Source organism: Homo sapiens, chromosome 5 (genome assembly GCF_000001405.40).
Source record: "Homo sapiens chromosome 5, GRCh38.p14 Primary Assembly".
NCBI classification, from domain to species: domain Eukaryota; kingdom Metazoa; phylum Chordata; class Mammalia; order Primates; family Hominidae; genus Homo; species Homo sapiens.
This window is the reverse complement of record NC_000005.10, coordinates 85,801,160-85,873,248: the sequence shown is the minus strand read 5'-3', so window position 1 is coordinate 85,873,248 and position 72,089 is coordinate 85,801,160. Positions and strand designations below refer to the sequence as shown.

Below are 72,089 nucleotides of genomic sequence, written 5' to 3'. Positions count from 1 at the left end.
GGAATTCAGCTACTACCATGGCCCATTAGCATGCCAGAGACCATTTTCAAATGGACAATAGTTATCAGCAAAGGAGGTTATGGCTTTACTAAAAAACATTAGAAGTCTGCACTGTGATTGTCCTACTGGGGTTTGTTGGACATCTTATAGATAATTCCTATCTGCCACAGGCATTTCCAATAGCATTTTGTCTGCAAGATTATAAAGTTTGTGATGGTTTTGCATAGTGTCAACATAGCCAGGCTGAAACTATGTTTTCCAAAAGTTTTTTTCTTGTATGGTTTTCACTTATAATTGGCCCCGAGAGGAATTTTCATGAGATTTGGTATATAGAATTTAAGCAGCAGCAAAATTCTCTGAATGTGGATATAGTACAGTGTGCCAGGCACCACTGTAGCTCATGTACATTGTCACTAATCTGCTGGTTCATGTTGTTGGTATGGGGCAACAGTCAAGCCCACAGTTTCTCCAGCTCCTATCAGATGTTTTTCTTTAGTTTCACTGAGCCCGTAGTCGGGTGCATGTGCAGCTTCATGACAAAAGGTGTTAGCATCTTTTGCAAGTTACCTTTATTGTCAAGGTTGGCAGCAATGAGAAACAGACAGGAGTTATCTTCATAGGTCCTAGTTTGTCCTTATAAATGCTTATATTTTCATCACTTCTGCTTAAATACCAGAGTTTTTCTCACCTGTCTTACCTGTAGAGGTACAGCAACTTAAGCTCCTGGTCAGATGCAGAGGCAACAGTTTTTAATAGACTGATTAAATCTGCTCCAATAATTGCACACTATCCAATCCATCAGCCTAATGTATTCTATGTTCTGTGAGATAAAAAGGTGATGACAATCATTCCAAACTACAAGATCACATTGACCGGGAGGCTAGGCATAGTTCTAATAAAGGAGAGCAAAGGAGTAATACTATTTCTACCAGGTAAAGACAAGTTATTCCTGATAATTTTTGTTGATTAAAATTTCAAAAAAAAGATTGGCCAATAGCTACATACCACATGCCAGGAGTTGTGTTAGTTTGCTTCAATACAGATACCACATACGGAAGTGGATGTGCCATTGTTATCACCATCTAATTGGCAATATGGTCATTTTTCACTTTTTCAGGGACAGTTGGAAGGGCTCTGCTTGGCACTTCTTACCAAAGTAGCTCTCACTCTAAGGGTCAGAAAGCAGTATGCTCATTTTTACCAGTTACTTGTATTTTTGCTATGAACTCTAGGATAGAGAAACAAATACCAGATGGATCTGCAGTCTCATGGGATTTACTGTGAGACCTATTTGGGCAAAGGCTTATATCAAACATCTTTCCTTCATAAACCTTGACTTTGACTGCTAGATCACTGTAGATTTATGGATCCCCAGGAGTTAGTGTTTCAGTTCAGAGACAATTTCTGATAACCCAGTGTAATTTTTCTTTCCTAAATGTGGTGTCACTCTGGAAGAGGTCTGCAGTTCACATTTTAGAATAACAGAGGAAAGACTCACATTATTCTGTTGTGAGCAAACAGCATGGTTCTTCCTCAAGAGAACTGGGTTTCCTATCAATGATGATTGGTTGTGGATTGGCTTAGACTTGGGAATAGAGTAAGGAGTTCTGGATCCCTGTCAGTGTTACTGAAGTTAGGTCTCTGCTTTCCACGCCTAGAGGTTTTCCACTTACATGTTTACAGCAGTACCTCAGTGAGATGTCCATCTCTTTCATTAATAAGGATCTTATATTCAATTAAATATTGCCACAAACCTCCAAAACATTGTGATTAAAACCTTGTTGCTGAAGTTTAATATTGAAATGGCATTCAAATTGTTACTCAGGTTAAGCAGCCATCTATTGCTTTTAACATTCCAAAATGTGTTATTCTTAATCCCACTGAGGTATTTTCTATTGTCATTGTTAATTTACAGAGAAGACACCAATAGTTATTTGATGATGCTGGTGGGTTCCTCATCAAATCATTTTGCATGCCAGGAGTGTCCACCTGGAAGATATGGTTAGGGAGTGGCTGAGAAGGTTGTACATAATACAGTCACTCCAAAAATTCAATTTCTCTGTGCTTTCATACTCCTTCCTCCTAAGAATATCTGGGGAGTTCTGCCTTTCAACTGACGGGTAGGCCACAGCTGAATTTATGTTTCAACTGAACTTAGAGAATGTTAATGCCGTGCAAATGTGCATGAGCCAATTATTTAAATTAAAAATTTCCTTAGGAGAATCAGCATGTACTTGTGATGTAACTACCCACTTCACATGCAATACTTTTAAGCAGAAAAAAAGATGATTCCTCCACAGAAGGAGAAATTGCTTTTGCTAACAAAAAACTTTCAGAAGAATTTCGGCATAAATATTCTCAGCCTCATCTCATCTGGTCTATGCTTGCTTAGATTTTTTTCATTGTGTATTTCAGAGTTTCACTTTTTTCCTCCAAGTGTACTTATTTTAGCATAAGAAAATGTAGTTGGGTTATATATTGGCATTGTAACTTTAATTTTTACAATTAAGCCCTGGGCTTGATTCTAAGACATGTCTTCCCTGAAACTATAAAAGATAAGAAACTTTTTTTCAGAATTGCCACTGAGGCATTCTATTTTTTCATCCTTGTTCTGTATAAACTCTAAAATTTTCAAAGGTAGCTGCTTCAAGCCATAATGTTAGTAATCATGATTGCTGCCTTTGTAACTAAGTGATAGCTGTGTGACTGCCATTGCCTTGCCCTCCATTTGCAACCCATTCCATCCATAATTAAAAGATTGAAAAGAGTTACTTCAAGCCAGTTTACCCATATGTAATTTCCCTTCAACGAGGACATCATAGTATATATTAAAAATGTGATAGCAATCCAATGTCAGGTTTCATTTTAAAAATCTGTTTTCTGTAGTCATTCCTAGTTCCAACAATCTCATAAATCCTGAGAGGAAATTATTGGCATATTCAAAGGGGGAATGAATGAGTTTAATGAAAAGATAATTTACAAAGGTGACTACAGAATCAAGGAAAACCAACTAGGATAATGCAGGGCTCTTGCAGGTAAAACCCAGAAAAGGGTGAGGCCACGCCTATGACTGGGTCTCCCTAAGATTTTAACTCTCAGAATTCTCCACACTGAACTTCTAGCATTTCACCAATTAAAGTTTAGGCTTTTCTAACTGGGCACTCATTCCTGCAGAGGTTTCCCCTCCAGTAAGATGTGATTCTCTATACCCGCCTGTCTGTCTCTCCAGTTTGGGGAGCAGTGGTTTGCCCTGTGACTTCACTTTGCTAAGGATCTAAGACGAGCTATTGAATTTTCAGTTTGTTCAACTTTTTATTTGGTGTTAGTACAGCAAGTAAGCTTCTACACTTCATACAGACCAGACTGGAAACCAAAAGCTTCTGTGTACTATTAACTGTTAAATGAGTAAAAGAAATTAGAAGAAACTGGACCAACCAGTTTTATTATAAGAACAATAATAATTCATATTTTTGTTTCAAGACCTAAGCTTAGTTATAAATTCAATACTGACTTTATCTATGCTTCTTGGATGTCTCCACTTGAATATCTTATAGGCATGCCCAAAACTATACTCATCGTCACCTTATTTAACTCTGTGTACTTCAATGAAGCAATATCTATCCACCAGTTTGAATCAGAAGACAGTCACTATTATTTACCCCTCTCTTCTCTTACACTCATATTTAAATACAGTAGAGTGTGATTCTTTTATGATTCTCAAGTGTGTTCATCTGTCATCTCTACTGTCATGATTCCTAATCATGCTATATCCCCAGAGACAATTCTGAAATCTAAATGTCCTTTAAAATTTGAGTCCTGTGTACTTACTAAATCCCAGATAACACAGTGCTTTAATGCTATTAAGGGTATTGTTGTGATAGATTGAAAATACTTATATTTCCATTAATTTGTTTTTCTTAGGTCATTACCAATTATTTGTATTTTTGTTTTTAGAATGTTTTGTTCATTTAAATAATGTCAAAATAATTATAATTTTACTATTGAATATTAATGCATTAGTTGAAATGTGAGCTAAGAAAATCCAGAGATACCTATCAATTCCGTTCATTTTACAATTTTAAAACTTTTCAACGTAATGTACTTATTTAGCAATTATTTTCAAGAAAGAAGTAAATTTTGTAGATATAATTTTGGTATACTACAATATTTTTCTCCATTTACATATTTTAAAGGGGAATTGGAAAAAAGTGAGTAGCTACAGACATTTGAAGTTTTATACGTATCTTTGTGGCTTCACAAATACAAATGTTGTAAACAGGTTGTAGAGGTGCATTGAGGCCCAGGTAGATAATAAAATTAATAAAAAATTATAAACTTTTCCTGGTAAGTTTAATAATAAAATATAAATAAAACATAACTGACAGTTTATTTTTAAAAAACTGTAACCTTAAATTTTATTAAGATTTGAAGAAATACAGTCCAGGTGGTTATGACAGTGCTCAGTTGCAACTGAATTTACATGTTTTATGTGCTGATTGCCTTTGTTTTAGCTGAGATCTTTTTCCCACTTCAAATCTAGTAAAACTCTTCAGCTCCAGTAGTGCACATAAGTTGTGCTAAACTCCTCAAAGATATTCCTGGTACTGTAGAGTTAATGTTCTCATGTCATCTCTGACATCAATAGTTGTTCTGTAAAATATTGGCATCTTCCTTGAATTTCACCCAAACAAAATCAGTAATAAACATAAACCTCATCTATATAATACATCAATCTAGTAGAATTAATGGAAGATTTGGAGTTTAGAGAAGGACATTTCATCATAGCAACTCTGTAATAAAGAGTCCAACCGTTTTTTTGATGTTTGGCTACTGACATTGTTTTAAACTTCATCTTTCTTTCCCCTTTGGTTCTACATATGGACAGACTTATTACAAGGTGTACATTGGCACCCTTGGGAAATATGAACCTTGTACATCTCCAGCCAGCATGGGAACTTTTCCCCAATCCCACCCCCTAGCGTCTGTGAAAGAGCTAACTCCCTCTGCTTCCCGCAAGGCAGTCTGGATCTGCTTGTGCAAGCTGTGCTCTCCCCTGTAGTCCCTTGCATGAATAATAAACTATTTCTATGGCGGGGGTTTGCAGTCTGCACATCTGAATCAAAGTTTGGGCAAAAGTCCACCCTTCTTCTACTACACGCTGACAAAGCAAACTCAGACACATTCAGGTTGCAATGTGGATATACATGCTGTTAATTGGCTGGGCGCTGTGGCTCACACCTGTAATCCCAGCACTTTGGGAGGCCGAGGCGGGCAGATCACGAGGTCAGGAGATCGAGACCATCCTGGTTACTACGTCTCTACTAAAAATACAAAACCCCGTCTCTACTAAAAATACAAAAAAATTTGCCGGGCGTGGTGGCGGGCGCCTGTAGTCCCAGCTACTCAGGAGGCTGAGGCTGGAGAATGGCATGAACCCGGGAGGAGGAGCTTGCAGTGAGCCGAGATCGCACCACTGCACTTCAGCCTGGGGGACAGAGTGAGACTCCGTCTCAAAAAAAGATTAAAAAAAATGCTGGTAATTGTTCTTTTCAAATCTTATTTCTTGGGATACTTTGTATTACCTCTTTCCTCCACGTTCAATACTAGCTTCACGTCATCTTGTTGCATATCTTCCTTTTCCTCCTATCATCTCTCTCTTACTCTACAGACTCTTCTTTATTTATCACACAGAAAATTTTAGCTAGTTCTTTTATAGACTTGCTACCTAATGACTGCCCCTAGGGTCTCACCTTTCCCCACAAGACAGTTATAAATGTATTTACTAAACAAAATCCACTTCTCTGCTAGAGGGAGTTATGGTGACATTTTCTTACATCTATGAATGTGTACATCTATATTTTTACTCCTTCAAAAATCCTGACAAACATCAGAATGAAGGTGCAGCACATTCAATCATCTTTTTTCTTCTGGTGGAACAACATTTTTTAGAGGTATAAGCTATTTTTATGAAACTTTAGTCTTCTTGTGAAATCAAGAAATACTCAATTCATGTCTTTCCTATGATTATTATTAATTTATTTTACTTTTTTAATCCTATCTTACATAGTTTAATAGACTCATGCTTTTGTATTTACCAATCTGTACACTTTTTCTAACATGAATTTTCTAGAGAACAAATCTGTTTTCCTTTCTATTAATAATTTAAATACATTTAAAAAATAACTTGAAAAGTTTCCTCATCCCCTCAGCTTGAAATGATACTATCTCAACAAGAAAAAGAAAAACATCAGAGCAGCATCAGATGACATAAATTGATGAAACATTCTCTCCTTTCTCAGAAACACCGTATGCCTGTTAGTAATTTATTTTCTCTCATCTCTAAACTTGCTCTTTTCTACAATCCTTTTTGATTTTGGGACTGGGACTGTGAAAAGCACATTTCTGCTGTTCCAGATGGCTCCCTGTTAGCCCATTTATCCTGCAGGTTGCAAATGTTTTTTGTGAAAAATCAGACCTTGGCGATGACCTTGAGCAGTAGTATATACATGACTCCCACAAGCTTAGTGTTCCAGTAATGGAACACCTGACATAAATGGGTTAAGGTCTGAAAATAGATGGCACCAGGAGACTATAAGCTTGGAGGAGGAGGAAGGGACTTCTTAATTCCTGGGGCATTCTTGTGGGCTTTTTGTCTGTTTCTCTACTTGTGAGTATCACCTTAACACACTTTTTCACTCTGGCAGTGAAAATTTCTTCCTGTAGCAACAGCTGAGTGCAGCTGGCAGTTTTTGCCAATATTAGAAACACTAATTTTATTCTGTATTCTTTCAGCAGCACCAGCTGGTGCCCAGTGCTGAGTTTTCAACATTCGTCATTATTAACTTTATCTTGAATGAACAGTTGAAGGTTCTGAATAAGAGACAAATTTTTATTAATTACCTATCTCAATCTGTATGAACTGCTATAACAAACTACCATAGACTGGGTGGCTTATAAGCAGGAGAAATGTATTTTTCACGTATCTGGAGGCCGAGAAGTCCTAAATCAAAACACCATCGGATTTGGTGTCTGATGAAGGCCTGCTTCCTAGTTCATAGATAGCCTTCCCCTGGCCGTGCCCTCATATGGTAGCAAGGTTGAGAGAGCACTCCAGAGTCTCTTTTCTAAGGGAACTAATGTCACTCATAAGGGCTCCAACCTCATGACCTACACACCTGCCAAAGTCCCCACCTCTTAATACCATCTCATTGATAATTAAGACTTCAATATATTATTTTGTGGAGAACAGAAATATTCAGTTTACAGCATTACTTTACAGAAAAGTATGTTGACCCCCCTTTGCCATAGACCTTACCAATGGGACAAATCAATGAAAGCCAGATGGAAAATAAAATATACCAGAGTAACCAGTCACTTCACAGGCAAGGAAGAGGGATAACATTTATATACAAGACAAAGTTGTCCCTAGTTCTTCCTGAAAAAAAAAAATGTTATTTTTATAAAAACATAAACAAATAATGGACACGTATACATTTATACATATTTTTATGCATGGATACATGCAAATACATAGAGAAAGAGAGAGAGCATTTGCTCCTTGGATATGAGTTGGAATAATCCTGGGTCCTGACTCTAACACCTTGCAATGTAGGCACATCTTTCTAAGGGTCAGATAATAAACCCTGGGGCTTCTGACTTTTATGACTTAGAGATGTCTTCAAAGTCTGGACTTTGTATTTCTGGAAATATAAATATACATGGACACAGCACTTTAATCTTTATGGGACTTTGTGAGTTAACCTAGGGTCTTAGTCTATACTGTAACTATTTGGTCCTCTCAGTTCAGAGCACTTGACTAGAAAAATGGCCAAAGATCAAATTCTCATATTATACCAAGAGAAAAATGCTTCGATAGTATGTCAAATCAGCATTAGCTTCTTATACGTTGCTTACATTTCTGTATCTCAGCGAGTGACCTAAGACCATTTAACAGCACTGAGAAATCTGGATAATTTTTTTTTCCTACTCCTGGGTCCATCATTCTTTCCTTGCTGTGTACATTTACCATTACTGAGCAGTAGTCCCATCCTTAAAGTAAGTGTTTTGTTTTGTTTTATCTAAGTCTCCTTCCCTAAACTCTTAATTTTTAAATTTTTAATATTTATGGATACATAGTGTATATATTTGTAGGATACAGGATGTAGTTTGATACAGGCATACAATGTGTAATAACTGCATCAGGGTAAATGGGGCATCCATCACCTCAACCTTTTATCCTCGCTTTGTGTTATAAACAATACAATTATACCCTTTTAGTTATGTTGAAATGTACACTAAATTATTGTTGACTGTAGTCACCCTGTTGTGCTATCAAATACTAGATCTTATTCATTCTAATTATAGTTTTGTACCCATTAACCATACCCACTTCTCTCCACCCTCCCTACCCTTACCAGCCTTTGGTAACCATCATTCTATTCTCTCTCCATGAGTTTGTTTGTTTTCAGTTTTAGCTTTCCCAAATAAGCTTTGCAATAAGTAATGCAAAGTTTGTCTTTCTGTGCCTGGCTTTTTTTTTGCTTAATATAATGATCTCCAGTTCCATCCATGTTATTGCAAATAACAAGATCTCATTCTTTTTTATGGCTGAATAGTACTCCATTGTATGCATGTACTACATTTTCTTTATCCATTCATCTGTTGATGGACACTTAGATTGCTTCCAAATTTTGGCTATTATAAATAATGCTGCAACAAACACAAGAGTGCAGTTACCTCTTCAATATCCCTATTTCCTTTATTATAGATATATACTTAGTAGTGGGCTTGCCGCATCATATAGAAGTACTATTTTTAGTGTTCTGAGGAACTTCTGTTCTGTTCTCCATAGTTTTTGTACTAAATTACATTCCCAGGGACAGCGTATGAGGGTTTCCTTTCTCCACACCTTCACGTATTCTCATTATTGCCTGTCTTTTGGATTTAAGCCATTTTTTGGCATCAGATGATATCTCATTGTAATTTTAATTTGCATTCCTCTGATGATCATTGATATTGAGTGCCTTATCATATACCTGTTTACCATTTCTGTTTCTTTTTTAGAGAAATGTCTATTCAGATCTTTTGTCCAATCTTAATTGGATTATTAGTTTTTTTTCCTATGAGTTATTTGAGCTCCATATATATTCTGGTTATTACTCTTTTGTCAGATGGATAGTTTGCAAATAATTTCTCCAATTCTGTGGATTGCCTCTTCACCTGTAAACGCCTAAATTTTAACAATTCCAAACATTTTCTTTTATTCCCCCAGTCCCAGGTTGCTGTTTCCTTTTCTTGCTATATACACTGGAGTTTTCTTTACCTTTACAGTTAAATGTTTACAAGGAAATCACAATCCCTTATATTAATGTGTATCTGTTCAAAAAACAGATGGTGATTTTCACCTGCCAAGGTCTTCACTATTGCACTTTCAATTCCTTCCTGAAAAAGAATTATAGGAATTAGAAATTTGGTATTTTATAATCATTAAAATGCTTGAATTTAAAATAAAGAATGCATTAATTAAAATTGTTAAGCAGAGGAATCTACTTTTCTAAAAATGTGAAATTTGACCTTAATATGTATGATTTTCATATAAATTATATACAATTTTTAATATTAATTTTCATATTGGGAATCTGCTGGTAACATATTATCTCGTTTTATTTGTCTGAAATGTTTCTATTTTCCTTTCATTTCTGAAGTAGATTAGATATTTTTCACTTTCTTGAATTCTAGGTTGACAAGTTTGGTGGGTTTTTTTTTTTTTGCAAAGTTATTTTTTTCTACTCATTACACTGTTTTTTGAGAAGTAAATGAATTCATATGGTTGTTGTAATGTGTCTTTTTTTCTTCCTCTAGCTTTGCTATGATATTCTCTTTATCTTTAATTTTCAGTAATTTGACTATGTGTCTAAGTGTATTTTGTCATTATATTTGTCCTGTTTGGGAGTTATAGAACTTTTGAATGTGTTGATAAGGGTTTTATTATTTTTGAAAAGCTTTTTGCCATTATCTTTTCAAATGTTTATTTTCCATTGTGTCTCTCCTTTCCTTCTGAGACTCTAACTACATATACTGTGGATTATTTGATATCATCCAACATGTCTCTCATATTCTTGTTCATTTCCAGTCTTTTATTTCTCCTCTGTTCATCAGTTTAAATGTTTCTATAGACCTTTCTATGTATCTTCCTTCTGATATATCTAGTCTGGTATTAAGTCCATGCATTGAAACCTTTATTCCAGATAGCATTTTCTATTTGGTTGGTTGGTTTTTAGAGATACTTTCTTTGTACTAAAATTCTCAACCTTTTCATCTTTTCCTTTAGGCTTGTTAAAATATTAATTATAATTGTTTTAAACCCCCTGCATGATATTTCAAATGGCTAGCTAATCTGCTTCAAAATTACTAATGACTTTATTAAATATTACATTTTCCTGTAGGTCACCTAATTTGTAATTGTTTACCAGATGCTGTGTTTTAAAACACTATCCAAATTGAAGTAAATGTTATTTATACCCCAAAATGCTCATGCTTATTCTGTCAGGCAGCTATGGTAAGAGACTGATTACATTGATTCAATGAAGACTTGAGATGACCAAGGCTTTGTTATGAAATGAAGGTAGTTCACAACGCAGATGTTTATTTCTTTCCAGGCTTGTATGAATACAGATCTATAATCTTCCCTTGTATAATCGGCTGGAGAAAAATCTTTGCTTTTAACAGGCTTATGTGATTAGGCCAGGCCCACCTGATCATCTGAAGTTCAATTGATTTGAGACCTTGATTCATCTGCAAAGTATCTTCACAGCAGTATGCATAATTGAGTACAAAGGATAAAGTTTATACAGTTGACCCTTGCACAATGTGGGGCTTAGGAGCACTAACCCCACCCAGTCAAAAACCCAGGTATAACTGTTGATTCCCCTAAAACTGAACTACTAATAGCCTATTGTTGACTGAAAGCCTTACTGATAACATAAACGTTAGTTAACACATATTTTATATGTAATACACATTATATACTGTATTACTGAAGTAAGCTAGAGAATATAAAATGGTATCAAGAAAATTATAAGAAAGAAAAAATATATATACTATTTATTAAGTGAGAGTGGATCATCATAAAAGTCTTCATACTCATTGTCTTCATGCTGAATAGACTGAGGAGGAGGAGCAGAAAAGGGGGTTGTTCTTACTGTCTCAGAAGTGGCAGAGGTAAAAGAATATCCATGTATAAGTGTACCAGTGCAGTACAAACCTGTGTTGTTCATGGGCCAAGTGCCTTGTTATCATCTAGCTCTTTCTTATTCATTTATCAATAAAAACATTAACAATTAGATGTCTGAAAATGCTGATATATCCAATTTGTCTAAAGCTTGATATTCCTGATTCGATGGAGAGCCAAATTTAATCTTTTTCACAAATATGTTTATAATTGCTTGTACACAATATTACGTGCCCAAACCTGACAGAAAGGATTGCTTTAAATTATCAATTACTGGGTGCAAAACACCATGAATATAGATAATCTGACAAATAGTGATGTCATGTACAAAATGAATCAGTTTAAGAAATTTTACTTAGGTTAGCGAGGGGATATTTCTGTATACACAGATACTGAGGAGAGTGGGAAAATGAAATGTACTTTGAATGATTTAGACAATGTGTACCACCTTTAAGAGGAAATTTAGAGACAAGGTTTGCTATAGGATATACATATATATAATATGTATGCCTAGGTATGTGTGCATGTATATATATGTGTTATAATTGTGCATATGGAGACATATGCCTATGTTTAATATTAAACTTGCTCTCGAATTCACCTTTTCTCTATATTTTTTGTACTTGTTTGCATATTTATTTGCAATTAATTCCATTTTAATTAGGTTGGTGATGTTTAGAAGTCACTGAAAATCATTTTGGAACATGGATAAAATAACATAAGTAATACGTTGATTAATTCTAATCTTTACTAAAACGCTAGTAGGTATTATTACTATTTCTATTTTACAGATGAAAAACAATAGAACCAATAAATAAATATTATAATTATTATGTACATGTGGACACATTTATACAACTTTTCCCTGAATGACTTTTGGGTAAACTATGGAATTAAGGCAGAAATAAAAAAAAATTCTTGGAAATAAATGAAAACAGAGATACAACATGCCGAAATCTCTGGGATGCAGCAAAAGCAGTGTTAAGAGGAAAGTTTATAGCACTAAATGCCTACCTCAATAAGTTCAGGAAATCTCAAATTAATGATACAACATCACATCTAGAGGAACTAGAAAAACAAGGACAGGCCAGGCGCGGTGGCTGATGCCTGTAATCCCAGCACTTTGGGAGGCCGAGGCGGGTGGATCACGAGGTCAGGAGACGGAGACCATCTTGGCCAACATGGTGAAACCCTGTCTCTACTAAAATACAAAAAAATTAGCCACACGTGGTGGCACGTGACTGTAATCCCAGCTACTTGTGGGGCTGAGGCAGAGGAATCACTTGATCCTAGGAGGCAGAGGTTGCAGTGAGCCGAGATTGTGCCACTGCACTCCAGCCTGGCGACAGAGCAAGACTCCATCTCAAAAAAAAAAAAAAAAAAAAAAAAAAAATAGAAAAACAATGACAAATTTCAAAGCTAGGAGAAGAAAATAAATAACTAAAATTAAGGTAGAACTGAATAAATTGAGACCCAAAAATTCATTCAAAGAATCAACAAAACCAAAAATTGGTTTCAAAAGAAGAAAACTCTTATGCATGGCTGGCAGGAATGTAAATTAGATCAGCCACTGTGGAAAGCAATTTGAAGATTTCCCAGAGAACTTAAACTAGAACTACCTTTCAACCCATCAATCCCATTACTAGTTGTGCCTCCAAAAGAAAAGAAATTCTTCTACCAAAAAGATACATGTACTCACATGTCCATCACAGTACTATTCACAATAGCAAAGACATGGAACAAACCTACGTGCCTATCCATGGTGGACTGGATCAAGAAAATATGGTGCATATACACCATGGAATACTATGCATCCATAAAAAAAATCATTTCCTTTGCAGCAACATGGATGCAGCTGGGGGCCATTATCTTAAGCAAATTAACACAGGAATAGAAAACTAAATACCACATGTTCTCACTTATAATTGGGACCTAAACATTGCGTACTCACAGAAAGAAAGATGGCAGTAATAGAAATGAGGAACTACTAGAGGTGAAAAGGAGAGAGGCGGACAAGGGTTGAAATACTAACTATTGGGTACTTTGCTCAGTACCTGGGTGATGGAATCATTCATACCCAAAACCTCAGCATCACACAATATACCCAGTAACAAACCTGCACATGTGATCCTTGAATCTAAAAAAAAAAAATATGAAACCAATAAATATATATTATAATTACTATTACATATTTATGGACACATTTAAATATATGAACCTACGTACACACATGCATATGCACCTACATGATATAGATTCCACACATCTATTTATTTAGGTGTACAAATGTGCATCTGAGTCATCCTGAAGTTCAGCGTAAGGGTTTATTTCTCTATTAATGGAGATTTCTATACCGGCATACCACATTTTACTGGACTTTGCTTTATTGTGCTGCTTCAGAGATTTTGTGTTTGTTAGAAACCGAAAGTTTGTGGAAATCCTGCATCAAGCAATTATATTAGTGCAATTTTTCCAAAAGCATGAGCTCATTTATTGTCTCTGTATCACATTTTGGTAGTTCTAGAAATATTTTAAATTTATTATTATTATAATATCTGTTATGGTTATTTGTGATCAGTGATCTTTGATGCTACTATTGTGTTCGATGCCACTAACTACACCCAAATAAAATAGCAAACTTAATTGATAAATGCTGTGTGTTTCCTGGCTGCTCCACAGACCAACCATTCCCCCATTTTTCTCCCTCTCCTCAGGCCTCTCTATTCCCTGAGACACATCATTATTGAACTTAGGCCAATTACATCATGAAATATATAACATTTATAATCAGAGGAAAATTTACTGTAATTAATTGTATGGGTTTGATTTGGTATGCTGAAAATTATCTCCTGTTTTATAACCTGACTATAATTGGAGTATGTGGTTAAAAAGCTAACTAAGCTGTTAAACTCATGCTGAAGGACTGCATCTCTCAGATGCTGGTGGAGAATAATGCAGACTGCAGGACTGGCATTACCTCATGTGAAAGTTAAATGTTTTGAAACTTTTGTGATAAAAATTTGTCTCCATTCTCCATGTGGGATAAAATGTTGTATTACCAAAAAAAAAAAGTCAATAGCCTAAAATTTATAAAGCTTTTGTGAATAGCTACAGTTTGGAAAGTTATAAGAAAGTAAATGTGACGGTTTTAATTCAGAATTATCTTAGGAAAAAAATTAGGCCTATTAACAACCCTGCAATGGCATCTAAGCGTTCAAATGAAAGGAGTTACATGTACCACACTTTAAATCAAAAGCTAGAAATGATTAACCTTAGTGAAGCAGACATGTTGCAAGCCAAAATAGTGTAAAACTTAGAATCTTTCGGCATTTAGCCAAGTGGTGAATGCAAAGAAAACGTTCTTGAAGGAAATGAAAAGTTCTACTTCAGTCAACACACAGATGATAAGAAAGCTAAAGACCCTGGCTTCATAGCTTCAAAATACAGGCTGACTCTCTTCTTAGGAAGTAATGCTGTTGGTGACTTCAAGTTAAAACCAATACTCATTAACAGTTCAAAAATCCTAGGGCCCTTAATAATTATGCTGAATGTACTCTGCCTATGCTCTGTAAGTCAAATAACAAAGCCTGGATGACCACACATCTATTTATAGAATTTATGAAAAAATTTTTTGAAACTTTTATTTTAGATTCAAGGGTACATGTGAAGCCTTCTTACATAGGTGAATTCATGTCACAGGGGTTTGCTGTAAGGATTATTTCTTCACCCAGGTATTAAGCCCACTACCCAATAGTCATCTTTTCTGCTCCTCTCCCTCCTCCCACCCTCTACCCTCAGGTAGACCCCAGTGTCTGCTGTTTCCTTCTTTGTATTCATGGGTGTAATTTTTAGCTCCCACTTATAAGAGAGAATATGTGGTGTTTGGTTTTCTGTTCCTGCATTAGTTTGCTAAGGATAATAGTCTCCAGCTTCATCCATGTTTCCACAAAAATACTATGGCTGCATAGTATTCCATGGTGTAAATATACCACATTTTATTTATCCAATCTGTCACTGATGGATGTTTATGTTAATTCCATGTCTTTGCTATTGTGAATTGTGCTGCAATGAACATTTGCATGCATGTGTCTTTATCATAGAATGATTTTTATTCCTCTGGGTACACACCCGGTAACGGGATTGCTGAGTCAAATGGTAGTTCTGTTTTTAGCCCTTTGGGGAATTGCCATACTGCTTTCCACACTGGTTGAACTAATTTACAGTAGTTGAATAATACCACAGTGTGTAAGTGTTCCCTTTTCTCCACAATCTCGCCAGCATCTGTTATTTTTTGACTTTCTAATGATAGCCATTCTGGGTGGTTTGAGATGGTATCTCATCGTGGTTTTCATCTGCATTCCTCTAATGGTCAGTGATGCTTAGCTTTTTTTCATATGCTTCTCATAAGCATGTATGTCTTCTTTTGAAAAGTGTTTGTTCAGCTCCTTATTAATGAGGTTGTTAGTTTTTTTCTCCTACATTTGTCTAAATTCCTTATAGATGCTGGATATTAGTCCTTCGTCAGATGAATAGTTTGCAAATATTTTCTCCCATTCTGTAGATTGTTTGTTTACTCTGTCGATAGTTTGTCTTGCGGATTCATAGAAGGAGGTAAAAATATCAACATTAACAGTAGTTTGGAAGAAAGTAGATTCAACTGTCATGGATGAATTTCAGGAGTTCATGATTCCAGCAGAGAAAGTAACTGCAGATGTTGCAGAAATAGCAAAAGAAATATAATTAAAAGTGGAGACTGAAGATGTGACTGAATTGCTGCAATCTCATAATAAAACTTTAACTAATAAAGACTTTCTTCTTATGGGTGGGCAAATAATGTAGTTTTTGAGATGGAAACTACTCCTGGTAAAGATGTGAACGTTGTTTAAATAGTAACAAAAGACTTAAATATTACACAAATTATTTGATAAAGCAGCAGCAGAGTTTGCAAGTGTTGACTCCAATTTTAAATGTTCCATTTGGGGTAAAATACTATCAAATGGCATTGCACGTTACAGAGAAATGTTTTGTAAAAATAAAAGTCAATCAATGCATTAAGTTCTGTTGTCTTATTTTAAGAAACAAGCAGAACCACCTCAAACTTGAACAACTAATCTGTCAACAGCCATCAGCTGTTATATATATTATATATAATATATATAATTATATATATAATATATAATATATATAATTATATAATTATATATATTATATATTTATTTATAATCTATATATTATATATATTATTATATATTATATTATATATTATAATGTATATTATATATATAATATATATTATTATATATATAATATATATTATTGTATATTATATTATATATTATAATATATGTTATTGTATATTATATTATATATTATAATATATGTTATTATATATTATAATATATATTATTATATATTATATGTTATTATATATTATAATATATATTATTATATATTATATGTTATTATATATTATAATATATATTATTATATATTATATGTTATATATTATAATATATATTATTATATGTTATTATATATTATAATATATATTATAATATATGTTATTATATATTATAATATATAATTATATGTTATTATATATTATAATATATATTATAATATATGTTATTATATATTATAATATATATTATAATATATTATAATATATATTATTATATATTATATTATATAATATTATATCATATTATATATTATAATATATTATATTATATTATATATATTATATATTATTATATATTATATTATATATATTATTATATATTATATATACTATCTCTATTGAAAGCATTTTTACTGCTTTTCTTTTTCATTATATTACAAATCATTTTAATTTTTAAAGGTACTAAAGTAATAATGAAGAATATGACTTACCTTAAATTATCTTCCATTATATAACAGGGAAATTCATAATATAAACACTTTTTTCATTGTCAATCTGCTGCTGAAGAACTGAGAAGGAAAGGTTAATGTAAGTTAATCAGTTTATCCTGTTTTGATTTTGGCTCTGTTTCTAAAGGTATGATTATAAAAAGCAAAATAATCAGAGATGTTTCTTCTGAGTTCAGAGCAACACACAATGCTAAACTGCTATAACAGAATTTGAAAAATTCCCAAGTGCCAACATCCAGACTCTTGTCCATTGCTGATGTTACGAAAGAACCATAATAATCATTCTGATTGAATCTGCATGAGTCTCCAAACACTTCTTGATGTAGGATTATAGGCAACCACTACTAATTATTTTGCATTTTCATTAAAATGAATCCTGGTGTTTCTAAACCAGTCTGAAATTAGGAGTCCTATTCTCTGATATGTCCATATAACAAACAAATGATTTCAACATCAGAACTTAAATGTGCCTTACGCTGATAAGTTGGATTAACCCCATTTTCTGTTCGGGTGCCCCACTTGTATTTTAAGAACCCTCCTGTGAATAATCATTACTAAAGTGAGCAAACCAGTATATCAAGGGAGAACTGTTTTCATCATTGGTAGAAGTAAAAATGGTATGAGTCAAACAAACACCTGAGCAACATTAATGAAAATAATAGCTAATGCTTATTTGTAATTTGCTATGTGCTATGTACTATTCTACGTGCTTTCCTTGCATTAAGTCATCTGTTTATCATGTCAATGTTATAAGGTCAGTATCCTCATCATCTTCACTTCATGAATAAATAAACAGAGGCACAGACTTGCCCAAACTTGGCACTAAGGTATTTAACCCATAGTGTGCCAAGTAGAGTGCCAGATTTTAAACCTAGGAATTATAACAGTATGGCATATCAATTATCACTTGATATATCAAGGATCATGTCTTTGAGATTACTATTAAAAATATACGGCCCAAGAAGATCAGCTAAAGGAAAGCACTAAAGAAACTGCAATCCACCATATGTGAAGGTTAAACCCACCTTGAAAACAAGTTTAAGGGACACTTAATACAGTCTCATGACAACACTTTCCAACTCTATATTACAGCATTTGTATTTTAAAAAGAAAAATGGAAAAATCAAAGGAAAATCTAAAAATTCTGAATGCCTGTAAGGCATACACATTTACTGGAATTTGAAGAGAGATATGGTCCCAAATTAATGCCCATTGATAATATTTTATATGAGAATACTATTAACATGAAGAGGGGCAAGATAGAGGGTAGTTCCTAATGGAAAAAAAGAACAACTTACTGCCTCAAGCAGGTTAAGGAGTAATACTTAAAGCAAGAAAGGCATAAAATGAAAATCTGTAGCATAGGTTTTTTGGACCTCCGTCTTTGCTTACTCCCACCAAAATACTAAATATTTCATCTAGCAAAGTAAATAGTGAGATTAAAGCATATCAAATTTCCTCTTTTTAAGCCTGATCAAGTGAAACATGAAACTACATAATTTCAAAGAGTTTCTCTCTCTTTCTCTCTCTCGATATCTAGAGATGTCTTATATGTTGTGTATTTATATTTTATATATATAGATAAACATTGTATGTTTGTAAAAATGTAAAACAATACCAGTATTCCCTCTAAATATTTTTGCATTGGAAGATACATTTTTCTTAGAATATTTATATTAACATATGATAGATATTTTCTTTTTTTAAACTAAACTAATGCACATTTTATTTTTCCATTTTATTTTTAACATTGTAAATATTTGTAGTTAAATCTCACATAAAATAATTTGAGATCATCAACTAAGTTTAAGATTGTAAGGAGCTCTTGGGTTTAAAAAGTTTAAGATTCACTGATTGGAGTTTGCATTGTGTATTTTCTCTCTCCATTTTACTTTCAACATTTCTTTATACTGATAGTTTATATTTCATAAGCAGCATATGGTTGTCATTTTTTGTACACCACTCTTATGTATTTTTAATGGGGACATTTAGTACATTTACATTTATCCTGCTTACTCATCTTCTTCCATTTAAATGTCTGTTATGTCATATGATTCATTTTACATCTTAAGATAACTTAATGTTTTTCTCTTTTTATTGTATAGTTTTTCCTTATGATTTCCAGTCAAAAAATTATTTCTCTTCATACTCGGTTATATTGTTAAATGTCAGATATTGTAGATTAAACTGAGTCTTTATGATAGTGTCATCCTCCAAAGAGGTTTTACTTTGATTTGGTCAGCCAGCTGGGTTAGGATAGAGGATCTTATTTTAATCAGAGATTGAACTAATATTGAACTGGGACCATGAGAGCTGGCCAATTCTGGAATTGCAATTACTTTTAAGGTGTGGACATTTGAGGTCCTGACTGAAAGTTTGTGTCATTTCCCAGTCTTTCTACATTACAGGACTCTAAAATCTAATCTATGTTTCTCTTACCCATGGGTAACTTGCTACAAGATCATTTCAGCTTCTCAGCTTTCTGACTAGTACTTTCTAATCTGAAAACCCCATGAGGAGAGAAGTGGCAACAAATATACCTTTCTTTGCTTCCCTTTTTTCTGGGGTCTTGACCCTGAAAATTCTTACTGATAGCTCCCTCCTTCTTCTTCGTAATTGTCTAATCTTTTCAATTCCTCTCAATAGGAAGATTGTTAAGGATCCAGCTTATTCAACATTTCTGGAAACAGAATTTCATATGAATGTATCATAATTTCTAGTATGGAAGGTTGCAGTACCTTAAGCTAGTATTTATCTTTTTCTGCAGTTATTTGTTGATGTTTTTGTTGTTGTTTTTACTGTTGCTTACTAATACTGCCTTGGTTTCTTTATTTCATTGTGGACATTGCTTCTGAAACATGATTATTTTTTCCTTCTGATACGACTTGTATATTTTTTCTATATATCATCGTCTTAAAGTTTAAATAAATAATGTGTATATTCAATGTGATTACAATGAAATATGTTTTCCATTGTAAACATTTTAGATATTTCTGAGGGTATTATAACACTCAGACTAGTAATCATGGACCAAGTGGCAAGACTGGGAAAGTGAAAAAAAAACCTTAGGGATTTGGGCAAGTAACACACTGTTAATATAAGCCATGTTGGCCAAATGTCCAGTCTTTTCCTGGGAAATGCTGCTTACGACACAATAAATGATAATCATTTAGCCCAGGCATGAGCCACAGGCTGGTTTTTACGGTAAGAGACTTTAAATAAGATTTTAATACCTTTGTCTTATTTCTCTATCTGTCAAGTTTTTTATTGCTTTTATAACTTTTGGGGAGTTTTCAGAAATCTGATGGTCAAATAAGCAGCAGAACAAAAATAAAGTGTGTTGAGGCATGAGAGAAAAGGAAATTATATTTTGATGTTTATCTACAAAGCAATAAAAAATGAAAAAAGGGAAATAAAAAAAGCAAAAATAACATGCTAGGATTTTATCTTGTAGACTAATCAGTTTTCATTGCAGTGTAGAATTATGCACATATTTCCTATTAACAAAATATTTGTTTTGTTAGTTTTGAGAAATAGACACATCATTGTTATCAATAAAAATGAAAAAACACAGCTTTTGAGAAATCAAATATCAACTTATTAATGCAAATATCATACCAGTAGAAAACATCACAATTTATGCAAAAAATGAAATAAAATGAAACAGAAAGGGCAAATGGGAAATAACCAGGACTTCTGTTCAGGCAGCAGTCATAATTTCAATATGACAAATATTTCTAAAAAGATAAGTGCTTCTGGTATATCTTCAGATTTTACCAGAGCTCCTATGTACACAAACATATCTATTTTTTATTACAAATTTTGTGTTGTTGGCAACATAAAATAGTCTAATATAAAATATATTTTACAGATACTAAATATCTTGCATATTAAAGTCAACTTTGATAAGCTGGGTGTGGATATTAATAGATTGTTTTAAGTAATATCTAAAAACAAGATTAAAATATTTTATTTGGAATCTTTTATTAAATATTTCTGTATAGTAATTGACAACACAAAAGTTGAAGAATGAGTCCAGTAAAATGTGCTAAAATTGTAAATGAAAAAATGAAAGGACATAAAGCTTGTTAACTGTGGTAAATTAAATTATCTGGCTCAATTACATATCTATCATTTTATTCATATCATTTGTCATATGATTTTGCAATTTCTACTACCAAAATTGGATTTGGATCTAGCAATGTGACTTTCTTTGGCTAATGGCATATGGGCTAAACTAAAAGTGTGCCAGAACCATTCCCAGGTATCTAAGGGCATTGCATGTTCTTTCTTTCTTTAACCTCTGGCCTCACCATAAGGCAAGTTTTCCCCATGTAGCTGCCACTTCTTTAGCCTAGGTCCCAATTTAGTACACAGGGAGCAGACCAGAGACAAAGCTGCAACAATAAGCCTAGCCCAGCTACATCTGCTGTTTAAAGAGGAAATGCCTAGCTAAACTTAGGCTATATGAGCTGATCCCCAACTAATATGGTTGGGATTTGTGTCCCCACCCAAATCTCATGTCAAATTTTAATCCCTTGTTGGAAGAGGGGCCTAGAGGGAGGTGATTAGCTTAGAGGTGTGGATTTTCCTTTTGCTGTTCTTGTGGTAGTGAGTGAGTCATCATGAGATCTGGTTGTTTTAAAGTGTGTAGCACCTCCTCCTCCTCCTCCTTCTCTCTCTTTTTCCTGCTCCAGCCCTGTGGAAGGACATGACTCCTTTCTCTTAATCTTCCCCCATGATTGCAAGTTTCCTGATACCTCCCAGCCATACTTCCTGTACAGCCTATGGAACCATGAGCCAATTAAACCTCTTTTCTTTATAAATTACCCAATCTCAGGTAGTTCTTTATAGCAATGCAAGAATGAACATATACAGAGAATTGATACTGGGAAGTGGGGTATTGCTATAAAGGTACCTGAAAATGTGCAAACAACTTTGGAGTTGGGTAATGGTCAGAGTTTGGGACACTTTGGAGGGCTCAGAAGAAGAAAAGAAGATGAGGAAATGTTTGAAGCTTCCTAGAGATTTATTAAAGTGTTGTGACCAAAATGCTGATGGTGATATTGACAATGTAGTCCAGGCCGAGGAGGTCTCAGATGGAGATGAAGAACTGGAGAAAAGGTCATTTTTGTTATACTTTAGCAAAAAAGTTGGAGGAATTGTTCCCCTGCTCTAGAGATCTGTGGAATTTAAAATTTGAGAGTGATGATTTAGGGTATCTGGTGAAAGAAATTTCTCAGCAGCAAAGTATTCCAGATGTGGCCTGGCTGCTTCCAAGAGCATATGATCATATGTGTGATGGAAAGGATCATCTGAAACTGGAACTTATATTTAAAAGAGAAACAGAGAATAAAAGTTGAAAAAATGTGAAGCCTGATCATGTGGTAGAAAACAAAATCCAATTTTTGGGGGAGAAATTCAAGTCAGCTGCAGAAATTTGCACAAAAGGAATCAAATATTAATAGCCAAGACAATGGGAAAAATGCTTCCAAGGCATTTGAGAGACCACTGTGGCAGCCCTTCCTATCACAGGCCAAGAGGACTAGGAGGGAAGAATGGTTTTCCTGGGCCCTGCCCAGGGACCCCCTGCCCTGCATAACCACAGGATGCTGCTCCCTGCATTCCAGCTGCCCCAGCTTTGGCCTTGGTTAAGAGATACCCAGATACATCTCAAGCTTCTGCTCCAGAGAATGCAAGCCAAAGGTTTTGGCAGCTTCCACATTGTGTTAATCCTGCAGGTGCACAGACGGTAAGAGCTGAAGCTTGGGAGCCTCTGCCTAGATTTCAGAGGATGTATGGAAAGCCTGGATGTCCAGAAAACAGCTTACTGTGGGGGCATAGCCCTCATGGAGAACCTCTACTAAGGCGGTGCTGAGGGGAATATGAGGTTGGAGGCTTCATATTTGGAGTCCCCAGTGGGGACTGAGGCACTGCCCAGTGGAGCTGTGAGAAGAGGGCCACTGTCCTCCAGAACCCAGAATTGTAGATCCACCAAAAGCTTGCACTGCACACCTAGAAAAGCTGCAGGCACTCAATGCCAGCCCATGAAAGCAGCTGAGGGAGCTGCACCCTGCAGAGCCCCAAGGGCAGAGATAACCAAGGCCTTTAGAGCCCACTCCTTCCATCAGTGTGGCCTGGATGTGAGACATGGAGTCAAAGGAGATTATTTTTGAGCTTTAAAATTTAAAGACTGTCCTGCTGAGTTTGATATTTGCATGGGGCCTGTAGCCTCTTTGTTTTGACTGATTTCTTCCCCTTGGAATAGGTGTATTTACCGAATGCCTGTACTGCCATTGTATATTGGAAGTAACTAATTTGCTCTTGATTTTACAGGCTCGTAGGTGAAGAGACTTGCGTAGTCTCAGATGAGACTTTGGACTACAGACTTTTGAGCTCACGCTGAAATGAGCTAAGAATTCAGAGACTGTTGAAAAGGGAGGATTGTATTTTGCAATGTGAGAAGGACATGAGATTTGGGAGGGGTCAGGGGTGGAATGAGGTGGTTTGAATCTGTTTTCCTGCACAAATCTCACGTCAAATTGTAACCCCTAATCTTGGTGGAGGAGCCTGGTGGGAGGTGATTGGATCATGGGGGCAGATTTCCACCTTACTGTCCTTGTGATATTGAGTAAGTTCTCAAGAGATCAGGTGGTTTAAAAGTGTGTAGCACCTTTCCTTTCATTCTCTCTGCCTTCTCCTCTGGCCACATAAGACATGGTTCCTCCCTCTTTACCTTCTGCCAAGATTGTAAGTTTTCTGTGGCCTCCCCAGCCATGCTTTCTATACAGCTGGTAGAACTGTGAGCCAATTAAACATCTTTTCTTTGACTTAATCTCAGGCAATTTTTTATAGCAGAGAGAAAAGACTATTAAGCCAAGCTCAGAGCTATGAGAAAAAAGTGCTTATTGTTGAATGGCACTGAGATTTTTGTTTGTTTGCTTCACAGTAATAGCTGACCAATACAATTTTGAAATAGGTGTAAAGGGAAACATCTAGAGTGCAACAATTGCATCTGAAATCTTTACCTCAAGGATTACATTGTTTTTCTGTAGGAAATTATTTATTTACACACACCTGCAAATGTGTATAAATAAATAGAGTTTAAAGGCCTTATTATGCTTAAAAATGATAAAAAGGCTTGTTATGCCTAAGGATTATAGAAGTCATGATAATCATTTTACTGTGCTGTATACTTTAATCTTACTACTGTGATAATAATAAACCCATGTATATAATTATATAATATTGTGATTTGTCTTATTTGGTGTAGTAAGTGCAAATAGATAATTTTAAAAAATTGCCACCTTATATATGTGTGTTATTCATTGAGAGTTTTTTGATATTATTATTGAAAAAGTATGTTTTTAAGCATTTCAGAACTGACATAAATTATGAAAATACAGAAACCAAAATAAAATATCTGAATAATACTATATTCTGGTGCATAGGAAATCATGGATCATATGACATTAATTAACAAATACTCCCCACGTGTAAAAATCAATTGTTTAAATAATTTTAAATGATTTTTAAAATTCGCAACAGCTGATTCACAGAAAACGAAAAAAAAAGTCATTTCCGTTTTCTGCTCAAATTTGTTTTCTAAAACTAATGATTTTTTTTAAAAAAGTTTAGTTATTAGGAAAACTTTCTAATTTAAAAAACAAATATTTAACCTCTTTAAAAAATACATCTTGGCAGGGCGCGGTGGCTCATGCCTGTAATCCCAGCACTTTGGGAGGCTGAGGCAAGCGAATCATGAGCTCAAGAGATGGAGACCATCCTGGCCAACATGTTGAAACCCAGTCTCTACTAAAAATACAAAAATTAACTGGGCAGGAGGTGGAGGTTGCAGTGGGCCAAGATTGTGCCACTCCACTCCAGCCTGGTGACAGTGAGACTCCATCTCAAAAAAAAAAAAAATACATACTGTTAAGATATTGCACTAATTGTTTATCACAACCTCCAGAAACATTTTTAGATTTCTTTTTTATAAATTTCTGCCACATTTTAAATATCTACAGTCCTACAATGGTTAAATATTTTATATTTAACAGGGATTTCTTTAAAATAACATTTGAAGGAAGAATTAATATCTAAAGAGCATCTACGAATACACAAGAAAGTCAAAGGGTCAAAAGGACAGTGAAAAAGATGAGTAACGCAAAATCGATTGCAAGAATCTAAGCACATAATTAATTAACTATAAATTAAGAAAGGCAATTGCAACGTAACCATAACCTAACTTCAGAAAAACAAAGAAATTCATTCACTTGAAAATGGATAAAACTGGCTGGGCTCATTGGCTCATGCCTGTAATCCCAGCACTTTGGGAGTCTGAGGCGGGCAGATTACCTGAGGTCAGGAGTTCAAGACGAACCTGGCCAACATGGTGAAACCTCCTCTCTACAAAAAAAATACAAAAATTAGCCGGGTGTGGTGGTGGGTGCCTGTAATCCCATCTACTTAGGAGGCCGAGGCAGGGAGAATGGCTTGAACCCGGGAGGTTGAGGTTGCAGTGAGCCAAGATCGTGCCGTTGCAATCCAGCCTGGGTGACAGAGTGAGACTCCATCTCAGAAAAAAAAAAAAAAAAAAAAAAAAAAGCATAAAACTATGGTCTATCGTTTGAATTAAAAGTCTATGACATAATAAAACAATGCTATTTCAATTTTAGACATTTCTGAGGCGTGTACTTTCCAATTCCTTCTAATACATGGTGAATTTCTTTATCAATTTAGTTTCAGCAACAGACAGAAAAACAGCCAGATGTGATACATTAATACAAAGGATTTTCAACACAAACTAAGATGATGTAGATTTATAGAGATTAAGATAGAGACAGAGACAGAGACAGAAACAGGCAGAGAGACAGACATGTACACACACATGCACACACACACATGCACACACACACATGCACACACACACACAGAATATTGGGAGCTCCTACTTTGTTCTAGTTGGCTACAATGTTTGAAAGCCTAATTCACAAGAGGTTTTGTGATAGTAGTTACAGTATCAAGTTGAATTATTGGGTAAAAAGGTGGATTTACCTGCCTACCTACCTACTTTAATCTAACAAGAGAATAATGTACAAGTCATGAGCACAAACTGGTAAAACTTCAGTGTATTCATTTATTAGAATAAAACAAAATGGTGGAAGCAGAAGCTCCAAGCTCCTGTCCCTCCACAGAAACACCATAAAGCAAGCCAATTCTGTCAGAAGCAACTTTGTCAGAAATCTGGCAAAGAAAGGTTGATAGCAACAAAGCAAATGCTAAGTCAAGGAAAAAAATATATTAAAATAATAGAAAATCTTTGGGTTATTTTTCCTTACGCTTCTTCCACTAATTTTCCAACTTGGTGAGAGTATTGAAGACAGCAGTCCAATTTACCATTTTGCTACCTTGGTCCCTGGTCCTGGAGAGAGAAGACTAGGCCCTATTCATCTTATTTACAAAGTATTATGAATGCTTGTACTAACTGGCCTTGAAGGCCACCTGAAGGGCTAAGGCAAGGCAACTATCTCAATTGCTCCTATCACAGAACTCACTAAAGGCAGAAAATCAGTGGGTATTGTTTGAAAATATTGCATGGCAAATAGAAAAAAAAAATCCAGAGCTGCACAGGCAAAAGATTATGATAGATTATGGTTGAGTAAAAACATAGGATGCCTAGACAGCAGGAGAAAAAGATTGGGAGATAATTTGCTTGGGAAATTAATGTTTTAAAAGGCACCCATATATACCGGAGAATTTTTAAAGCCATGTACATACGCAAGGCAAGTGGCATGTTCAAGAAAGACCTGAGACGACCCTAAGCTTTCCCCTCTGACTAATAGTCTGAGTGAATATTGAAGGAGTGACTGAGACTAAGCTAACAGCCAATCTGCAAAGACTTATAGAGATTTTCTTCACTTTTTGTAGTTGCTGTTGTTTGTTTTGTTTTTTAATCTTTAGTTCTTGGCATTGAAAGAAATTATTTCAAAACACCAGCTGAACGTAAGATAAAGAAACAAAAATATCAGTGACCATACATAAAAAGAACAGTAGACAAATGACTACATCTTCTAAGATACAAAATCAGCAAACTCTGCAGAACGAGTAGAATTGTATTTCCAAAGATACCACAGTATCTTTGTCCAGTTTCAACAAAAAAGTCATGAGGCATACCAAAAGTAGGAAAGTATAGCCTGTTCACAGAAACAAATAAATTGAAAGAAAGAGAATATCCCTGAGGATGGCCAGATACTGGAATTACTAAAAAATGCTTTAAAGCAAATATTTTCAATGTGCTTAAAGAGCAAAAAAATTAACAGAAATAGCTAAAAAATAATAAAATGTATAAAAAAATATAATATTAAGAAGAGCTGGAAATATTCAAAACTAAATGAATTTTGAAGCTAAAAAGTAAAAAGACTAAAATTTAAAACCCACTAAATTAAAAAGCAGATTTGAGCAGACAGAAGAAATAATTAGTAAACTTGAAGACAATTAAAATTACCCAGTCTGAATAGCGGAAAGAAAAAGGAATGACAAAGGTGAAAAAACCTATGTGACATGTGGAATATCATTATGCAAAACAATGCACATTTTGGGAGTCTCTGACAAAGAAGAAAGAATAAGGGAAAGGAAAAATATGTGAAGAAATAATAGCTTTACATTTCTCCAATTTAATGAACGACATTAATCTACATATTGAAGAAGCTCAAGGAACTCTATGCTCAAAGAACTCCAAGGGTAAACTCAAAGGCATCAACACTGAGACACATCATAAACAAAGTATCAGAAGCAAAAGACAAAGAGAGAATCTTGAAATAAAGCAACAGAGAAATGGCTTCTCATGTGGAAGTAATATTCAATAAGATTAACAGCCAATTTTTCATCAGAATCCATGAAGAACATAAGGCAGTGGGATAACATATTTAAAGTGATAAAATAATGAAAAACTCAACCAATAATTCTATATCCAGTAAAACTGCCCTTCATATTTGAGGGGAGATTTAAGACATTCCCATATAACAAAAGCTGAGGGAGTTAATACCCACTAGAACTAACTTACAAGGAATAATCAATAGAATTATTACGTTAAGATGAAAGGATACTAGACAATAACATAAAGCTGTATTAAGAAATAAATCTGCTAACAGTAATTACATAGACAGATAAGTCATTATTTTCGTGTTGTGGATTTGCAACTCCACTTACATGATATCAAAGACAAATGCATAAAATAATAATTATAAATATGTTATTAATCATTCCATGTGAAAATATGTAATTTGTGACAACCACTGTGTAATGGTGTGGGGCCAGTGAAGTTTTATTAGAGCTGAGACTGTGCGTACTATTGAAGTATATTGGTAAGAATTAAAACTAAACTGTTATATATTCAATAATTAAATGCACTTCCCATGGTAATCACAAAGAACATCTGTACAAAGTATACACATAAGGAAAAGAGGACAAAATCAAAATGGGCTATCATAAAAAATCACTGATCATAAAAGAAGTCAGTAATGGATGAATGAGGGATAAAAACATTTAAGATATACAGAAAATAAATAGCAAAATGGCAGAAGTACATTCTTCCTTATCAGTAATTACTTCAAATGGAAATGGATTAAACATTCCAATAAAAAAAACAAGAGATTAACAGAACGAATTTTAAAAATCACGCTCTCACTATATGCTTACTATAGTCTGAATGTGGGTGCTTCCTCCCCAAATTCATATATTGGTACCTAGTCCAGGTTGAGTATCCCTAATATGAAAACCTGAAATCTGAAAAGCTCCAAAATCTGAAACTTTTTTTCCCAAAACCACCCATGGCCTCGTGCCTCCTCCAGTCCTGTGCCTATCAAAATCCCGGGCTCAGCCGGCAGAGAGGAGAAGTGGCTGGATGTCCTGACTACGTCTGGACATTGGAGAGAGGCGCTTGATCTCAGAGAGACATCTTGACAGCATAACTTCGGAGAAGAATTCAGCCTGAGATGGCCAGACTTCAAGGGAAGATTACCTTCCCACCCCATCCCCTTTGCAGATCCCCTTCCTGCTGAGAGCCACTTTCACTGGCAATAAAATCCCCTGCATTTGCCACCCTTCAATTCATTCATAGGACCTCATTTCTCCTGGATACCAGACAAGAGCTCAGGAGCCACAAGTGCGGATACAAAATGCTGTCACACTTGCCCTTTGCCCTCGCCGGTAGAAGGCAGCTGCCTCATGTGAAAAGGCACTGTTAAGCCGTCCGCAGATGGCAGAGCTGAAAGGGCACTATAATATGCCCTCTGGGGCGTCAGGGGTTGCCAGAAGCTGCTGTGGGGCCTGCATGGAGTTCGCTCCTGCCAGCACCCAAAAGCCCTCCCCCTGGCTCCTGTACTCTCTCACTTGGGTGCTCCCTCCCCTGAGAGGTGGAGCGCAGTGGGTCCGACTGAGTGGAGTTCTCCAGTGCCAGCACTGAAGTGGCCAGCAGGTTCCAGCGCTTGTGCACTCCTCTTCCCACCTTGTTCGCTTGTGCGCTCCCTCCCACAAGAGGATGAGAGCTGCAGGCTAAGTCAATGAAGCACCCCCTCACTGATTTCTCTGAGTTCCAGGAAGAGGTCAAAAAAATATTCTGCTTCATTGATATGCAGAATAAGTAAAGCACTCCTTCAACTCAACAACAACAAAAACAAAGAAACAGACAAAATTAAAAATGGGCAAAGGGCTTGAATAGACATTTCTTGAAAGAAGATACACAACTGGCCAATAAACACATAAAAAATTCTCAAAATCATTACTCATTAAGAAACTGTAAATGAAAAACATAGTGCAATGTGGCTTCACACCAACTAGGATGGCTGTAACTTTTTAAAATGAAAAAATACAAATGTTGGTGGAAAAATTAGAACCCTCCTACACTGCTAGTAGGAATGTAAATTGTCTCAGACTCTGGAAAATAGTTTGGCAATTCTTCACAAAATTGACTCTTATATAACTCAACACTTGTACTCCAAGTTATACACCCAATTACTTGAAAACAGGAACTCAAACAGATACTTGCACCTAAATATTCATAACAGCATTATTCAAAACAATCAACTGATGAATGGATAAACAAAACATAATATATGTATTCAATGGCATATATTCAGCCAATTAGAAAATGAAGTTCTGGCACAAGCTACAGTATGGATGAGCCTTGGAAAAGTAATGCTAAGTAAAATAAGCCAGACAAAGAAGAAAACATATTGTATTATTCCATTTATATGAAATAACTATAATAGATAATTTTCATAGAAAAAAATATGTAGATTTGATTTTACCAGGACTGGGGGAAGTGGCAATGGTAAGATATGTTTAATTGCTACATAGTTAATGGTTAGGGTCTTGAAAAACTGTGGAATTAAATAGCAGTGATTAGCGTACAACATTGTGAACTAGTTAGTGTCACTGGATTGTACACTTAAAATGGTTAACATGATAAATTTAATGTTATTTATATTTTATTACAATAAAAAGAGATTATAATAAACTTTATCTGCACTAAAGAAACAAACAAGCAAATAAACAAAAACAACCAGCAGACTTTTTTCTTTATTGAGTTGTGGATGAATGGAGAGCAAAAATTTACTCTGAGAATAGGTAACCTCAAATCAGCTCTCTCATGAGTTTGCAACATGGTATTTCAATATGTATCTGATCACAATAAAAGAGAATCTAATGTGGAAAATTTAAACAATAAGTGATTATAAGATCTTCTTTGGAAGAACTTGATTTCAACTAATGTCTCAATGATGTTTATCAATAAAGTTCCAAAGTTTTCTTTCAAAAATTACAAACTTACAAGTAAAGAAGGCACCAGATGAGAGAGTGAATAAAAATAATAGAAAGCAATACAAAATATTTTGTCTATACATATTCAGCTACTGGAAGCATCAGAAAGAGTATACATGGAACTATTATAAAATAGTTTAAAATAAATATGTTTGATGTGTTTCAAGGAATAAGATAGTTTTGAAACTATGAGCTAAAATAAGTTAAAAATAAATAAAATTTTTAAAAATAATGGGAAGAAAAATGTTTATTTGGTGTTTATGGGGTTCAGGAGCATGTCACCCCAAAATATACCTCTTTGGCATATTGATTATTTTGAGTTAAAGGCACTTGAAAAACAGCAGATACAAGAAGTGAACTCTGACCTTCGTTTCTTTCAAAGCAGGAGATAAAGCTCCCATGTAAAAGGAGCCCTTATTGGAGGAAGGAAGACATTCTTATCACCACAGGCCAGGAGTAGATGCCAGGAGAAATCTGTACAAATAAACCTTTTTAAACTAACCCTTATCTTTCTAGTCACTTTCCACATTTAACTGTCCTAGCCGAAACCTCTTTGTCTTATCATGTTTTTCACAATTCACTACTCTTTGTCCAAACTAGTATATAAGCTTTCAGCCCTGACTGCTTTTTGGGGTATCCAATTTTCTTGTGTGGGCTCCCATGTATGTATAAAAATAACTAAATAAAGCATATATACTTTTCACCTGTTAATCTGTTTTATGTCAGTTTAATTCCTAGTCCCAGCAGGAGTGCCTAGGAAGTTAAAGGAGAATTTTACCTGTCTTACAGTATATCAATTGAGAATTTATGCCCAACTAAAGGAAGGATTACTGAAATTTAAGACCAAATAATTCACATACTGAGGTCAAACATAATTAGATAAGTAATTTTTGAATAAAAGAATAAGAAACATGAAGAGTTCGAGAATGTCTCCCACATATCGAACCAGAGGTTCAGAACAAGATAACTGTATGATGGAAGATATTTGAAAACATAATGCCGAAAATGTTCCCCTAATTATGAAAGCCAACTAAAGTTCATTCCAGAATCTCAGTAATTAAAAGCAAAATAAATTTAAATTGAGAGAGAGTAGCACTTCTTGTCACCCAGGCTGGAGTGCAGTGACACAATCTCTGCCACTGTAATCTCACTGTAACCTCCGCCTTGCCACTTCAAGGGATTCTCCTGCCTCAGCCTCCGGAGTAGTTAGGATTACAGGTCCCTGCCACCAGGCCCTGCTAATTTTTGTATTTTTAGTAGTAATGGAGTTTCACCATGTTGGCCAGGCTGGTCTCAAACTCCTAACCTTAGGTGATCCACCCGCCTCAGCCTCCAAAAGTGCTGGGATTACAGGCGTGAGCCACTGTGCCCAGCCTTAATTTTCTATTTCTTAAGTTGCATACTGTGTGCAAGTTTTTTTCTGATGTGTTATTTATTTAATATTTACTTTATTTAATATTTATAATAACATATTTACTTCAAAAATGCACAACTAAAAAAAAACTCTCAGGAAAAAATCCAGAACTTATACAATAATATTTATAGTTTTCATAAAACAATTTGCATAAATCCCATGCTTCCATTAATAAGCCAAATATGTGCCAATGCATGCAGAAAACAAAAATTGTCAGATAATTGAGACCTCAGAAATTAATTTATCTGTATTTTATTCTTAAGTGACTTAATAAATTAGTAAAATTCAAATGTTTAGGTTGGAGAAGTCAAGAAAAATTTTAAAAACGTCTGACAGTATTAAAAAGTTAAGCATGATATTTAAATAACTATTTTCAATATATATGCCCACATAATTTTTAGGAAAAGTTATATGATATAAACATAAGTTATTTTGTTTAATATCGTCTTAACAACCAATCTGTCTACTGGGGACCTGAAATTAGGAACTGAAAATAATCAGTCCTTGAAAAAAAAAAGAAATCCTCAATTAGAGAAGGAAGTGTTCCTAATTTTGACTATCTGTTAAAACAGTAATGCATATTAGTGTTTTGAGATTTGTATTTACATCTTACCAGTTAAATAAACATGTAAAATTGATGTTCTCTTGTCTATTACATTTACATTTTATGTTACATTACCTTTACATTTACAGATTGTTATGATGATCAAGATGACTTTAAAAAAAAAAGCTTTGAACTCTGAAGTTCACATTATTGTGCCATTCAGAACTAAGAAATTAAAATTTTGTAATAAGTAATAGCTAAAATTAGAAGGCTACATTATTTAGAAGTATATAGTCTTACATATTAGCGTCAAAATAATTTCATAAATTAGCTAACCAACCCCTTAGTTTATGCTAGGTAAAATGAGGGCCCAAAAGGTTGTGACTTGCCAAGGTCACATAGCTGAAAATCTAGTAAATTAGAGTGACAATAGAAACCTAAATTTCTGTTGTTACTTTCATTGACTAATTCACAAGAAAGATTCGAGAATTAAAATCTCATTAGCAGAGTTATATTATGTAGCCTTGTTATATGCAATTACCAAGTCGATTTGTTGCTGTAGCTTGAGTCCTAAGTATTGTATTTTTTACATACCATTGACGATTTATACACAGGAGTAACTTAGAATTCATTTATGTTTACCATTAATAGCATTCAGAAGAAAGCAGTTTTTCTTCAATAAACATGCTTTCTTTAAACATAGAAAATATTTATAGTAAAACCAGGAAATCTCATCACAGTTCTTCATTTAATGTTTGAAAGAAAAAATTCTGTTGACAGTATTAATTAAATTATTCTGTACAGTGTATTGCCCAATATTCAGTATTGTAGTAAGACAAACAAAAATTGGGAAGAAACTGCAAACTTATAGATAGACACCAAGAGGAAATTATAGTATATGCCAAAAATTATATGTAACTGAAAACATACACATATTTATATGGTGAAGAAATTACATTATTTTACAGTATTGTAAATCTTTGGTCTAGTATTAGTTTTCAATGTCTAATAGTGATGTCTTAGAATTAATACATATAAAGCACTTAGAACAGTGCCTGGCATAGACAGTTTTCAATTAATGCTGTTACTATGAGTAGTACAATTATTTTTATTACTATTGCTGTTATTAAAATTCTATGGAGTCATATGGATGATATCAAGAAGGTGGTTGAATAACAAGAATGAGCAAAGGAATTCAAACTAAGATGCCAGTGGTGGTGTGTTTTGGAAGAAGAAATGAAGATAAAAAAGGCGCATTTGGTCCCCTGGTGAGAAACCCAGCCAACTGCTGTCCCAGATGCAAAAGTTCTATACGGGTGCCTCATATCCTCTTCCAGAAGTAATAGGGAGGCAGGTGGAGGAGTGGGAAGCTCAAGCAACTCACTGCTTCTACACTCGTGTTACAACTCTACTTTCACCTCTTTCGTATAATGAGATATTTTGAAACACTGTCATTTAAAAAAATTATTTTGACTTGCAAAATAATTATGTAATAACTCATGTTTTCGGATTCCCTGTGTGGGTAGAAATTACAATGTGTTCTGTACAAAGACATATGTTAATTCTTAACTTTTTGTATAATGTACTTTGCCTATTGTCTTGCTTCTGTATTAGTTTACTAAGACTGCCATAACAAAGCATCAAAAACCGATGGCTTAAACAACAGGAATTCATTGTTTCATAGTTCTAGAGGCCAGAAGTCCCAGATCAAAGTTTCTGCAGTTTGTTTCTTCTGAGAGTGTGAGGAAAAACCTGCTGTGTGCCTCTTCCTCGGGCTCCTGGTGGTTTGCTGGTATTGACATTTCTTTGTTTGTAAAAGCATCATTTCATTTCTGTCTTCATTTTCACATTCTGTCTCCTCATAGATGTGTGTATATTTCTGTCCTTTTTTTTTTTTTTTTTTGAGATGGAGTCTCACTCTGTCGCCCAGGCTGGAGTGCAGTGTCGTGATCTCGGCGCAGTGCAACCTCCGCCTCCCGTATTCAAGCGATTCTTCTCCTTCAGCCTCCTGAGTAGCTGGGATTACAGGCGTTTGCCACCACGCCTGGCTAATTTTTGTATTTTTTAGTAGAGACGGGGTTTCACCATGTTGGTCAAGCTGGTCTCGAACTCCTGACTTAGTGATCAACCCACCTTGGCCTCCCAAAGTGCTGGGATTACAGGTGTGAGCCACTGAGCCCGGCATCTTTTGTTATAAGGACCCCAGAATAACATAAACTAACCCCAGAATAACATAAGTTAACAGTAATACAGAAGTAGGGGCCAGTATCCTCATCTTAACTAATTACATCTGTAATATCCATTATGTCTAAGTAAGGTTACATTTTATGGCACTGGGAATGAGGACTTCAAGTTATGAATTTGGTTGGGGGGGGGGCACAATTCAACCAGTAACACTCCCCAGTGTTTCAAGGATGCTCTTCCTTAACTCTTTCGATTTACCCATTGTCTCTCCATTTCCTGAAATATGCATACTTGAGAAAAAACAGGCCCAGGTTCAGTGGGCCCACATCCAATCAGGTTCATCAGGCGTTAAAATTGCCCTTGAGGGTTATTAGTTTAAATGTCCTATTTCACAGATAAATATTCTAAAAGCCAAGAAAGTTGTGACCTACTAGGGTGCAAAGGTTTTAAATACAACAGTATAGAAATTCTTAAACACATGCTCTGATTCCAGATTCCCTCTTCAAATCTTATTAAACCAATGTTTTCTAAATTTATCTGACCATTAACATTAATCCCTACTTCTTTTCTCTCCACACCTGTTATAATGAAGAGAAAAACAACAACAATAACAAAAAAAATCACACGCTTGCATTCCCAAAGTTATATAATAGTGGAACTATGTTTCATAAGGCAACATGGTTATCTGTATTCAAATATATTTGAGAAATACATATAGATATTTATCCCTTTTGCAAATGTACAAAATATCATAAAATATCAGAGTCTGAAATGTTCAAACTGTGTTACCTTGTTTAGACCAATTTTCCTAGATTTATCTAGTTATTGATTTCCTTTTAAAGGCCACTCACATTAACATTCTGAGGGACAGGCCTTGAGAATGTCTGCCTAAGTACATTTTCCTAATTGAAGCTACTTATAGAACTTCTACAAAAGCCAATCTTCACTGTACTAAATCATTGTCACATGCAATAGAGTAGACTAACAAATCCGGATGAAAATATCATTAATTTGTCATCTTATTCAATTTTAACTATCACTGCAAACAATTCTTGAAGACATGGCCCATGTACATATGTGTAAATATGGTTACTTATTCTGTCTATATTGAAATTACTCTTTACATTCCCCAAATTTTACATCTCAAAATGTCAAATTACCTGCGTGTTAAAAATGCATTTAACAATAGGTTAATTGATGGGCTGCTGTTCTCTGAAGCACAGATTTAAAAACTGAATCTTGCAGTGTTCCACAGGATAGATCATTTGAGACTAAACTTGGACATTCTGAAGTGCTTGGAATAACTTTGTCTTTTAGAGGAAAGGGTGACAAATTCATTAACATTCACAGGTGTTTTATCAAATATTACCTTTTTCTTGAAGGTCTCTTATAAGCAGCTTACATTATGTTGACTTTTCTCTATGTTTTAAAAATGTATATTCTAAATACCACAAACCAGCAAAAACTCACATTAGGTACATAATAGACGTTCTCTTTGTTAACATTTACTACTTTAAGAATATTTATTGCATGGTTTTAAAAGGAAGTGTTTAATATGAAATGTGTCATTTAAGACCCACATTCCTCCTATTTTCAACTTAATTTCCTTGTTAAGAATCACTGAAGCAAAGACATGGAGAGGAAGATTGACATTGATAGCTTCCTTTAATAAAAGTTAGGGATGAAAAACTATCCTGACTTTGCCATTCTATGCCACAGTCTATTTTCTAAGGAGGAGATAGAATAAAAATGAGGACAGAGAGAGTTTGAGTTTTGAGACAATAAATTTGTCATATATAGAAGACAATGATATATGAGAAAAGTGAAGCTTGAATTAAAAAAAAGTTGGTTAGATATGTAACTTAATGTTATTTGGGTAGACTACTGTAAAAGGAGAGGTATGGAAATTTAGAGAATGGATTCAAGGGTGGTGTTGGGAACTGAGCCCACACAGTCGCACCTGCTTGCCTCTGAATCTTTTGCCTTCCTGTATATTAATAACTCCTCTTTCCTGCCTCAAGAGAGCAAGAATCAGAGGATACAGACAAGTGGTCTCCGAACTAAACCTAGTATATCTCTTAGCACATCTCCTCTTTCTGACTAAAATCCCTCCAGTGGAACTTGAATTATAGTGCATTTAACACAGGACTTAACTAGTGTTTCCACCGTAGTCCCCCTTTATCCAGGGGGATATGTTCCCAAATCCCCAGTGAATATCTGAAACCCTGGATAGTACAGAACCTTTCGTATGCTGTTTTTTCATATACATACATATCTATAATAAAGCTTGATTTATAAATTAGTCACAGTAAGAGCTTAACAATAACTGATAATAAAATAGAACAATAACAATACTGTAATAAAATTTATGTAAATGTTTACATCCAAAATTTTCCATTTAATATTTTTGAAACATGATTGCCCACAGAAAACTAACTGAAACCACAGAAAGTAAAACTGTACATAGGGAGAACTACTTGTATTTGTTCCTTCCAAATTTCAAGTCAAAATTTGATCCCCAATGTTGAAGATAGGGCCTAGTGGGAGGTATTTGGGTTATGGGAGCAGATCCCTCACAAATGGCTTGGTGCCATCCCCACAACAAAGAGCGGGTTATTGCTCTATTGGTTACAGTGAGATTCAATATTTGAAAAGGGCCTGGCACCTTCCTCCCCTTCTCTTTCTTCCTGCCTCTCTCACTATGTGGCTCGCCTGTACCCCTTTCACCTTCTTCCATGATTGAAAACTTCCTGAGGTCCTTACCAGATGAAGATGCTGACACCATGCTTCTTATACAGCCTGCAGAACCATGCATCAAATAAACCTCTTTTTTAAATATAAATTATCCAGCCTCACATATTCCTTTATAACAGTGTAAAATGAATGGAGACACTACTGTACCTATTTTTTTTTTTTTTTTGAGACGTAGTCTCACTCTGTCACCCAGGCTGGAGTGCAATGGCATGGTCTCAGCTCACTGAAACCTCTGCCTCCTGGGTTCAAGTGATTCTCCCGCCTCAGTCTCCCAAGTAGCTGGGACTACAGGTGTATGCCACCACACCTGATTTTTTTATTTTTAGTAGAGATGGGGTTTCACTATGTTGGCCAGGCTGGTTTCGAACTCCTGGCCTCGTGATCCGCCCACCTCAGCCTCTTACCTAAATATTTATGTTATATACTTGATGTATTTTAAACATACTTGATGTATGTTGTACACTTGATGTATTTTAAAATACCAATCAAAAATACGTATTAAATATTTACTACATGCCTCCTATTACAATGAAACACTATTTCTCCTATTATGAAAGTACAATCACTCTACAGTTGGAAGTGCTACCATTGCACCGTGAGATCTTGGAGGAAATCACTCTAAAGGTGCCCTGTCTCCTATCCTTGGCACCTAAATCTAATGATTCTCTGCCTTCCACAGCTTCCCCTACACCTCATCTCCAAGGCATTGATCTCACCATCATTGCACTGACCTTTATTTTCATCTGTCTTCACTTCCCTCCTTAAACTTCATTAGTATTATACTATTTTTTATACATTTCAAGCAAAATCACAACTGAATAAATTCATCTTAGGACTGATTCACCAAATTTAGTGTTGCTGAAGGGAGGGAAAATTAACTTTTTGCCATCTGGTATTATTGACTTTAAGTGGGTCCTTAGTGACGTCCAGCAGTTCTGCTATGCTTCCCTCTTTATCCACCACTATCTACCCAACTCTCAGAGGTGACTATTTTGTAACTTTTTGTGTCCTTTCCATGCTTCCTATTTCACTGAGAAATAATTATGCAACAGTGAATATATGTCCCTACCACCACATCCTCCCACCTACCTGCATCTATACTTCTAAGGATGAACACTTCCCTCTTCCTGCCAGGCAAAGAAAATTTCTCCAGTTATGCCTTCTTAGACCTCATGCACTATTATATGTGCAAGGTTGTTGTTTCAGCAATTGTTCTTACATTTGCTAACATTATCTGTTATGTTCCCTTTTTTTCTTTATTTTTTCCTGCTCCCTCTCCTGAGGCATAATTTTCCCTTTTTATTGAATCATTCTCACTAGCATGTAAAAATTGTCTAATAACTCCCATTTCAAAGAAATAAAGTTATCCCTCTGTATAGTCTCCTCCAGCTAAATTCAAATTAATCTGCCTCTTTTACACTAATTTTCCTGTATTCTCTTCTATCAGTTCCTCTCTGTACAATTTGTCTTGAACCCACTTCAGAAAGTAGCTTTATCACTTCGCCAAACGCACCCTCGGCAAAGTCAACAGTGATCTGCACGTTGATAAATCCTGTAGTTAATCGTTATTCAAATTAGACTTCTGTCCTCCTTTGAAACTTTTCTTTTTCCATATTTTGTTACTCCTTTGAGTACATGTATCCTCTTGCCTGTCTTCTTATAACTTCAATAGTTTCTCTGATAGATATTTCAACTCCTAAAGCTTTAAATATTAAAGTGATCTATTTCTATTATAATTGTCTGTTCATATCATCTGTGATCCCAGAATAACATAAGCTAATAAAGGGTAGAAATTATTTTTTTCACCTTTTTATCCACAGGCCCTTGAACTGTTGAACAGGTAAATTATCTCTTTTAAGGCTCTTCTTATGAAGATAAAGCAGCCTTCAGAAAAAGTGAGTTATTCTTTCCTCTAATTGCTACCTTGTAGTCCCAAACAAATTGTCTGACATAAGCATCAAGTAGCTTCTTCCGATTTTCCATAAGAGAGAATTCATTTTAATGTAATTGATTATAATGGCATAAAACAATGAATTATTTTAGTTGTTAGTCCTGTAGTATATACTGTCACAGAATTTAGATAATTCTTAAACAAAAATATAGAATATAACTTATTCATCCAAATTTATGTGTCTCTTACCCGAGGGTCACTATTTTGAGAATCTTGCCTTTGAACAGAGGACAAAAATACCCTGCTACTCGTAAACTACATAATCGCTGGAAGTAAATCATGCTGGCTTATTGGTAATATAACGTTGGCACTTTGTTAAATGTACTTCACTAAATAATAGGACTTTGTTCAGGGCAGGTATCCCTCTTGTTCTCAGGCATTCTCCACACTCCATAAAATAAAATTATTTTATGACTCCGATATTCCTTAAGCAAAAATATCATAAATATCAATATTGTTTGACCTCAACTGTCAGAATTAAGTTACAGTATTCAAAAATCTGAGTAACTACTATATCATTCATGGGGAAAAATGAAGAACATCATTTGAGTAGAATATATGTGTGTGTGTGTATATATATGTATAGAATATATCAGATATATATATATATATATATATATATGCACCGAAAGTAATATATATATTTATACCTCCAAAAAGAAAAAAAAGCAAGAAGGAATTTCTGTATGAGCATTGGAATGAATAATCCCCTACCAAAATGAAGAAGAGAGTAGAGAAACACTTGAAAAAGCTAAAATAGAACTCGATTTACCTATTTAATCTCCTTATATTAGCAATGTACAATTATTTTCTTTTTTCAGGTCAATTTAATATAAAGTGCTTCAGTGTAGTACTTAACACATCCATGTAGGAATTTACCAGATTCAGGAAAAAATTGTTTAGTGCAACCCACACAATGCTTTTATAAGACATAAATACCAGCTTTGACTTAAATAATTATTTTATATTATCTGAAAATGGAGAAAGATAGTGTTCGGAATCATGTGGATACTGTTGCACATTATTTTGCTGAGGCTTTTTAAAATGATCTTGATACTTTTGAAAAGCACTGCATAAGTGTTTTCTAAAATGTCATTTAATTTGGGTTTGTGTGATATTTTCTCATAATTATACAAGGATTATGGATTTTGGAGGAAGAATACCACTAAGGTGAAATACAATTCTTAATCTATTTATCAAAGAATACATGATATCAGCACTACTCATTACTGGTGATGTTAACTTTGATCATTGGGATAAGGTAGTGAAACTGTCAAGTTACCCATTGTAAAGATTATTAAAGGCAAAGAGAGCAAAATAATTCAAAAGCCTCAAAACAAGATGTGACGTGTGCAAGAAACTTCAAGGAGGCCAGTGTTGCTGCAAAAAAGTGAGAGAAAGAATTACAGGTTGATTTTCTTTTCTTTTTTTTAACTTTTATTTTAGGTTCAGGGGTACAGGTACAGGTTTGTTATATAGGTAAATTGCATGTCACAGGGGTTTGGTATATAGATTATTTTGTCACCCAGTCAATAAGCGTAATACCTGATCGGTAATTTTTTGGTCCTCATCCACCTCCCACCTTCCACCCTCAAGCAGGCCCCCATGTCAGTTCCCTTCTTTGTGTTCATATGTACTCAACGTTTGGGCTTCACTTTATAAATAAGAACATGGAGTATTTGGTTTTCCATTCCTGTGTCAGTTTGCTTAGGATAATGGCTTCCAGCACCATTCATGTTGCTGCAAAGGACATGATCTTCTTCTTTTTATGGTTGCATATTTCATGGTGTAAAGTTGGCAAAGGACGTAAAGCGACACTTTTCTTTCTTGTTTTTGTTTGTTTGTTTGTTTGAGACAGAGTTTCCCTCTATTGCCCAGGATGGAGTTCAGTGGCACAATCTCGGCTCACTGCAACTTCCACATTGGGTTCAAGCAATTCTCCTGTCTCAGCCTCCCGAATAGCTGGGACTACAGGTGTGCACTACCATGCCCAGCTAGATTTTTTGTATTTTTTGTAGAGATGGGGTTTCACCATATTGGTCAGTCTGGTCTCAAACTCCTGACCTTGTGATCTGCTCACTCTGGTCTCCCAAAGCACTGGGATTACAGGCGTGAGCCACCACACCTGGCAAACAGACACTTTTCAAAAGAAGACATACATGTACCTAACAAGCATATGAAAAATGTTCAACATCACTAATCATGAGAGAAGTGCAAATCAAAACCACAGTGAGATGCCATCTCACACGAGTCAGAATGGCTATTACTGAAAAGAAAAAAATAACAGCTGCCGGCCAGGTAGCATAGAAAAGGGAACACTTATACACTGCTGGTGGGAATGTTAATTAATTTAGCCACTGTGGAAAGCAGCTTGGCGATTTCTCAAAGAACTCAACCCAGCAATCATGTTATTGCATATATACCCAAAGGAATACAAATCATTCTACCATAAAGACACATGCATGTTTATGTTCATCACAGCACTATTCACAATAGCGAAGACATGGAGTCAACCTAAATGCTCATAGACTGGTAAATGCCCACGGACCATTGGTCCACGCCAATGGTAGACTGGATAAAAAATACAAGTACATTTTTAAAAGGACAAGAGATGGGTTTATAACTCATAGGGATATCTTATGAGAAATTTTAAGGTCTTTGAGGTATTTAGCTTTTACTTTGAGTATAATATGAAAACATTACTATGTTTCCCAAGAATCACTTTAGCTATAATTGAGGAGAAAGTAGTTTGGACCAGGTTGACCAGTTACTTATTAGAAGCTAATAAGTAGTAACATTTTTGATATATTTTAAAGACAGAATCAATAGTACTTGATGATGAATTGGATATGGAGTGTAAGAAACAATGAAAGAGAGGGTGGAATCCAAGATCTTTTTGGCCTGAATAATGGACTTAGAAAATTATAGGATGAGCAAGTGTAATACGATAGGTCAGAAGTTTGGTTTTATGAATGTTAAATGCTTATTAGACACAGAAGTAAAGATCGTATATAGGTATTTGAATATAAGAGTTCAAATACACATGACCGGGCACGGTGGCTCATGCCTGTAATCCCAGCACTTTGGGAGGCCAAGGCTGGTGGATTGCCTGAGCTCAGGAGTTCGAGACCACCTAGGGCAACATGGTGAAACCCCATCTCTACTAAAAATACAAAAAAAAACCCCACAAAAATTAACTGGGTGTGGTGGCACACGCCTCTATTCCCAGCTACTTGGGAGGCTGAGGCAGGAGAATCGCTTGAACGCAAGGGTGAAGGTTGCAATGAGCCGAGATCACACCACTGCACTCCAGCTTGGGCTACAGAGTGAGACTCTGTCTCAAAACAAACAAACAAAAAGAGTTACATGTAAAAGTCAAGTCTAAAGATACAAATTCACAAGTTATTACTATTTATCTGGACATGGTAAGCATTACTAATATTTACCAATATTTCCAGTTCTCTTCCCCTCCCTAAACATAAGGGATAATACTACTTGCTGACTTCAAATTAGATATGTCCACATGACTTCTGTTAGCTAACAATATTTGAATGGAACTTATATGTGTCACCTTTGGTTAGAAGCAATCCAAGTCAGAACATAATTCTTCATGTTATATTCCCATGCTTTGACACACCCTTAAAGCCTCATTCTGAGATGATGGTTTTGAGATAGTGAATAAACCTACACTTCAATAAGCAGTATCTTCAATAAGCAGACACAATCTATTAACCTGTATTGCATGTGTTAGATGAGAAAGGAGAGTAAGAGTGTGCTGTGTTAGGACGTTAGAACCAGGGTTTAATACACTTGATTAACTAATACAAATGACACTTAAAGCTGTAGATTTAATGAGATCATATAAGGGTTAAGTGAAGACAAAAATAAGAAGTGGTATAAGTATTGAATCCTGAGACATGCCAATGTTAAGAGGATAGAAAGATGAGGATGCATTAGCAAATAGACTAATGTGGAACAGCCTGAAAACAAGTTGTGAAAAAGGTAACTACAAAATTAATACAGAGTGATATATTATAGATCATGAAACCACACATTTTCCTTTGCCTACTGAGGTTCTATCAAAATCAGTGATTCTTTATAAAATATTAAGAATTGTTGCTGAAATTTTATTATTCTTTCTCTTCTTCTGACAACAATAAAGACAAGTCACTGGGTTTAACAAAAGATCATTACCAAAAGTGACAGTCCTTTTGTTTCCCATATATAATTTGGCAAGATTGATAAGTTGGACTTTAGACAGGCCTAACAGCAGTACTAATACCCCTAAAAAGCTGATGCTTCAAGATATTATTAACAAAAGATGAGAAAGTAAAACAATATAAAAATAGGTAATATAACAGCGTATAGTTTAAAAGTTATGTTCTGTCTCTATTAGCTGTGTGATTTGGGCATGTTTTTTAACCTACTCATGTCATCTTATTCATGTAAAATTAAGAGAAATAATCTTGTCAACCTAATGGGTTGCTTTGAAGATTAAAGGATTTATATAGGTAAAGTTTTTGGAAAATTTACTTGGTAAGTACAATTTTTTAAAGCTATGATTATTAAATTTTTAGGCATCAGCACAGATTATAGATATCTGAAAGTCTAACAGTATCCACTTCATATCTTCCTTCATGTCTATACACATACAGAGCAATGTGGCTAGAGAAAAATACAGATCTCTGCTGGCTATTCTCATTTTAAATTCTTGATTCTAACCCTTGATGAGATTATAATGCTGTCCAAAAGTCACATCATATTTGCTTAATCCATTCATCTCCCCACAATCTTTGACTATTTCTTTTATTTCCTCAAACATCTAATATTTCTTCCACAACATTTCTCCTAGTAGCTCATCACATTCTATTTCTCTGAAAAAATATAAACAATCAAATAAGAACTCCACACATTGCCACCACAAGTACTGCAAAAGTACTTTGATTTGGGACCAGTACTTTCATGCTGTGCTCTTTCTTTTGTTGAGAATAAACTGGCAATGCATCTAGCTATGGTCAACCTTTTATTTCGTGCAGTTAAAACCCTTCACCTCTTGTCTAGTCAAAAATATGGTTTCAGCAATTAAGCCTTCTTAGTTTTACACCATTACTTTTCATCTTTTTATTAGATTGTACCAATCAACGTACATATGTACTGTCATTAAAACAAATAATCTTTTTCAATTACACTTTACCCTCCAGAAACCAAGTTTGATTTCTTCATATTGCAGCTCAGTTCCTTAGATGTGGTGTTTTGTTTTGTTTTGTTTTTCTGTTGTCTCTGATTCCTCTCTTCTAATTTGCTCTTGAACTCACTCTGTTTATGGTCTGTCTCCAATGGTCAACCAAATTAGCTTTTATCAATATCGTCAATGGTCTCCAAACTACTAGATTCAAAGATTAGTTGTCTTACCATCTCACTTGAGTCACCAGCCACACTAAACATGTTGGACATGTTCGTCTTTCTACTATTTGTGATGGCATAAATGAGTAGAATATATCTATAAGGTTTCTTCTGGATGATATTTATAACTATTGAAAATTGTAATGATTGTTAAGGTTATCAATGGTTTTGGGATAAATCACAGCACCTTGTTTTTCAGCTGAAGTCACAACCCTGATGTAGAAAGGGCAAAGACATTTACCATAATAAGGTAGATTAGATGAGAAAAATTCATACTTCATTGAAGGTATGCAAATTTAGAGTGTGGCCAATATTCACAGAAAAAACTCCGGTGATGTTTTGTAATGAATAACTAGAAAGAGAAAAATAGTTTAATTATATTGACCAAAGATATATATCGATGATATTAAAGGCTGCAGAGAAAGTAATTAAGTATGCAGACTCAGGAGCCAAACTACATGAATTGATATCAGACACCTTGCTGCTTGAAAGATGTCTCTATATTTCATTATAGATACCTATAATAGTGATAATAATTAGATGCACATCATAGGGTTTTTATTAAGATAAAATATTTTAATTAATGTAAAATCTGGCCAGGTGTGGTGGCTCACGCCTCTAATCCCAGAACTTTGGGAGGCCAAAGCAGGCAGATCACAAGGATGGTGAAACCCCGTCTCTACTAAAAGTAGAAAAAATTAGCTGGGCATGATGGCATGCGCCTGTAATCCCAGCTACTCGGGAGGCTGAGGCAGGAGAATCGCTTGAACTCGGGAATTACACTGCTTAGACATTTTTGTTTTGATACATGCACCCATTTCTAAATCCAACTATCCTAATGAACAATAAGAACATACTATTTTATCCTGGACATCTTGGTCACTCCTGTGAAACACCGTGAGAGATAGGCCTTCAGAGATAAGAAGTGTCCAAAATTAAAAAATTCATGAAAAAAAAGAAATTTACATTTAAATTCTCTCTTTAAGTAAATTGTAGTTTAGATAGTTGAAAGTAAAATAAAATGAGAGAGTCAACAGGTCTTTGATGAGATTGAAGGATAAGGTAGATTGCAGATATTATCAGATGGTAGTATAAATTTTGTCCACCATTAAATGTGGTGACCTGAGAGATAAATGAAGGCAGTATACTTCATTTGAAAAGCTCAGGGACCGAAGGAAATTAGACTTTGATAAAATATAAACACAAAGTACAACTAAAGAGAAAATATCTGGCTAGTTAGAAGGAAAAAAAAACTTTTGTAGCTAAAATACAATCATTTTTTGTAGAGATTTTGGTATGTGTTTATGGAATATGCAAGCAAACGGTTGTCCCAGTGACTTGCTGTTTTTTTATGAAAGACTTCCTACTTTCTCACTCTTCCACAGATCTCTTACTATCTTAGTCCTTTGCATCATGCAATTGTCTGTTAAATAATTAGCTCTCCTAAGTAGCCTGTCTTCAAAATTTCTCTCTGTCACCCAAAAGCTATTTTAAAATCTTTCTGATATGAAGCATTTAACATACAGAAATATATATATTTTTTGTTATTACATATTTTATGTAATGTTTATGTAATATATATAAATAAGGAAATGTTAATGGATGTTAGAAAGGTATCATCTAATCTAATTTTATAATTTTTGAATTTTTCATAATTCTATAATTGTAATAACTTGAATCTTCCTTCATGTGTAATAAACTATTTTTATTAATTGTAGCATATTTTTCTTGATAAAATGAACAAATTAAATTGGTTTTTCAATATTAACCATGTTTAGACAGCTTTAAATTAATACAAGGTTAAAAAATAATAACAACACATTTCTATTTCTGTTTTCTTCATGACCCTTAGAGACTAACCTGGGTAACATGAGGAGACCCTGTCTCTAAAAAAATGCAAAAATTCACCTGGTGTGGTGGCACATGCCTGTAGAACCAGCTACTTGGGAGGCTGAGGTGGGAGGATCACCTGAGCCTAAGGAGGGCAAGGATGCAGTGAGTCGTGATCGCACCACTACACTCCAGCCTGGGTGACAAAGGGAGACCCCATCTCAAATAATAATAATAATATTTAAAAGTGTTTATCGTTGCAATAAATTTGGACATTTATGAATATAAACCATAGATCTCCCAAATTTCAAATATTACGGAGTAACAAACAACTGATATAATTGAGGTCCTTGGCAGTGGCTAAGACCCAGTATTTTCTAAATTGGTTTAGTTTAGAAAAGCTAAACTTAGCTAGGCAGAAAGTTAATTAAACCACAATCTATTTAAACTCGCATAAAGTGATTGGTATTCAAGGTGCTATATAGACACTGTTGATGGCAAGCACTGCCTTCAAAATACGTAAATCATACTCATTCTGTATAAACTGATAGTCTATTTAGAAAATAAATACAGCATATGAATTATTGTTTCATAGAGTCTGTATTTTCCCAAATGCGATGAGATTATGTTCAAAGTAATTATGTTAGTCTAATTACTTTTTCAACTTTCCAATTTCTACTACAATTATATTTGAGTGTTATTTTTAAGAAATACATAATCCCATAATGTCTGCTCAATAGACCCTAGAGACTATATTCTTCACAGTATCTAAATCATATCTTTGGAGGAAATTGGGAATTTACGAAAATAAATTACAACATATCAATATACTTTTATATATCAGAGGCTGTTCTTCAGGCAAATATGGGAGCCAAGATGCTTTATTCTAACACCTATTTTTTTCTGTATATAACTATTTCTTTCACCATCAAAGTATTATTTACATGGGAATTACAAGGATTTTGATTATTGTAAATTAACTCAATTCCACAAAATGCCTCCCTAATATCTGCAAGAGATAAGACTAGCTACAGTGATTCTCAAATATTAAAGTTAAAAGATGCCCACTATTACTAACACTGGGTAGCTTAAACACATGCTAGAAAAAAAAAAGCAATCTGATAGTTTTGATAGTGATAAATTTTGTAAAAATGGCCCAGACTTAGTGCGATGGGAGAGAAACTTTAAGCAGAGATTGCTTTTGAACATACATTAGAGGATTAGGGGAGAGCACAAGCAATAATTCATATGCCACATGCAAGACATTAGAATTGTTTTCTTGTTTCTGGAGTGCAAAGTTGGAGGCAGAATGTAGTCAGAGGTGACACTGGAGAGAGACTGACCAGCCACACCAAGTGTTAACTGGGTGATACTTATGAAGCTTAGAATTTATCCATAGGTAATATGCTGTCAATTATTATTTGCAATTTATTTTATTGGATTTTAAAAGCACCTATTTAATAAAATAATGTGTTTGTTGTAAAAAGTTAAATAGTAAAAAGATATGTATATATATAGTCCATGTGTACAATATTAACTAATTTATTTCCTTTTCCAAATGCCCACAACTATAATAATATAGTTTATTTCTTACACATTTGTAAAATGTTCATTCAATTATACACAGTGTTTTCCTAGGTTTAATGAGGTTGTGAAAAATAAGTCTGGTTAAATTCCAGAGGATGGGAAGTTAGTTTGAAAATAGAGAAAAGAACTGCTTTCAAGTGAAATGGAATAGCTAAAGGAAGACCAAGGGTTAAGAGTAAAAAAAAAAGTAAAATATTTACATAAAATTCAGGCATTTGAAGCCAAAGAACTATGGAGGCAGTGGAACTTAAAGAATTAAGAAATCAGAGAAAAATATGTCTAAGAGTTTATCTGCCTTCTGAAGCCTCTTTGACTTGGTGAATATGTCAATTAAAATGCTGGTAGAAGGCTGGGACCTTGGGACTGTAAGACTCATGAAGCACAGCTGCTAAAACAGTGAAACCGACGAGCTGCAGGCAGGTACTGGAGAACCCAGGCCACGGCCAAATTTTCATCTATGAAGGAGTAATTGTATGGGACTTGCCCTCACACATGAAACAACTATAAAACTGGAGAAAATAGATAAGACCATTGCTTTTAGGTATTTGACAACCGGCAGGGCAGGAGTGATCTCTGAGAGGAGGACAACTATGAGATAAGCCCTCCCATCACCCTGGCTTTCTGCCTGGAGATAATTGCATGGTCATGGCAAGAGGAGATGAGTAATTTTGGCAAGGTAAAGAGACCTAAATTTCATTTAAAGGAGGGTGTGGCAACTGGAATTGTTGGGGCAGAGTACTGGAGAGATCAATGCAGGGAAATAACTTGAATCTGCTTAAAAGCCTCCACTATCTTTGTCTGAATATCAATCTCTACATTCATTAAGTTTAACTTTAGGAGGCCAGACAAAGCACAACTACAATGAAAAAGACAATGTCTGGGAAGCCATAAGCTGGAAAATTCCCTGAGCACCCCAGGGCTGTGAATCATTTTGATTTATTACCTAGAGTAGAAAAACATTGTGGCGTATTTGGGGCACTTAGTAGATGCTTCCAAAGGGCTTCATCATGTTACAGGGACTAAACTAACTCTAAAGGAAAGACTACTCTAGACCCACTGTAAAAAGACTAGTCTAGACCCACACTAGACTAAACTAACTCTAAAGGAAGAAATACTCTAGAGCCACTGTAAAAAAGGCTTAAAAAGCACGGGAAAGATCAAGCTGATCCACACATAGCACACCAACGTATGTGAAATAGGGTAAGAGGTTTTCTCATTATAATTATTAAAATATAATATTTGTTGGTTCATGTTATTACTTGGTCCTGTAGTAGGACAGGCAAACAAACCTAGTAAAGATTTTTAAGTTAGGATGGAATTGGTTCACCTTAAGGGCTTGTTTAATTTAACTGCATCCATATTTTATTCATTATTCACTTACATTTTTCTTCTTTCAATCTAAGCAAAATCTATTTTTTCTAAAGATGAAAAATCTACTCTTGAAAAATAAATTCACCACAGTTACATCTCTCTGCTTTTTTGTAAGCTTCTCTGTTATTTTCAGAATCACAAATATAAATTATAGCAGGGGTAGTAACAGCTGGTGATCTTACTGCTGTTGTCTCTATTGCTGCTATTGTGGGTTCTCTGGCCCTATTTTTCTAATCTCTCTAATCACACAGTACTTTTGATGAATAATAATTAACAGATTGATGAATATATCAAAAGAGGTTAAACTTAGGGCAGTAGTAGGCAGTGTTTACTCCCACATTAGTTAATTTTCTCTTGAAATGAGATTCAGAGTGTACAATAAATGTAACTGAAATTATAGTTCTATGTTATTTTTCAAATATAGTGTGACAAATTTGATTTCTGAAAGGTTAGAATAAATGATTTGATATTTTAAAAGGTCAAAATATCATATTTTTAGTTATTTTTCATAGCAGCAAATAAATGGTGATTACTTATTACTAAGTTTTGCAAATCAAAGTTTGTTTTGGAGGGAAAGTGAAGGAGGAAGAATTGATTTTTAAAGAATACCTACAATATATTAAAGGTTTCTAATCTACTTCCTTATAAATAAGATTTGAAGTTTTACTGGATACGAATGTTAAAAACTATGGAGAATAAGGTACTGTACTTGCATGCATACTTTTTCTTAAGGAATCAAACAGTTTAATCAATTACTCATCCTGTTTTTGCTAGCTTAGATGTTGCCTGTAATAAAAAATCCATTTAATTCACTATCTTCTCTCAATGAAATATTTTATTTGGGAAGTTAACATATATATATATATTTGTACTTCACACAGGAATACAAATAGTGAGTGAGTCACACACTATGTGTGAGCCACTTAAATGAAGGCAATATTATTAGTTATTATAAAGAAGTGAAAGGAATGTAAGTAAAGGGCCTAATTTACGGTGAACATTTTATAAACATGCATTACATTTTTTATCGTCATCTTACAAATCTGAAAATAATTATTTTATAGTTGCAACCCAATAAACTATACGTGCTGCAAACTTTAATCACTTTCAAACTGTGTCAGAGGTATAAAATATTGATATGTTTAAGGATGTAAATATGGATATAAAGATAAACTGATTTCAGAAGAATACACAAATATATGTGCATACTGTATACATTTCCTATTGAAAACAGGACATCACATTTCTTTTTCTATGTCAGAGTGCTTCTTGGTTAAAAACACATCCCATTTACCACCAAAATGCAATTTAGAGAAAAAAATGAATACTGTTTTTGATTGTTTAGGTGGTGAAAAGGCAACATACATAGCCTGCCGTAATAATGATTCCACCATCTACTTTTTCATATACCTTATTCTATAACTTTATAAAACATTCTCAAAATCAATTCTGTCTGAGCTCTAGCCTTAATGCCGTCCTTCTCTTTCAAATTAACCTCTTATCCTACTGCCTAGACATCAAAAAAGTCCAAATTACTAGCCAAGAAATGGAAGAATGCTTCTTGAGTGACTGTGGAGGAAAATAAATTAGATGGGTCAATTCAGTACTCTGTAGAGGAAAGGTTAATGAGAAGGGCTGAAAAAAAATGATTAACACATTTATTGTATGTATATACTTCAGAATATTTGTCGAAAACGGAGACTCCTTCCAGGCAAAACATACGTTTATAAATATCTAACAGCATTCTAACGTCCACTGAGGCTATGGAAAATGGTTTCATTACCTGATGTCTCTGCCACGTTTCCAGCTCCAAATTTTCCATGATGTAGAATTGTGTTATATTATTGTGACTAATTGCTTTGTTTTCATTTCTTCTGAATCGGTGTTGATGTATCTTTCATTGCATCCTGTATACTCTCTATTCCATTAAATACAAGAGGATAAGAGAAAAACAAAAATATAAACACTTCTGAACTAAGCCATTTCTACTTCTTTCCAGCTACTATGTTGTCATTTATTCTGTTCTGCCTTTCAAGATGCTCTTATCTAACCCTATTTAAGGCATTTTAAGTTAAAAATAACTCTTTATTTTTACAATAGTAATGTACAATAATATTAACTCCAGATTGTTGAATGGTTACATCTTACCTAAATAATCTGAGACTTGGTGTTAAATGTAAATTGAGTGGTAAAAGCTAAGTTACAGAAGTCCAAAGATGGGTATGGACTCACTTCTCCCTGTAATGTTGATTTCTAAATGACAAAAAAAACACAAAAGCTCTGTAAATAGTTTATCTTGAAATTAACTCTAAAAGTGCCACAGCCTGATCTTCTTTGTTATGGCAGAGTAGGATTAAAATTTGTTTCACTCTCGGCTGTTTGTTTGCTTGGCACACTTTCAAAAATTGGTTTGCATTTTGCTGGCATGAAAGGATTTTTACTACTGAGCTTCGCTTTAATTAAGAAATCTAGGCCGGGAGCGGTGGCTCACACCTGTAATCCCAGCACTTTGGGAGGCTCAGGCAGGTGGATCACCTGAGGTCAGGAGTTCGAGACCAGCCTGGCCAACATGGTGAAACCCTGCTTCTACTAAAAATACAAAAATTAGTCAGGCATGGTGGCATGTACCTGTAATCCCAGCTACTAGGGGAGCTGAGGCAGGAGGTTCGCTTGAACCTGGGAGGTGGAGGTTGCAGTGGGCCGAGATCGCACCACCACACTCCAGCCTGGGCAACAGAGTGAAACTCTGTCTCAAAAAAAAAAAAAAAAATCTATTTTACACTACTCTCCTCTTCAAATTCTGCCATGGGTGCAACATTTGAATGTCACTAAAACTGGCATAAGACATTTGATTTTATCTTGGCTTTCAGATTGTGTTAACAGGTTTTAACAACTCTCAACCCCACCCAAGCAAAGTACCTTGCAAAAGACCTTATTTCAATTGCATTTATGTATCACTATTACCAATAAGTATATATTTTTTGAAGTTCCAGTGGACATCAGCAATACTGTAACAGAGGCCAATTTTCCACATGCCAAAGTTTAATTGGAAATTTCAAGTGATGGCTGGTAACTCAGTTTCTTTTATCTCACTGCATTGCAAGTGATAGTTCCAAAATAAGAACAACTTATTTGAATATCTTTAGTGACTAAATTGATCATTGTACATGTATTCATTAGTGAATTTTGTAGGTTAAGTTATACATTTAACCAACAAATATTTTGAGGTAAAGCTATATACATACTGTTCTAGAAATTAATTTACCTAATGTTTTATGTTAAATTTAAAAATTGAGGACTTTGATACATTATTTTTATAAGTAAAATTAGCATTTACACATAGAAAGACGTGGACATGTGGACATCCACAGACTCACAAATAGAATATTTATCATTTGGGAAAGGCAAGAATGCTTTACTAGCTTTACATTTGAAGGAAGAAATTGCAGTAAAAAATGTTATAGTTCATTTTCTATTTTTCCCTAATCTTAATTTTCTAACTATATATCCAAGTACTCATATTTTTGAAACTATTAGACCTTATCCAGAGCGCTAGTATAGGCCATTTTTATGTCTTCAAAAAAAAGAAAAAAAAAGACTAATATTACATTTATTTCAGCAGAAATCTTAAAATACTTGGTGCCCTGATCTTTACATTAGTAGAAATTATTACATTTCTGAAACAAAGACATGAATTAAATCAAGCGTCTAAAAGAATAAAAATACTCAAATGTGGATTTTTGTAAAATTGATTTTATGAATGCTAAAGCAACTCTTTATTTTAATGTTGATCCTTTTTCTTTATAAATACATTTTATTGGACATATATTTTCTCTGCAGCCTTGACTTCCCAGGCTCAAGCAATCCTCCTGCCTACCCCTGCTGAGTATGTACGGGTTGTTAGACAGGCATGAGCGAGGCAGGAGAGGGTTCTTCCCCACCCACTAGGAATGTCCAGTGGTGGTTTGGCAATTATCACATTGCCTCTCTAGAAGTGATAAATTGGCAGCCAGTCCTGATGATCCACACCTGTTGCACCAGCATTAATTGGTGAATGCAGATGCCAGAGAGAAGCAACTTCCGGGGTAGGTGCATTAAGAGACAAAATGATGGAATATGACCTTCCAGGGGATCATGACAGAAGAAGGGGAAAAAAAAAAGCCTCAAATGGGCATGCACACAACTTCCTAAACACACTGAGCATGCTCACCTCCTCCTAAGGGTAAGAAGGGCACTGAGGATGGAGGCAGCTCACAGGGAAGAATCATGGGAAAGGGGCCAGCCTATAAAGTTTTAATATCAAGGTTAAACAGGGCACTTAACCTTGGTGCTCACTTGGGTCTCTTCCAAGCATACTTTCCTATTTTTCCTGTTCTAAAGCCTTTTAAAATAAACTTCCACTCCTGCTCTAAAAGTTGTCTCAGTCTCGTTTTGTGCCTTATGTTCCTCAGTTGAATTCTTTCTCCTGAGGAGGCAAGAATTGAGGTTGCTGCAGACCCATACAAATTCACCACCAGTAACTCGAATACCTTCCACCGGTAACAAGTAGCTGGGACCACAGGTGTGAGCCACCATGCCGGGCTAATTTATTTTATTTTTAGTAGAGATGGGTTCTAGCTATGTTGCCCAGGTTGGTCTCAAACTCCTGGGTTTAAGCAATCTGCCTACCTTGGCCTCCCAAAGTGCTGGGATTACAGGCATGAGCCACTGTGGTTGGCCAAATTCTTCTTTTATTCTCCACAGCTACAGCAAAACTTAATCTAGGAAAATATTAACAGTTTAGAACATATTTTTAATTTTAATTAAAGCATGTGGTATATTTATTTTACATAGTAAAATACTTTCAAGCAATTCATAAGTGGATTATTTAAGTCCTCTGTGCAAAATGAATGCAGATTATAAAATAATTGTTAATTGTACCATTTTAAAGATAATTTCTAGACCTCTTTAGAAGAATTTTAGATACAATATAGTTAAAGTCATTGCAATGAATCTAATCTCTTATTCTGTACCAGTAATTTTGTCTCTATTGTTCCCATTAAATAATAAGTAGTAGGTGCTGAGCTTGAATATATGTTTTATACTGTACCGAAAAAGGACCCAGAATGTGGGCTATGTATGAAAGCATATCTAATTGCTGATCTGCTATTTACTCATCTCTTGTCTCTGGTAATATAATTTACTTCTCTGGGATTAAGATCTTTGAGAAGAGAGTAAAGGATTACATCCCCGCAAATATTTCATAATTTTAAAGGAAATCCAACAAAAACTTAAAATCCTGCCTGAGTAAATTTCTAATCAAATATGTTTGTATATATTTGGATAAGTTGTTCTCTACATAATTTTACAAAATAGCCTGAAAATGTAACTTCTCAGCAACTTTAATGAGCAGTATATTTTATATAATCTTGAAGATTGATGAGCCAGATTGAATATAATTTACACTGAATTTTCTTCATAGTAAAAGTCAATTTATAAATGAAAGAAATAAGACAAGGAAAGAAATCACACATAGAATGAGAAGGTTAAAATATGAAAAAGAGTAGAAAACTCTTTTAGAGAAATTAGGCATCATTCTTTTAACTGTCCAACGGGGTCACCTTGCCCACTGCCTAGACAGAGCCCATTTATCAAGACAGGGTAATTGCAATGGAGAAAGGGCAATTCACACAAAGCTGGATGTGTGGGAGACCAGAGTTTTATTATTACTCAAATCCGTCTCCCCAAGCATTCAGATATGGGAGTTTTTAAAGATATTTTGGCAGGTAGGGGCTCAGGAAGTGGAGAGTGCTGATTGGTCAGGTTGGAGATGGAATCATTGCTGTCCTCTATTCCTGGGTGGGATTGCTCAACTGGTTGGCCCAGATTACCAGTCTGGGTGGTGTAAGCTTATCCATCCAGTGCAGGGTCTGCAAAATGTCTCAAGCACTGATCTTAGGTTTTACAATAATAATGTTATCCCCAGGAGCAATTTGGACAGGTTCAGACTCTTGTAGCCAGAGGCTGCCTGACCCTTAAACCATAATTTCTAATCTTGTAGCTAATTTGTTAGTCCTACAAAGGCAAACTGGTCCCCAGGCAAGAACAGGGACTTTTCAGAAAAAGGATATTATCAATTTTGTTTCAGAGTCAACCCATAAACTAAATTCCTTCCCAAGATTAGTTCCACCTATGCCCTCGAATGAACAATGACAGTTTGAAGGTTAAAAGCAAGATGGAGTCAATTAGGTCTGATCTCTTTCACTATAAGAATTTCCTCAGTTATAATTTTTGAAAAATGGTTTCTTCTCATCATAAAAACTGCGCAACTAAATTAACTAAAGTTTCACATTAATAATCACTGTAGAAAAATATGTTTTTATTGTTTTAATGGAACAAGTTTCTCATTAGTTGTTCCAGGAAAGTTGAATAGGCTTTAATATCATTTATGAAAATTGTTAGTAAAATGCTTGGGGGTATATTTTTAAACTGGTAATTGAGGGAATAGTAATTAGTTTCAGCAGGAATAATAGTGTTTTATCATCTTATTCTCATCCATGGAACTACCAGTGCTATTTCTGTCATTCTTCTCTGTTCAGTACATACTATCCTTTAGTTAAAGTAGCTATTAACTTTGATATTATATTCCAATGAACTTTTAATCACCTAATATCTTAGTTTAAATAATGTTTTTTAAAAAACCAAGAAAGTAAAAACTTACAATGGGTGTAACTGAAAAGGGCCTGAAAGAACTTCTAGTCCAATGACTTCACTTTATTCACTATATCCAATCATAGTGGAATCCTATAAATTCATTTTACCATTCACACACACACAACTATATACTTTTCCATAACATTATAAAAGACTAATTAGCTATTGAAGGGAATTAAAATATTTTACCCCAAAATATATTTATTTGACCTATTTTGAAATAGCTACCTCTTAGCTATTTCCTGGCAGAAGTGGTCCTGCAAAAGCTGTGTTAAGCGGGGAAAATTTGCAGCTGTAGAGAATCTCCGTGAATGCAGCCATTCCCCTGCCCCTTTCTATGCCTTTCCAAAGATCCAGGAGAGATTAAAAGTCAGACACTTTTACAAGTCTACAAAGAAACATTTATCATTTATTTTTTTCTGAGGTAGATTTCATCTACGTAACAAGGCCACCTTTGCTTGCTAAGCTTCTTCTCTCTCCCCTAAAAAGTTTTACTAGGGTTTAAGCCCACATTTTTTTTTTCTGTAACTTCAAAATTTTTTTTGTAACTCATTGGGAAGTGGGGTTTTCATTCTGAAGATTCTCATTTATATATGTTAAAAATATATTGCATGGCTTTACTCCTATTAATCAATCTGCCTCATGTCAGTGATTTTTAGGGAAACTTTATGGGGCCAAGAGCCTATGTCCCACACGCTATCAAAATGGAAAAATAATGCAATAGTAGCAGTGTATTTCCAAAAAATATATACCAATAAATTGTTCTGAGATATAGCCTGGGATTGGGGGTTGGGACAGGGAAGAGAATAAACAAAACTGCCTGGGTATTTTTGGAGAGAAGGAAAATTATGTTATTTTTTCATGCTTCACTGCAGAATTGATTTTTTGCAGATTATGGAACTAATACTGGAAATTCTCTTAACTTAATGACCCTGTAAATTTGGACGTACTTTGGGGGAATGGATATGTTCTTATATAAATTCATTTTCACATATTTGTATAAAGTAAATATTCTAATATTTGAGACCTCAAATAATTTTTATGCCCCTAAATTATGAGTCATGGCCCTCTCTCATGTGAAATAGCAATGATGCCAATCACTCTATAAGGTAGCCATAAAGAAACAAATGAAATAAAAAGCTATTCAAATAAAAGGCTTTATGATGATGATAATTTTTATATTTTAAAGATAATCCAACATATAAAAACTTAAGATTCTATGAAAAATCATTAAATTGCGTACCTTCCTATTTTGCTCTGCCTTTCTTAGAACATAGACACTTGATTTTTCCAGAAATACTGAGGCAGAACAGCAAAAACACATCTTTCTGTTTTTAATTATAAAGAGGTTTCTTCACTACAAACATAACCAAATGCAGGTTCAGCTGTTCAACGCTTGCAAAATCAAATAATAGGGATGGGGTGTAATAGAAGAAAAGTGACTTTATTTTCCAAAGCTTGCAGTGGGGAAGTCGTTCGGACACTAATAAAACTGCTTCAGAATTCTCAGGCAAAATCCCAGGATTTAAGAAGGGGAAGTATGGTGTGGAGGGCAAGCAGTGGAGCAAAGCAGTGGAGCTCTGTGACTTGTTCAGATGACTTATCTTGAGTTATTGCCCCATCTGGTGAATGGGCTGGCACCATCTCAGGCTTTGCTGTGTGGTAAATTAGCTGCAGCCTTGAAGTAATCTCCTGGTGGGGGAGAATTCCATAGGCATCTGGATTGTCTAAAGATTCAGTCTCTGAAACTTCTCTAAGCAAACATAATTAGATAAGCTAGCAATTCAAGGGAGTGTGCCTAGTGGAAAGTAGGAGAGTAAGGGTTAGGAATTTTAACTATGGGGAAGACAGTGGCTTAAAGTTTACATAATAGACCTTGCCTTGGTTTAGATCTAAGTCTGTGCCTTTAACATGTGAATTTTTTACTTTGTTTCACCTAACTCATGTCTTTGGAGATGCAGATTTAGAGTTGCCTAGTCAACAATTGTTTAGAACATAGAACAGATAATCAAGAGATTAACAGTCTAACAGAGCAGGTAAAAGTTATGAAAACAGGCAAATGAAAAATCTCAAATCTGTAAGATCTGCCACTGTCTATGGGCCTGTCATTTCTATATGTTTATATGTGTCATGTGGAAATGATATTTCACTACCACATTTTATGAAAGAGCTTCAATTAATTGGTTTAAAGAAAAGTAAACAGACTAATAGAAGCTAGCTCAGATGGCCTTTTGTTCACATGACTTCGGTTATCTTTGGTAAGAGTAATTTAGTCTCAAAATTATCTCTATTAATTTAAAACCTTTAAGTTATATTACGTTAAATTAAGTAAATCTAGTTTTTTTTTTTTTCCCCCACTGGGAATTAGAGTTACCAAGAGTTAAAATAGTAGGCTAGTAAGATTTGTTCTTGGTGAAGTTTATAAAAAAATATGAGAATGTTGTTTTTGCTAAAGAAAATGTAATTTTTTTCTAGTTTAGAGGCTATTTAAAGTTTGCTTTAAAATAAAGAAAAAATGATACAGGTAAAACTAAATGAATAAAAAGATGAAAAATAAAAGGGTGGGAATAAAGAACCTTTGATTTCTGGATGGCCACACTGTCACCTATAGTACTGGAGCAGCATCTGGGCTTCATTCAATTATTAAAGATAGAAGATCCAGGGGAATTTAGAGATTGGTTATACTTCTGAGGAGTTGGTTCACAGGATGCATAAGAAAATGCAAACTAATATGTAAAAAGCAAAATATTCAATCCCTTGGTTATACTTATCTATAATAGCTAAAATAAATGTGAAACAATATTGTGTTGGGCCTTAAGGCAGGACCAAAGTTAGATGTGGTGCTGTCTGAGCTCAGATCACTCACTTCAAAGCTAGGCACAGAAGGAAAAATTAAGCCAGGTCAACAGAAAGTACCTCTGACACTTGTGATTACCAAGAAGGTGGTCAATGTGGGGAAAATGTTACCAACAGTGGATCCATATAGGTCTGCAGCAACCTCAATTCTTGCCTACTCAGAGGAAAGAATTTGACCAAGGAGGGGTAAGCCATAAAGAGAGACTGAGGCAAGATTTAGAGCAGGAGCAAAGTTTATTAAAAAGCTTTAGAGCATGAATGAAAGGAAGTAAAGTACACTTGGAAGAGGGCCAATGGATGACTCGAGAGATCAAGTGCATAGTTTGACCTTTGACTCAGGGTTTCATATGTTGGCATACTTCTGGGGTCCCTTCTTCCCTGATTCTTCCCTCGAGGTGGGCTGTGCATATGCACCCTGTCCTGCCAGCACTTGGAAGAGGTCACATGCACAGTGTGTTTACTAGAGCTGTACGCATATACATTTGAGGCATTCTTTCCTTACCAGACAAAGTCCCTGGTAGGTCATATAGCAATTAAACTCCATCATTCATTTTGCTTTTTTTTTTTTTTTTTTTTGACAGAGTTTTGTTCTTTTTGCCCAGCTGGAGTACAATGGCACAATCTCAGCTCACTGCAACCTCCGCCTCCCAGATTCAAGTAATTCTCCTGCCTCAGCCTCCCAAGAAGTTGGGATTACAGGAGACTGCCACCACACCAGCCTTATTTTTGTATTTTTAGTACAGAGGGGGTTTCACCATGTTGGCCAGGCTGGTCTCAAACTGATGACCTCAGGTGATCCACCTACCTCGGCCTCCCAAAGTGCTGGGATGACAGGCATGGGCCACCATGCCCGGCCATTTTGCTTCTAAATGCACGTGCTTTAGCTCACTCGCCCAGCTCCTGATATCTTATTGGGAAGCTGCTGATCACCAATTTCAGGTGTTTCTATCTATTGAGGGGCTGCCTTTCCCTGGCACTAGCTGTGACCAATTATTATTTTAGAAAGACACTTATCAACCCCCGATCATCACCTGATGGTTGCCTGATATTCCTGGTGGAGTGTGGGGGATCCCTCTCTTGCCCTGCTCATGTCTGACTAACTATCTGCTATAACAGAAGGGCAAAACCAAGGAACTGTTAAAACCAGAGGGTGTAATATAAAGAAATTGTTCAATTTTGTAAGTTGGTATCATCAGCTTCTTGAGAAACCTTTACTAAAATGGATGGTAAGAATAAATAATGTAAGGTAAGTATCTTTAATTTTAAATGCTACAGAATGAAAGAACACGTTTGGCTTGATACAGGAACCACAGCTCACTATTAAACAATTGCTGATGAGTATATGCAATCCAGAAACACAGAAGGTTATTCTTGATAGAACAGCCAGCTCTGGTTGACCAGAGAAAAGCCACTGGAAGGTCTGTTTGCCCTAAGAAGGTGACTGCCCAACTCTCTCTATAAAAACCAAGTGGAGGACCCCAGATGAAGCAGCTGATATGCTTCATATGCAAGCCATGTGGGACTGGCTTTACGATGACTGAGATATTTACCCACTGAATATGCCCATTACCCAGGTTACGGTAAGTGCTCTGGTTAAGGGAACTCCTTCTACATGAGCACCCCAGGTGGCATTACTCCTGAAGAATTAAACAGAAGTTTGAGAAGCTTTATCAAATTTGCTATTGCAGCTCTCCCTCATTCGTCTTATAGATACTAATAAAACATTAGAGTGAAAAACAAAACAAAACAAAAAAAATTGGGTGCCGTGGCTCATGCCTGTAATCCCAGCACTTTGGGAGGCCAAGGCAGGCGGATAACCTGAGTTCAGGAGTTCAAGACCAGCCTGGCCAACATGGAGAAACCCCGTCTCTACCAAAAATACAAAATTAGCTGGGCGTGGTGGTGCATGCCTGTAATCCCAGCTACTTGGGAGCCTGAGGCAGGAGAACCGCTTGAACCTGGGAGGTGGAGGTTGCGGTGAGCAGAGATCGTGCCATTGCACTCCAGCCTGGGCAACAAGAGAGAAACTCTGTCTCAAATAAATAAATAAATAAATAAATAAATAAATAAATAAAAGGCGGGGGCAAAGATCAAATGGAGTCAAAGGACTCACCCCAGAAGAGTGGAAATCTTTAGATAGTTATTGAGAAATGAAATATATAAAATTAAGAGTATAGTGTTAAAACAAGGTCTTAGTACAACACTATTGAAGGTTAGATGGACCACAGGGAACCCCAGCTGGTCCCTCAACAATAAAGGGCCCCACACCAGTTTTGTGCATTTACTCTGGAATGAAGAAATTTAAGAAAAATTAAAAGGAATAGGTTACAGTGAGAAAGCTGACATTGCATGGGGCAATGTTGAGGCAAGTGAAGATAAAGAATGACAAAAGGGCTTGAGTCCCTAGGCTCAACTCCCTGCCGGGAACCCAAATACTTTTTCACAAGTGTAGGTAAAATGGTCTTGGGGTAGAGAAGAAAAGCTACTGAGACCAGATCATAAAAATGTAAGGGTTGATAGAATTATGAAAGTTATGAAGTTTAAACAGGCTTTATATGAAGTAGTTGTGACTTCTTTACTTAAATGTTTTATAAAAATGGATACTGTATCTGACTAGGGGGGTATTTCCCCTACCTATACTATAAAACAGAAGGCATGTAAGTCTGCCATTTGACTAATATTAATTGGACATGCAAATGGGAACCAGTAAGATTGCCCAGGCCCACAGAATACAAGATAGAAGCTGGATTGCTGGTAGGGACAAACTCATTTGGCAGTCCTTTGTGAAGTGTTTACTGGGGCTTGTGGCAGAAGCCAGTGAGCACCTCTCAATGGCAACTACTTGGTTCGTAGATGGCAGTTCTAAGGTGAATAAACGACATTCTGTTTGGAAGGCTGCTACTCTGGTTGTAAAGTATACTTTTGTGTGCAGGATTTACTCTTCTACCAGGGTTCTCCAGAATTTGGAAACTATTTGTGAGTATTCTTCTTTTATGGCAGCATGGTTATTTGTATAATTTCAGTAACTGTTTTCTTTTGAAACATGACACAATTGGAGACACTAGTTATTTTACCAAGGCCTTGACTAGAACAACATATTCTTTTTTTTTTTTTTTTTTTTTTTTTTTTTGAGACGGAGTATCGCTCTGTCGCCCAGGCTGGAGTGCAGTGCAGTGGTGCGATCTCGGGTCACTGCAAGCTCCGCCTCCCGGGTTCACGCCATTCTCCTGCCTCAGCCTCCCGAGTAGCTGGGACTGCGCCTGCCACCATGCCCGGCTAATTTTTTGTATTTTTTAGTACAGATAGGGTTTCACTGTGTTAGCCAGGATGGTCTTGATCTTCTGACCTCGTGATCCTCCTGCCTTGGCTTCCCAAAGTGTTGGGATTACAGGCGTGAACCACCGCGCCCGGCCAACTAGAACAACATATTCTTAAACAAAGTTCCAGCAAAATCAACTGGAAAAGAGACTATATGGCCAAACAATTCTTGCTGCATTTTAGGCAAATAATCAGTCCAAGTATCGTAAGCCTAAAACTTATTTTGCACACAAATTGGTCTTACTATCATTTATCTTTAGTAGAAAAGAAGAGCTAGAGAGAGAGATATTATGTTTCAAAGGAAAACTATAACACACCTATTGCTAGATTCTAGCCCTGACCCTTGTTTTTGTGTGTAGATTGAATCATGAATTATTTTTTGGCTACAATTGTCCTCTAAAGACAAACCAGGTCAAAATTTTCTTCATGACATTTTTGGTTGGCACCCTAATGAAATAGGTTTCTTTTTCTGTTCTAACACACAATTTCTCTTTTGATTGTCAAATTATTAATATTGTTTATCTCTCATTGTTTTGCTTCTTCCAAGAAAACCAGAATCATGGCATTCTGAAGATTAGACATGATTTCACAAAGCCTGGCAATCCCCCTCATTTGGAATCCCACTGGACCCAATCTGTTTTTCACTTCCAATGCCCTGCTGCAATCTATGCAAACATCCTCCCTCTAGGCCCAGGGTGTATATGAAAGAAGTGGGCATGCGAGATTGTAAAAACTGGTTTTGAGGGATATAATTAGTTCAGACCCTCACAATCAAGGATGGGCACACAGATGCCTAAACAGCTGGTGAAATGAGGGACTTTGCCTTGGGTCGTTATCTGGCACATTTTCATCCATCCCAACCACAAGGAATTTCCTACTTCTCATAAAATTAAAAAAAAAAAAATTACTGAGAGAATATCAAGATACTTAGTGGAAAAATCTTCCAGGTATAATGCTCCCAGTTATGAGATTTATGCAGATACATGTTAATAAAATGTATCAGCCTCCTCAGGAAAAACTACTAAGAAGACCACAAAAAGCATTATGGTACAACAAAAGTTGTTGAATTCCTTAGCTCTTTTAAACAAAATATTTATGTTTTGTATAGTTAATTGCTACAAGACTATAACTAAAACCAGGATTACAATAACTCAGTGCATATAAGTTATAGATAAGTCAAGTTGGTAATCTTGGCTTTGGCTTTTGATTTCTGGCTTTTATATGGCTTAAATAATTGTAAGGTTAATGAATACCTGTCCACCTTCATTCCCATTTTGCCTAGAACATTTAAGTTGCCTTTAAGTCTTTCATCTCTAAGTCCCTTTGACAGAGGGGTCCCACCGACAGACAGGAAGGACCCAAGGCAGGCAGCCACACTACCCTGGCAGCAGTATTGGACAAATAATGTTTGGCCATAGATGTTTCCTCTGGAAAATCTTGACCAGAAAGAGGAGAAATGTAAATCAAAAACAGAATTCTAAGCCCCCTAACCAACTAAATAGACAACTCCTATTGGCCAAGAAGATTTCAAAGAAACCTTAAAAAAAAAAAAAAAATTTGTTTAGGCCATAATGGAAAGGGCTGGTAGAACATGCCTTAGTATACCCTCCTCCTTTTGAAATTCAGGCACAATTGACCAGCATTAACTTTAAAACAATGTTGTTATGCCTGACAAAATTGACTCTTTGTAGCAATAAAATACCACCTTTTAATTTCAATCTAGTATAACATTGCCTGACAGGTAGCAGGCCCAGAAAGAGATCAAAATATTTTATTCCAAAATGTATTTCAAAGAAATGGTCCTGCAAAGCTATCTCTTGGGGGGAAGTTTACGTTCTGTAGAGAATCCCCTTTCCTTTTCAGGTTTTTTTCTGATATTGAAGAGATTGTCTGAAAGTATAGCACCTTTTAAATGTCTGAATAGAAAATATTTGCCATTTATTGCCTCTAAGGGTGGCTATCCATGAGACTGCATCTACATAATAAGAACCTTGGTCTCTACAACCTCTTATCTTACCCCAGACACTCCTTTCTATTGATCCTAGGTCTTTAGATAATAACTCTTTCAACAAACTGCCAATCAGAAAATCTTTGAATCCGTCTCTGTCCTGTAAACCTCAACTTTGAGTGTCCCACATTTCTGGACCAAACCAATATATACCTCACATGTATTAATTGATGTCTTATATCTCCCCAAAATGTATAAAACCAAGCTGTAACCCCACCACCTTGGATACATGTTATCAGGATCTCTTGAGAATGTGCCTCAGGCTATGATCACTCATATTTGGCTCAGCAAAAATCTCTTTAAGTATTTTAGAGAATTTGACACTTCATCGATGCAGCAATATCAGCCTTTTTGAAGGGAAAGTTATACTTCTATAATAACAGCATATAGTATAGACAAAACAAAAGTATCAACCACAAAATTCACATGATTTGAGCAACAGTAGATGGGTAAAATTATTTAGTAAATTGTGATTTAAAATGATAGTTTATTTTCTTTTCTTATTAATAGGTGATATGGTTTAGATCTGTGTTCCCACCTACATCTCATGTTGAAATGTAATCCTAGGCTGGGCACAGTGGCTCATGCCTGTAATCCCAGCACTTTGGGAGGCCGAGGTGGGCAAATCACTTGAGGTCAGGACATCGAGACCGTCCTGGCTAACACGGTGAAACTCCGTCTCTACTAAAAATACAAAAAATTAGTCCAGCGTGGTGGTGGGAACCTGTAGTCCCAGCTACAGGCTGAGGCAGGGGAATGGTGTGAACCTGGGAGGCGGAGTTTGCAGTGAGCCGAGATCACACCATTGCACTCCAGCCTGGGTGACAGAGCGAGACTCCATCTCAAAAAATAAAAAAAGAAATGCAGTTTTAATTTCTAGTGATTTCAACTCAGAAAAATTGGAGAAAAATATTGAAAATGTTAGTTTGGGACTTGTAGTCAGAAAGAAAATTCAGGATTCAGTCCAAATTGTAAAGTATAATACAAACTGAAAAAATAATGAAGATGTCTAGAATCCAGTAACAGATGTACATGTTTCAACAGATGTTGAAACATAATTTTTCTATCCAATTCCCCAATTTTACTGAAGATAAAATCATAGTAGGTCTAATTTATTTGCAGACATTTGCAGACAGATAAATTCTTGGATGGACTTGAGAGGCTTTTAAAAGGTCTAATCTGAAATTCATTATTAAAATAAAATGTTCCGGCAAAGCCAATTAAAAAAAAAAAAAGAAAAGGAGGCCAGCCAGGCGTGGTAGCTCACACCTATAATCCCAACACTTTGTGAGGCTAAAGTAGGCAGACTGCTTGAGCCTAGGAGTTCGAGACCAGCTTGGCAACTTGGTGAAACCTTGTCTCTACAAATAATAGAAAAGTTAGCCAGGTATGGTGGTGTGTACCTGTAATCCCAGCTACTCAGGAGGTTGAAGTAGGAGGATCACCTGAGCCTGAGGAAGTTTAACTCAGTGACCCGTGATTGCATCACTGCACTCCAGCCTGGGCAATAGAGTAAGACCCTGTCAAAAAAAAAAAAAAAAAAAAAAAGGAAAAACTAAACAAAAAATAAAAATAAAAGAAAAAGGAGGCTATATGGTAAATAATTATTCTTGTTGCACTTTATACAAATAATCAGGTGAAGTACAATAAGACAGTTCATACTTAAGGTAAATTATAACCCAAATAGGTAAGGTCAAGGAGGAGAGAAGTTTGAACAATGCAAAATTGAAGCGAGAGTGCAAAATTTAAAGTAAAAAAACTTCTGTAAATTGCAACAGAAATGCAATTTTTGAAGGAATTGTTTTGTTTTAACGTATTTCTGGACTCTAGTTGTAACTGGGGACCTTGGTTTTAAAAAAATATGTGTGTGTGTATGCGTGTGTATATATTTATTATATTTATTTATTTACTTATTTATTTTAAGAAATGGCCTGTTGCTCAAGTTGGAGTGGACAATCAAGGCTCACTGGAGTCTTGACCTTCTGGGCTCAAGCAGTCCTTCTTCCTCAGCCTCCTGAGTAGCTGGGACTACAGGTGTGTGCCACCATGCCTGGCTATTTTTTTGTTCGTTTGTTTGAGACAAGGCCTCATTCTGTCACCCTCGCTATTTGTTTTTATTTTTTATAGGGAAGGGGTCTCATTTTGTTGCCCAGGATGGTCTTGAACATTCAGCCTCAAGCAATCCTCCCACCTCAGCCTCCCAAATTGCTAGTATTATAGACGTGAGCCACCATGCCCTGACTAAAAATACATTTTAATCATCCCCTTTCTTTTTCTTCTTTCCCTCCTATTTCTCCCCCTCTTCATTCCTCTTCTCTCTAGACACTCTTCTCCAGCAATGCATGCTGAAGAAATTCTAGAGGCTAATCTTGAAACAAACCAGGCCTGGAGCCCCTGTCAAATCCTCTGCTTGGAGGGAGTCACAGATAATTAGTCTATTACCATCGAGATGAAGTCAAAATAATGCCACTAAACCTGCAGATGGACACTTATTAAAGATAGCCATCAGGAATACCACACACAGACCGTTTACTCCGCACCACTCTTGCATGTCATCCATAGAAAATTTCCCTTTAAAAACCCAATGGTGAGCCGGGTGCAGTGGCTCACGCCTGTAATCAGCACTTTGGGAGGCCGAGGTGGATGGATCACCAGGTCAGAAGATCGAGATCATCCTGGCTAACACAGTGAAATCCCATCTCTACTAAAAATACTAAAAATTAGCCGGTGTGGTGTCATGCGCCTGTAGTCCCAGCTACTCAGGAGGCCGAGGCAGGAGAATCACCTGAACCCAGGAGGCAGAGGTTGCAGTGAGCCGAGATCGCACCACTGCACTCCAGCCTGGGTGACAGAGTGAGACTCCGTCCCAAAAAACAAACAACAAACAAAAATGGTAAATTTCAACATTTAAGATGATACTTTAGAATGCTAGCTCACCATCTTCTTAGTTTGCTGGCTCTCTGATCAAACCTGCTTTTCCACCAAACTTCACCCCTTATGTGTGGCTTTCAAGCAGCAAGCAGCTGAACCCGGGTCTGGTTACAAAGTCTCTGAAGCAGAAGATTTACCTAAAAAAAGTTAAAAATGTAATCTAAATTATATCATTGATATAATAAAATAAATTGTTCTTATTTTATAAATGCACTCAACAGGAAAATGCACAGACAATGAGATTGTCAAAGCTGATTTGAATGAGAATGAATTATATATTTATATAGATTGTGTTAAAAAATAACACTTTTTTTTTTACTCTTTGTAAATAAAATTTTATACGCATGGAAAATTTTATACAATTTTTTTATGTGAAATAGTTTAAAAAAAAAATCATAAAGGAAAATATACAAACAAATGGCACACACAATCTTCTAAACTGGAGAAAACTGCTAAGTTCCTTTCTAGGCCCCCTCCTCAGTCTTGCTCATAGCATTCCTGTGCTCCCTTGTGACCCTTCTGCCCTTTCCATTCAGTTACATTTGTCTCTCTGACCACCTAACCATCAGTAACACTCTGAGTATTACAGCTTAACACTGTACTACCCTCTAATATCTCTTACAACCTATAATTTTAAATTAATTTTTAAAGCCGTAAAGATGAAAAAAATAAAAGCCAGAATTACTAAATATCAAAATTTACATTTGTTAAGCAATGTCATTAAATATGAGAAAATAAATAAAGCATATGACTTTCAAAATTTGACTCCCTTTTTATTAAAGCACACACTTTATGAAGAAAATTTAATTTGAAGTAATTTATTTTTATTTTATAGGTAAAGCATATGATATAAAATGACATTTTTGTGATTTATATTTTCTGCCAATTTTATGCTCAATTCCTAGTATTTGTGACCAGTATGAACAAAATATACACTCTATTTGCCAACCTCCCAATACAGCAGAAATATCAGTTTATACCTGAGCATATCACTCAAGATATTTCTCTACACACTGTTCACGAATGCCCAATTTTAATGTTTTCTCTCAAATTGATTTTGTTCCACTGCCAACTCAATTTATCTCTGAATATATTTTCTCATGAAATTGGTCAAGATCTTCACGTGTATCCTGTTAATTTTAGTGTTCTTTATGTTCAATGCTAATATTTAGACACAGATTCCTCCATTTGTTTTGGCTTGCTTCTCATCTATACAATTGACTTGATGTTTCTTGATTCTGCAGTTAAGAACTATGCCCTCCCCCATCCAAACACATAGACATCTTACCCCATATCTATAGTTCCCAATTACTGTCCACAAAGTCAATGCATTGTGAGGTCCTAATTTCCACTTTCAGGCCCATTATGAGGAAGTAAAATATTTTACTTCAAACCAATAGTTTCAGGTACTACCTCTTGCTTCTTTGGCTGTAAATATTTTACATTTCCTTTTACTAGTAGTATTCCTGTAGAGGAAATGCAGAACTAACTCTACAGTAAATTTATTCTCCAGTAGACTATAACATCCCTTCAAAACCAATCTTTCTAAAATTTAAAGTTGATCTTATCTTCGTCGGAAACTTTAAAATGACTCCCTCTTCCATTTAACATATAGTTGAAGCTTCTTATAATAAAATAATGCCCTTTAGGAACTAGCTTCTGTTTATTTCTCTAAGCCCCGTTCAAACCCAATATACTGTAGCCATATTGTATTTCCTGTTCCAAATCAGAAAATTTTAGAGATGATCTATTAAAGAATACTTTAAAATATAGATAAACCACCTGAACCAGCACAGCAGCGGACACCTGTAGTGCCATCTACTTGGGAAGCTGAGGCAGGAAGATAGCTGGAACCCAGGAGTTCAAAGCTGTAATGCTGAGTCAAGCTTATGAACAGTGACTGCACTACAGTCTGGGCAATATAGGGAGACCCTGTTTCTTAAACACAAACAAATAAACAAACAAGCAAACACCTAATGCAGATATCCAAGTTTTTAAATTTATGTGAGAGATCCAGTCTTTATAATTATTTATTTATTTATTTGTTTATTTATTTATGAGACAGGTTCTCACTGTCACTCAGGCTGCCGTTCAGTGGCAGGATCTCAGCTCACTGTAGCCTCGACTTCCCCAGCTCAAGTCATCCTCCCGTCTCAGCCTCTCAAATAGCTGGAACCACAGGTGTGTGCCACCATGCCAAACTAATTTTTTTTTAATTTTTTTTTTTTTTGAGAGGGAGTCTTGCTCTGTTGCCCAGGCTGGAGTGCAGTGGCACAATCTGGGCTCACTGCAAGCTCTGCCTCTGGGGTTCACGCTGTCTTCCTGCCTCAGCCTCCTTAGTAGCTGGTATTACAGGCACCCACCACCACACCTGGATAATTTTTGTATTTTCAGTAGAGATGGGGTTTCACCATGTTAGCCAGGATGGTCTCAATCTCCTGACCTCGTGATCCGCCCGCCTCGGCTTCCCAAAGTGCTGGGATTACATGTGTGAGCCACCGCGCCTGGCCTGTTTTTTAAATTTTTTGTAGATGCTGGATTTCTTTATGTTTCCCAGGTTGGTCTCAAGCTCCTGGGCTCAAGCAATCCTCCCTCCTTAGCCTCCCAAAGAACTGGGATTACAGGCATGAGTCACTGTGCACTTATAACCTATATTGTTTAGCAGCAAATGACTTTTTATTGTCTATCATCATAATAAGGATCTTAAACACACTAAGTTGTGATTTGTGTAATTGGGCCAAAGGCAAACTCACACAACGCAAAATGCTAATCCAAGTGTTTACATGTCCCAAACACTTCAGCAGCCCCATCACCACAGGTTTTGCATGAAACTCTAATCCAGAGCCAAAAGATCACTTTCGCAGAGATGGACAATAGTCACAAAGTGACATGTTTCATCTACTAAATGGTGTCCTCATTTTTGTTCTAACTAACCACTGCTGTTATAGTCATCAAATGCATGTTCTATATCCTCTAGTTTTCCAAGCATCCATGTTTTCACTGTAATCTTCAACGTATTCGTCAGTTCTAGATATTGCATACCCAAACTCTCGAACTTGATAATAAACTGTCTTCTTCTTAACAACTGCATATTAATGCCCAGTTTTCATCCACTTAGAAAACCACCAGTGGATGGCTATTAAATAATGCATTTTTCTAGAATACTTCACTTTGTATAAGCTAAGACTTCCACTTCCTCTACCACCCTTAAAGCTGAGTATCCAATAAATTCAGCAGATCACTATTTCCTGGAGGAGTTGTAGTATTTCCAAATGATCCACAGGAATTTTTGTTGAGAAATTTGTTATATAATATATTAATCATCATAATTCAAAACTTACTTTGTTTTCAATTAATTAATTAATTTATTTATTTATTTATTGAGATGGAGCTTCACTGTTGTTGCCCAGGCTGGAGTGCAATGGCATAGTCTCGGCTCACTGCAACCTCCGCCTCCCAGGTTCCAGCAATTCTCTTGCCTCAGCCTCCCAAATAGCTGGGATTACAGGAGCCTGCTACCACATTTGTATTTTTAGTAATTTTTGTATTTGTAGTAGAGATGAGGTTTCACCATGATGGGCAGCCTGGTCTCGAACTCCTGACCTCAGGTGATCCACCCACCTTGGCCTCCGAAAGTGCTGGGATTATAGGCATGAGCCACCGCACCCAGCCGAAACTTGCTTTAAATTGATAATTGATGTGCAAAACAAGAGTTAGGTACTTGGGAATCTTAATTCTCATTTTTATGTGATTAAGAGTGCTTAAAAACTTAAGTTATATGTCAATCAATAGAATCAGTAAGCAGTGGCGTGTTTAACTGCGCTACATTGCAGCAGTACAGGTGTGTTTAACTGTGCTGCATTGCAGCTCATATGTCTTTGAGCATCTCTCCAGGAAAATGTCATCTAAAACTTGCTTAAATCAATGGATGTAATCCATATTGTTATAGTGTTTAAATTTACCTCACTTAGATTTTAGTATATCTTGTCCTTCTCTCATTAACCTTTCCCTTCCTATGAATCTTCTCCCCAAACTCTACTCACATTGAGTCTTCCCAATTAGGATTTTAATGCCATGCTTTATAAAACTCTATAGACAGTGCAGCTTATCTATACAACTGTCTGTAGCTTTTTTTCTGAAACTCTCATAACTAAAACATTTGTGGTCGCGTTGGAACTCATGTAGGACTGCTAAATATAGGGATATTTAAGTACATCATACCAGCAACTGAATTTGAAGCTAATGCTCCAAACTGTGAGATTCATTGGAGGATAAATGTCTACC

General features: G+C 35.5%; 1 long non-coding RNA gene across 1 annotated transcript; it reads right to left on the bottom strand.

Moving 5' to 3' along the window:
• Nucleotides 1-17,048: 17,048 nt before the first annotated feature.
• Nucleotides 17,049-67,942, bottom strand: LOC105379062 (uncharacterized). Its single transcript, XR_948532.2, has 3 exons — nt 67,812-67,942; nt 51,783-51,917; nt 17,049-17,200 (listed from the first exon to the last, which is right to left on the bottom strand). It is a non-coding gene; the product is annotated as an uncharacterized LOC105379062 (long non-coding RNA).
• Between the last annotated feature and the right edge of the window lie 4,147 nt (nt 67,943-72,089).